The sequence below is a fragment of the Rhinopithecus roxellana genome, chromosome 1 (assembly GCF_007565055.1).
Source record: "Rhinopithecus roxellana isolate Shanxi Qingling chromosome 1, ASM756505v1, whole genome shotgun sequence".
NCBI lineage: Eukaryota > Metazoa > Chordata > Mammalia > Primates > Cercopithecidae > Rhinopithecus > Rhinopithecus roxellana.
This window is the reverse complement of record NC_044549.1, coordinates 2,453,829-2,525,917: the sequence shown is the minus strand read 5'-3', so window position 1 is coordinate 2,525,917 and position 72,089 is coordinate 2,453,829.

Below are 72,089 nucleotides of genomic sequence, written 5' to 3'. Positions count from 1 at the left end.
TATCCTTTGCCCACTTTTTGATGGGGTTGTTTGTTTTTTTCTTGTAAATTTGTTTGAGTTCTTTGTAGGTTCTGGATATTAGCCCTTTGTCAGATGAGTAGATTGCAAAAATTTTCTCCCATTCTGTAGGTTGCCTGTTCACTCTGATGGTAGTTTCTTTTGCTGTGCAGAAGCTCTTTAGTTTAATTAGATCCCATTTGTCAATTTTGGCTTTTGCTGCCATTGCTTTTGGTGTTTTAGACATGAAGTCCTTGCCCATGCCTATGTCCTGAATGGTACTACCTAGGTTTTCTTCTAGGATTTTTATAGCAAAGACTTGGAATCAACCCAAATGTCCATCTGTGACAGACTGGATTAAGAAAATGTGGCACATATACACCATGGAATATTATGCAGCCATAAAAAAGGATGAGTTTGCGTCCTTTGTAGGGACATGGATGCAGCTGGAAACCATCATTCTTAGCAAACTATCACAAGAACAGAAAACCAAACACCGCATGTTCTCACTCATAGGTGGGAACTGAACAATGAGATCACTTGGACTCGGGAAGGGGAACATCACACACTGGGGCCTATCATGGGGAGGGGGGAGGGGGGAGGGATTGCATTGGGAGTTATACCTGATATAAATGACGAATTGATGGGTGCTGACGAGTTGGTGGGTGCAGCACACCAACATGGCACAAGTATACATATGTAACAAACCTGCACGTTATGCACATGTACCCTAGAACTTAAAGTATAAAAAAAAAAAAGAAAAAATAATAAAATAAAAGTTTATTCCTTTAAATTGATGACAAATACAATTACGAAAATATAAAAACAAAGCATACAATAAGTCAATAGCTTGTGTTTCAGTTGGACTTTTTCCTCCCTGATTATCTTCTCTGTTCGTCATTTCCACGATTCCACCAACTGCACATCAGCTATTACTCTCTGACCGCCCAGGATTTCTTACTGCAGCATCACACATGAGCTTGCCTTCTTCAAGCTTCTTACTGTGTTTCAACAGCTTTTTTAATGTTTCTAGGCCTCTAATCCTCTCCATCTCAGATAGCTGTTAAGTCTTCACTCATAATTCAATGCCAAGTTCAATTAATACCTCTTTCATATGCTTCTCTTTGCTCCCAATTTTAGTTTTTTATTTCTGTTCGTGGCTTACAGATGTTGTGCAGTTCTTCATCATGCCGTTTATTTTGGATTGTAATTGTGTGTCAGTTCTTCCCCCATTAGATCTTTACTGATTTACTTTAGCTCTTGTCACTTATAGAGAGACTGGCATGACAGGTGCTGAGAGAATGTGTGTGGGAAGGATTGATAATGTATCCGTTTCCTGTCTTAGTCTCTTATATTTGTTGCTGATCCAAAAGAAACGGCATTCATGGACTTATGTGCCACAATGTACTGCTGATATGTTTGCTTCTTATCAGTGTTCCTTCTCATGAGAATTTTAGGGAAGCACTAGGAGAAAGACCAAGTCTGTTATACCATGTTGGCAGTGTTTTCCTCTTCTCAGGAAAGAATAGTACTTGTATCTAAGTTATAGTCCATGATTTTAATTTTCTCACTTTCGTTTTTGGGCATGTTTTTGAGCATCAATGTTTCATAGGCTTTGTGGTTTTCCAGTGCTTAATCAGGAAAGCTATTTCTTACCTATTGTTTAAATTTGAATAAAAGTAATAAAACTTTTCCCACCCAACTCTGATGGTAGCATTATTCACACCTTCACAGAACATTAAATGCACAGATTTAAGCTTTTATCAACCTTCATTGTGATCCAACTTTATCTGTATATATTTGAGAACCTAGCTGAATGCAATTAGGCCACATTGTTTGTACGATATGTTGCACTTTCTGGATTCATGAATTAGCTTCTTCTGGGGATTCAGGGAGTCTGTGTCTGTATTTCTAACACTTTACCACTAGATGATAACACAGGTTTATATACCAAATGTTAAGAGTCTGTTCAGTTAAGTGTATTGAAGGTATACTAGAGACCATAATTCTGTCATTCTTTAGAAAATTATCTCCAAACTACTGAAATATGTTTTAATATCACATATATATTTAATTTATCTATAAAGATCATAAACAAAAAATATGATAGAATATAATCCCTGATCTCACAATGGCCCGACAGTGCATTTTTCTGCTGCTATTCTCAGTTGTCTTTTTGTTTTGTTTGCTTTTCTTTTCTTGCTTTTATGAAATAGAATCTCAGGTGAAATTTATAGTCTTTTCAGAAGCCACAAGTGTATTTTCTATAGTTAGCCAGTTTCCAAAACTAAGATTTGAGTTTCCTGGATACAGATGGAAGATATAGACATTGGTAGAGCTTATGTAGTAGAAATAACAGAAATCAGAAACCTGCCAATTCTTGCCTTAGTAAGCAAGTGAATTTAGGAAGGTACAAATTCATTTTCTGTATATTGAGGACCATAATAAATTTTTCTTAGAAATGCTGTGGATATAGAAATGAGATAGTATATCAATTAGAAAGTACATAAAATCCTTTATTTGGAGTTGGTGACAGATAAATGCTAATTCTCTTTTTAACCCACTTTTCTTTTCCGTTTTCTTAAGGATATGAAAATATTGGTTTTATGGTTCTTTTTCCATCCAGCAATTAGAGCATAAGATGTTTCTTTCAAATTTTTGTCAGTGTATTCTTCCCTATCTCCAAGGAGAATATAGAAAATATCCAAGCCTTCTTTTGATGTGAAACGTGCCACTTAAGTCTTTTTAATTATTTCACATTTCTTTCATATCTTGAAATATATATTTATTTTAACAAGTTCTCTTTGGAGAAAATACCTTAAGCATAAGAAATTAATCCAGTAGTGGTGATTTCAGGTAATTGACTACTCAAGGCTATAAAGTTACAGAAAAACTGGATATTACTATGTCTTTTGCTGTTGTCTCAGACTGTCACAGCACTAGCAACTCAGGAGGGTACTCAGAAGGCCCTCTTTCAAGTGAGTAATGAAGGAGAAAGTTATCAACTATTCCTTACTGAGGTCAGTAAAGGGAAATATTTTAAAATATGAGTCATTCCACGCAGATAAATAGAGCCACATAATACTTTATGACATCAATTTTACTTTATCAGAGTAGTTAAGCTCACACTGCATTTAAATCTATTTTGAGTAAAATCCCTCATTCTGAACTAGAAGGAGGCATTTCAACTGTAGCATTGAACTAGATTTTTAAAAATAAAACTAATTATATGTAATTTACCACATTTCTGTATACTAACCTATATTATTTCTACTCATGCTGATATTGGACATTATGTTTATCAGATCCCCCTCAATTATTCCTTATTTGAAAAATGTCATTTTAAATGAAAGACATAAAATAAACAATGGTTGTATCATTTTCCATCTCTAACAGCAAAGTACCAGTGTCCCGATTATATCACATCCTCACAAACATGTTGGCATTGCCAATCTTTCTTTTTCCATCCTAACTCTTCTAGTGCATCCATGGTGATATTTTGTCTTAGTTTTACTTTGCGTTTCCCTCACGTTCAATGATGTTGGCCACTTTTTCATGGGTTCATTGGCCACTTATGCATATTCCTTTGTAAACTGTTTGCTTAAATATTTTGTCTATTTTTATTATCATTCATAATTTTTATTGCAGAATTTCAAGAATCTTGTTGCATTTTGATTTTGTGTATAAAGAGAAGCCAATGTGCATTTTACAAGGAATTTGTTGCTTATTTTGTGTATATATTTCCCTCAAAAAAAAGGTTGAAAAGCTTTGTTTGTACAGCATTGTAGTCTCCTATCTCCTCTCTCATGAAACCTGTGTCTTCTGCTAAAAATTATCTGCATCCGTCTGCTTATCCTTGAACTTTCCTGGTCTGTCCTGAGGGCCATCGACAGGAAGGATGGCATTCCATCCTGATTTTAATTCATGTTCAACAGTTTCTTGGTTAAGTTAGATCACAGCAGCCTTCCCCATATTAGCAATAACCAGTTTATTTGATGGAACTCCCCATGTCTTCCTTTCAAACACTCTTCTCTAGGAGGAGTTTACAATTCACATATTTTATACTGTGTTCTCATAGCTTACAAATAGATCAATAAATGTATATTCCTCAAAACATTTTTATGAGAAAAGTTAAATATCATTGTAAATAAATAATTTTATATTCTTTGATGTAAATAATTACATTGTTATTTAATAATTGTCATTGGACAAGTTTTAAAATTGACTAGGCTTAAAATATGTGAATGGATTAAAATAAGGTCTACAGATTAGCACATGGTTCCATTTGTTGAGAAATTCCAACTAAATGTATTCTTTGCATTTCTTTCTCTAAGGTATAAGCAATGTTGCTAAAACATGGCCATTGGCTTTGATACTGAGGGGAATAACCTTACAAAACTCCCAAAGGCTTCTCCACATTGCCTTAATAATTTCCAGTCCTGCTTCTAATTCAGGTCAGGCTGGACAGATTCTAAACCTGAGATGGAAGGTGGACAAGCATTTTGTTTCTCCTCATTTGTTCCTTTAACCATCTAAAGTATGAACCTCAAAATCACGGCACTCTTCCAAAGTCCAAAGTACAACATAAAATCCCTTGTGACTGTTCATGTAAAGCCTATTGAAACAGCACTTGTTACCTTAGAAACAGGATGGCCATTGTTGGGATGCAAGGAGGGATAACTTCTACTAATAGTGAATATGTGCGATGCAATGTATAAAATTTCAAGAAAAGAACGGTAATTCCTTGGTCACTATGATGGAGCAATTAGAGCCCAGACTGTAATAGTAGGTAGCTAGTCAGGCATGAGCAGGACAGGAGAGTGCTTCCCCCCCACTTCAACCAGGACTTTCAGATGACCATCAGAGATGGTCAGGCGATGGTTAAACAGTCTCTCTAAAATACTTGGTCACAGTCAGCACCAGGAAAAAGAACTCTCTCAATAAATAGAAAAAATCCCCAAACTGGTGATCAGCAGCTTCCCGGTAAGATCTCAGGAACTGAGTGAATGGGCTCAAACATGCACATCAAGAGGCAACATGGCGGAGTTGAATTGGTATGTGACCTTCCAGACAGATTTGACTGGTGAGGGAAGAATACCTCAAGTGAGCATGCATACAACTCCGGAAAACACACTGTGCATGCAGCCCTTCCCGAGTGCTAGCAGGACACTGCACATGCGGACAGCCCACCCCCAGGGAAGAATAAGAGGAGAAGGGATGCGAGACCCTGGAAGTATGCCAGTGTGTGAAACCCTAAGTCAAAGGTCAAACGGGGTACTGGATGCTCTCAAGTCACCGACTTGGCCCTCTTCCAAGTGTACTTTACTTCCTTTCATTCCCTCTCTAAACTTGTTAATAAGCTTTCAACCTGGCTCGGAAACTTGCCTCGGTTTCTCCTGCTGCCTTAGGCCCTTCCTTTTCTGATGAGATAAGAATTGAGGTTGCTGCGGACACGTATGGATTCACCACTGGTAACAAGACCAGCATGACAGAAGCCCACAATGGATACAGAACAACTGAAGGGGGATGTTAATTTCAGAGAGTATAACTAGAGTTCACACAACATAATTCAAATTAGGCAACTAAAGAAAGATTCTACAGGAATAAACACTTAAACAAATCAAAGAGCCTAATGTGTCTGCTCAGGAATTAATTATTAAATGGTTACTAGGGATCAAGCATAAATACCTTTAAAGGAAGATCTCATTCAGACCACTCCTAGCAGCACTATGAGGTAACAATTCTCATTTATAGGTGAGGAAATTGAGACTTGAGGAACCTCTGTGACATGTCCAAAAGCTCGTGGCTCTTAGAAGTTGACAGACTTTTAGAATCGTTTTAAAATTAAATTGGTGGGAATGTAAAACAGTGCAGCCAATGTGGAAAACATTAAAAATAGAATTGCCATATGATCCAGCAATTATACTTTTAGGTATATACCCCCAAAATTGAAAGCAGGGTATAACAGAGATATGGACACACCTGTGCTCAGAGCAGTACCCACAAAAGCTAAAAGGTGAGACAACTCGTGTATTCATTGATGGATGCATGGATAAACAAAATGTACTGTATACAGACATGGAATATTATTCAGCCTTAAAAATAAAGGGAATTCTGATGAGTGACAACATGCAGGAAACTGAGGACATTATGTTAATTGCATAAACGACAAATGCTCTGTGATTCCACTTATATGAGGCCCCTGTAGTAGCCAAATACATAGCTAGAGCAGGTAGCATGATGATTGCCAGAGGCTGGAGTTGGGTAAAGTAGGGAGTTATTTAATGGGTACAGAGTGTCAGTTTCACAGGATGAGAAGAGCTTTGGAGAATAGATGCACAGCAATGTAGATATGCTTAACACTACTGACTATACATTTAAAGCCAATTGAGATGGTTAATTCCCTGTTATGTTTATTTTGCTACAATTTTAAAAATCTTGACACAAGTACCTGAGTCTGTATTAGGTGACCCATAAATGGTACCATTCTTCTTGTTGTTACCAGTTTCTTTTTAGTATGGTTAATTTTATTCAGGTCCTAGAATCTGGTGGAATTGAGTGAAATAACTAACTTGAGTTTCTGAACCATCACTCATGAACGCTTCAATAAATTATTATTGTTTATGAATCATGTCTGTGTCTGTTAAATCTTCCCCTTTTTTACTATCACCTTTTACCTCCCTCAGCAGTTACACACAAAATCAATTTTCAGCTTAAACTGGCATATGGATAAAGTTCTGTAGAAATAAATTACAGATAGCAACTAGTGGCAAAAAAAGAGTCAGGACTAAAATTGAGGATAGTATTCTTAATGTAAAATATCTAGAAAACAAACTGGGTTGTATTTAACAGCTCAAGCAGCTGGACCAAATACGGATGTGGAACCAAACACGTTTGGTTGGCAGGTCTGGTGCTTTATAAATTTACAAATTAAGAGTGTTAATTTGCATCCTGGCTAACACGGTGAAACCCCGTCTCTACTAAAAAACACACAAAAAAACTAGCCGGGCGTGGTGGCGGGCGCCTGTAGTCCCAGCTACTCAGGACACTGAGGCAGGAGAATGGCGTGAACCCGGGAGGTGGAGCTTGTAGTGAGCCGAAATCCGGCCACTGCACCCCAGCCTGGGTGACAGAGCGAGACTCCCTGTCAAAAAAAATAAAAGAGTGTTAATTTGTTGGTGGAACTGGTAATTTCGAGGTTTATTCAGGAACTCCTCACTAATACCCCCAGACCCAGGCTCTTTCTTGTTAGGATCACACATTTCTGTTACCTATCAAATTCCTGTGGACATTTGATTTTGCCACCTTTGATTTACAGGTTAACCCAAGAAAGTATATTAAAAACTACTAATTGTCTATAAATATAGATAATTCAAAATATCTAAACTTTATGCAAGTTTTTGCAGAACTTTGAAATTATTCAATGTTTAGATATTTGAATCAGATTTTAACAACTCCTCCTGTGTTCTACCATATTATCATATGTGTGTTGTGTTTGTACAATCAATAAAGACACACATACACATACATACACGTAAGTTTAACAGGAGTTTATTGAGGTACTTACATATACCAGGCTTAATGTTTATTGTATAAATATTAGTTCACCCATCTCTTTCATCCACAAAGATTGTGTTTTATTCAACGTTTTTTACTCCATTAGTCTGCTCTCATGCTACTAGGAAGAAATAGCCAAGACTGGGTAATTTATAAAGAAAAAAGTTTTAATTGATTTACAGTTCCACATGGCTAGGGAGACCTCAGGAAACTTACAATCATGGTGGAAAGCACCTCTTCACAGGGCAGCAGGAGAGACAATGACTGCCAGCAGGGGAAATGCCAGACACTTATAAAACCATCAGATCACATGAGAACTGGCTCCCTGTCACGATAACAGCATGGGGGAATCTGCCCCTATGATTCAATTACCTCCTACTGGGTCCCTCCCACAACATGTAGGTATTATGGGGATTACAATTCAAGATAACATTTAAGTGGGGACACAGCCAAACCATATCAATCACCAATGTTGAAGATATACTAGATGTTAAATGTTTGTCAAATGAATGTATGCATGGGCAGCCAACATGTAATTAAGAAGAGATGTTATTTTAGCAAATTCAATACAAGTTACCTGAAAGTCTCAAGTGGCTGTAGGTATACCGTGCCTTTAAATGATAGATGCTCATACTCTGTACCAAAGTGGTACAGAGAACTGTCCTGAGACCATTAAAAAACAAAGTAATTTTTGGATGGGCACAGTGGTTCACACCTATAATACCAGCACTTTGGGAGGCCGAGACAGGTGGATCACTTGAGACCAGGAGTTGGAGACCAGCCTGGCCAACATGGAGAAACCCCATCTTTACAAAAAACTACAAAAATTAGCCAGATGTGGTGGCACATGCCTGTAATCCCAACTACTTGGAAGACTGAGGCAGGAGGATCACTGGGGCCCAGGAGGTGCAGGTTGCAGTGAGCCAAGATCACCTCACTGCACTCCAGTCTGTGCGACAGTGCAAGACTCTGTCTTAAAAAAAAAAAAAAAAAAAAAAAAAGTAATTTTTGAATTTAAATCTTTTTTTTTTTCTGATGAAGTATTGTCACAGTCAAATCTTGCTTTAAAAAGTTCTCATGAAATTGAAAAATGTTTTAATCCAAAAATACTTGTTACTTTACAAATATAATGTTGTAACAGAAAAGTCTAGTTTGACTTTTCTTTTTTCAACTTCACGAAAGCAATTTCTCAAAGGCTGAAATATTCAATATGCAGTTCAATATAGAGCAAATGTTTACAGCTGAGTTATAAACCTCTCGATGCATGGCAATGGTGGCAGAGTGTTAACTGTGGGCAGCACCATTATAATCAATTACAGCAATACGTAGTGGACTTACACTTAGAAATGTTCAATAATCCACGTTTGGAATAAAGATTTGCTCATTTCATTTTATCTCCCAATTGTAACCTTAATTATTTATAGAAATAAAAAGATTAGATGGAAAAAAAAACCTTCAAGTACTTATTATGGCCAGGATATATTTGCATGGATATAAATGGGTGAGTGGAAATTTTCAGTCTATTTGCTTTTAAGATCATTTATGATAATATTTTAAAAGCATGCATTAGAATTTTCGTATGTTACTTTTTAAAGAACCACTGCTTATTTCGCTCCAGGAAAACTCATATTTACGTTAAAATGTTTGGGATATAATTGACTTATGTTTTAGAAAAATTTTCAGAGAAATGGATGGTGAATTAGAAATTATTTTATCTGTAGTGGGAGTGGTTTTCCTTCTCTGTGGAGGAAAAATAGAGTTTCATGATGTTTTCACATATTTTGGGAATGTTTATAGAAAAAAAAAAAAACCTTTGAAATGTTGTTTTTTCATTATATTTAATTTTTTGCATTCAACTATAAACTATTTAAGGTTATCAGTTAACTACAGGCAAGTTCTTCCCCTTTTCAAGATGTAGCTCACAGGCTTCAATGACATCTAATCCCCAACCAAACTTACTGTCACCGAGCCTGGTCCAATCTGTAAATGGTATTTGCTGCTGAACGGCTCACCTCCTCTTCAGACCTCTGATGAAAGCTCCAATCTAGAAGCATCTGATGAATACAATTCTAAGTCATTTTGGAGGTCTTATCCCTAATAAATTTCTGTTATTCCCTTTCCAAAAATATATATATTTCCAAAAATATATGATGAAGTCTGGGTAAGAGAATAAAATATGGCTTTCACTTTGAGTCATATTGAAGAAGCAATGTCTATCAATTTTGTTTAATGCTCATAAGCATTACTTACATTATGAATCCAAATACATGGAGGTGTACACAGGAATTTATGTAATTAACTTGGCCTAGTCATTTTTCACTTGTAATTTCAACCCTGGAAAACAATTGTGAATTTTTTTTAATATCTGGAAACTGACCTACGCAACATTTAGAACATTTAGAAGTTAGGCATTTGGATGGATATGATTGTGGATATTATTCTAAAATATTGCTATATAAATGAGTTTTATTTCTAATTCAAGAGCCTGCACCATTTGTACTCTTCTATGTATGTTTTTAATCACAAACTAATGCTATTAGTTTCACATTGCTCTATCAATAACTTACATATTTTACATAAAATATTATATTTTCTTTGTTCATTTATATTAGGGTTCAAGACATTAGATAAATCAGTTAAACAGATTAGATATTTTTGCGATGAGGTAGAGATGAGAGAAAATAAAAATGTGTCAACAATCAAGGAATAATATTTGTTTTTTTTCTGGTAAAAACTGATCTTCCAAAACACTGAGAGTAGGTAAAACTTGGATGACTAAGAACTAAGATATAAAAAAAGCAGCATTTATTAAAAACAAAAGTGTTTTCTTATCATAGAACTTAGGGCACCAAATCATTTTCTGAAAGCAAATGAGTGTTGCAGAATGACAGGGTACATACAGGAATGCTTACATGGAGTAAAATACTTTTTTTTATTATTATACTTTAAGTTCTAGGGTACATGTGCACAATATGCAGGTTTGTTACATACATATACATGTGCTTTGTTGGTGTGCTGCACCCATTAACTCGTTATTTACATTAGGTATATATCCTAATGCTATCCCTCCCCCCCACCCCCATGGAGTAAAATACTTTTACAAAGAAGAGCTAACTGTGATCTAAGTATTGCTGACCTGTGTTCTTGTTCATGCTTTTTTAAAAATTAAACTTTCATTTTAGGTTCAGGGGTACATATGTAGGTTTGTTCTATAGGTAAACTTGTGTCACAGGAGTTCATAGTACAGATTATTTCATCACCCAGGTATTAAGCCTAGTACGCATTAGCTATTTTTTTCTGCTCCTCTCCTTAGTTCCACCCTTCACCTTCACCTTCAGGTAAGCCACAGTGTCTGTTGTTCCCCTCTTTGTGTCCATGTGTTCTCACCATTTGGCTCCCCCTTATAAGTGAGAACATGCAATATTTGGTTTTTTGTTCCTGCACTAGTTTGCTAAGGATAATGGCCTCCAGCTCCATCCACGTGTCTACAAACAACATGATCTCACTCGTTTTTTATGGTTGCATCATATTCCATGGTGTATAAGTACCACATTTTCTTTATCCAGTCTACCAGGGAACATAAATTCTTCTCTCATAAAGACATATGCATGCGTATGTTCATTGCAGTACTATTCACAATAGCAAAGACAGGGAATCACCTTTCATGCTTTTAACAACGAATTTTCTATTAATATATTAAGGAAGGAATTGAGTATAATGGACCTCCTTAAACTTACAATAACAGTGATTCACATTTTGGCATTTTTTCTAATACTTTTTAGCAAAAATGTTTTAAAATATATAAGCTAACATGTTATTTTTTTTATCACCAACTATTTCAGAATACATGTCTAAAAATGTAAGGATATTTCTCACATAGTGATGATATTATTACCTCACTTAAAAATAGAGTGATCCCAGTCTTGATTTATTAATTTTTAAAAAAATTATTAATTTTTTAAAAAAATCTTGATTTATTAATTTTTAAAAAAGAATGTGAGCCTCTGATGGTTTTCTGTCTCCACAAAGCGTCAGTAAAGGTTCACTGGCCTCTCTGTCTTCAGGTCTCCCTTATCTCCAAGACTAGGCAGAGAAAACAGGGCAGAGGCATCTGCACGAAGAACCTCAGCAGGATCAGGTTTACTCTGCCCAGTGACTTTCTTTTCCCTAGCCCTTATCCTATGTGAGTTTTAAGTCTGAGAGACAGCAAAAGAATTTTTTAAACAATATTTTACGTAAATGAATTGGCTAACACTTTCATTATCGCTCAATAGACTGAGACTCTTGTCCTTTAAAATACTCTTAGTGTTAGTAAAACAGACTCCCTTGATACTGAGTTCCACAAGTTATTCTTTAGATAAAAGGAGAATATTAAACCAGTTGATGTTTCATCTTGCCTTCTGCTACAGCCTATCTAAAGCTAGCAATTTTAGAACGTCAGAGCTGCTTCCGCCGCAGAAACAAAGTAGTGCCCGGCCCCTCTCAGTCTATCTTCAATCCCTTTTATTCTTATATTTGAAATAATGCAGACTAAGAAAAGAGAACCATTGGAGAACTGTATGTTGACTTTAGATTTTCAGAGGAAGAGATGTTCTCATTTGAATTCACACATTTATAAAGAAAAAAGGAAAATAAGTCTGCTTTTCTTCTTGTAAGATTGATAGGAGCTAACCCTCAAATTCTGGTGGTAAACAAAACTAATTACAAATGGGTAAATTTCTCTTGATAGACATACTGTGTTATGTGGACATTCGTTAATTTATCTGTAACATATACCACATTAGTTGATTTATGGTTAATTGAACGAAGGTCAATTAATGAGTGGAAATGCAAAGTGTAATTAAGAAGTCTTTTCTTTACTCTGTTTCTCTTCAAGCTAGAGAACAGTTCTGAATGCTGATGAGACAGCACATCTATTACAATGCCATCTATTTGAGTTAGGTAATTAACTCTGAATGAAGCACATAACAAAATATGTTTGATAGAGGCAGAAGTCTACATAAGACCAGATAGCAATGAGAAGAACTGAGTGTCACAATTATGGTAAAGAGTATCATGGGCCCAGTTCTGTTTTGATCCAAGTAATAAAAGTATTCTCTAAGAATGGAATGCTGTACATCTGACTAGTATTAGTATATAGGAAACAGGAATCAAGCACCTTTTTTTTTTTCTAGTCAATGAGCTCATTTTTCATAGTGCTCATAAATAAATATTTTAAAGAAACAATTGCTTTTCTATGAATGCTTTGGCATAGATCTTACTTTTAAAGGCCAAATCTTCATATCCCCTGAGGATGAATACACACTGAGTTTTTGTAGTATGTTTTGCAAATTGCTGTTCTACTTTAAACTCTCTCCTGAAAATAATGCACACAAGAAATGTATGCCAGACACATTTTCTTTAACCCAGTGTGTTAACTACAATAAAGAATATTCTCCCCACTCTGAATTTACATAAGTCGCTCATTTTGAATCACTTCTGATTGAACCTGCAGCAGCTTCTCAAAAAACTGTATCAAAATCAATGAAGCACTTGTAAAAAATGTAAATGCACTGGGTCTTTCACAAATCTACTAAGTCAGAATCTCCGAGACAGTGTATTAGTCTGTTCTCACATTACTATAAGGACATACCTGAGACTGAGTAAAAATGAAAGACATTTAATTGGCTTACAGTTCTGCAAGGTTGAGGAGGCCTCAGGAAACTTACAATTATGGCGGAAGAGGAAGCAAACATGTCCTTCTTCAAATGATGACAGAAGGAGAAGGGCCAAGCAAAGGAGGGAAAAGCACCTTATAAAACCATCAGATCTCATGAGAACTCACTCATTATCATGAAAACATCATGGGGGAACCACCCACATAATCTAATCAGCTTCCATGAGGTCTCTCCCCAAGTACATGAGGATTACAATTCTGATTACAATTCCAGATGAGATTTGGGTGGGGACACAAAGCCAGACCATATCACACAGGTCAAGGAAATCTGGGTTTTTAACAACCAGTAATTATTTTACTCATAATATTTTTAAAGCACTGACCTATGGGGCTTTAGAGCTATAGGAATTTCCTAAGCTATTTGAGTCATATGTTTACATATGGAAGAGGAAGCTTTTCCAGTGGCTTCCTCAAACAAGTCTGGTACTATTTTACCATGTACTATTCCCTCTGTCACTCAACAAATCATTCATCAGCTAGCTTCTGAGTGTCTACATTTTGTTTCTAGATGGTAAGGATAATACAGCCAACAAAAGACAAAAGTCACTCTCCTCCTGGAGCCTTTATTATTGGTAAGGAAGACAGACAAAAAGCACAGCAAATAAGAATATACATATATTCTTATTTATATATATATGTGTATATATATTTATACACAAATATATATATATATAAAATATATATATGGGGAAGAGTACTAAAATATTAAATGGAATGTTTAGAGTAAGACACATTTATCGGTAATCTTTCAATAGAGATCTGATGGATCACAGAGAAATAGCCATGTAGCTATCTGGAGAAACCCAGGAGGAAACAGAAAATGCGATAGTCTAGATAAAAAAGAGAGTCCAGCAAGTTTAAGGCAAGAAAGTCAGAGCTGCTGGAGTGAGATGAACGAGGAGTGGTGGATGGTGGGGATGGATCACATAGGGCTTTCCAGATGATGGTTGATAATAGCTTATCTCTCTGTCCTCACCCAAGTCCCACGTTAAATTGTGTTCCCAATATTGGGGGAGGTACCTGGTGGGAGATGATTGGATCATGGAAGAACAGATTTCCCTCGTGCTCTTCTCATGATAGTGAGTTCTCATGAGATTTGATGGTTTAAATATATGTGGCATTTCCTTCCCCTCACCTCCTTCCACCATGTGAAGAAGGTTCTTTCTTCCCCTTTGCCATCCACCCACCATGATTGTAAGTTTCCTGAGTTCTGCCAGTCATGCTTCCTGTTAAGCCTATGGAAATGTACTCAGTTAAACCTCCTTTTTTTCATAAATTACCTACTCTCAGGTAGTTCTACATAGCAGTGTGAAAACAGAATAATAAAATGATCTTTTTTTTTTTTTTTTTTTTTTACTTTGAGTGAATTGGAAAGTTAATAAAGTATTTTGAGCAAGTTGCATTATGACTATTGTGAAAGGAAATAATTTAGGAGGCCTTTGCTAAAATTTGGGCAAGAGATACTGGTGTTTGGGGCATGGGAAGTTGGGGGGAATGGTGAAGGGAAGGAGAGACATAGCCATCCTCTGAATACAAAAGGAATGAATGAAAGAGGAGAATAAAGGATGACCCTAAGATTTGTACCCTGAGCACCTGAAAGAAAAATGTTGCCGTTAATTGAGGAAAATTGAAAAAGGAAAAGATTAGGGTAAGATAGCAAAGCTCAATTCTCAGTATATTAAGTTTCAGATGCTATTAAACATCCAAGTGGGATTTCAAGTAGTCCTTTGACACATAAAGTTTAGTTAAAAAATGAATTTGGAATTATCAACATGTAGTTGCTATTTAAAATAATAAAATCAGTTGAGATAATTCAGGGAATGAGTGGAGATAGAACAAAGAAGAAGTTCAAGGATGGAACCCTGGAGTTCTCCTATATTTAACATGTAGGGACATGAGAAAGTACCAGCAAGTGAGGCTGAGAAGGAGTGACAAGTGAGGTAGAAGGAAAGCTAGGCTGGTGGGATACCCTAAAAGACAAGAAGAACAAATATTTCAGGAAGAACAAAGTGGCAGATCATGTAAAATGCAAGTACTAGGCCAAGACTGAAAACTGACTCTTGGATTTGCTATACAAAAAATATTCAGGGCCAGGCATGGTGGCTCACGCCTGTAATCCCAGCACTTTGGGAGGCTGAGGCAGGCAGATCACGAGGTCAGGAGATCGAGGTCATCCTGGCTAACATGGTGAAATCCCCTCTCTACTAAAAATACAAAAAATTACCTGGGCATGGTGGCACACACCTGTAATCCCAGCTACTCAGGAGGCTGAGGCGGGAGAATGGCTTGAACCCGGGAGGTGGAGGTTTCAGTGAGCTGAGATAGTGTCATTGCACTCCAGCCTAGATAACAGAGTGAGACTCCATGTCAAAAAAAAAAAAAAAAAAAAAGAAAAAAAAAAAAAGAATATAAAGAATATTAAATGGGATGGGGCAAAATCTTATTAGATTAGATTTAAGAGAAATGGGAGAAAATAAATCAGAGACTGAGCAAAAGCAGCTTTTATCTTAAATAAGAAATGGGGCAAAATCTCAAATAAAGGAATAGAAATGGGGTTAAAAGATGTTTGTTTCATTTTGTTTTATTGCGTTAAAAGAGAAATAAGTATAAGTCTAAATTGGGATGGGAATGATCCACTATAAAGATACAAGTGGCATGACTGAAGGAAATAGAGAAAATTGCCAAAGCAATTTACTGTGCAACTACTCAACAAATGGTGATATCATTTATTATGGAATTCTGAGGGTTGGCCTCAGCTTGTAGCATCCAAATGTGACAGGAGTAAAGGCAGACATTGTGGCACGAAAACTGGTCGGTGGAAGATGTTGTGGAGGAGGTTGTAAGGGTTCTCTTCTGATTGATTCTGTTTTCTCAACAAAGAAGAAAACAAGGTGTGATGGTTCATATTATGTGTCAATTTGAGGACCTCAAGGTGCCTAGATATTTGCTTATACATGATTTCTGCCTGTGGTTGTAAGGGTGCTTCTGGATAGGATTAACATTTAAATTAGTAGATTGTGTAAAGCAGCTTGCCTTTCTCAGTATAGTGGGCTTATCCATCTGTTGAAGACTTGAATTGGATAAGAGGCTGAGAAAGAAATAATTCTCTCTCTCTGTCTCATGGTCTTCAAGTTGAGACATTCGTCTTCTCCTGCCCTTGAACTTGAACTTGAAATGGAACTTACACCATTGGTAGATGTTCTTGTTCTCAGGTCTTCAGACTAGGGATGGAGCTATACCATCAACTCTTCTGGGTCTCCAGCTCACTAACTACAGACCTTGATCTTCTCAGCCTCTATAATTATGTAAGGCAATATATTTTTCTATTGGTTGTGTTTCTCTGGAGAACTCATACTAATACACAAGGTCAGCAACCAAAAGGGGCAATGGAGCATTGCTGGAAGCTTGACTAGGGAATCTCTAAAATAGTTAGCTAGCAGAGGAGGTGAGGGAATAGACTCCTGTGATTTTCGGGAAGTATTGAAGGTCAGTGACTATATATTTGAACTAAATCTATTCTTCATGATTTAGTCACACTTTGAATTTTTGATTTTTTAATGTTTGGTTTTGTTTTACTTTTCTCTACTATGTTCACCATAAGGTCAAGATAGCATAAGGTCAGGAATGTAGTAGTATGGAGAGCTGGATTTAGTTAGGGCTATGACTTAGCCACACAAATACAAAAAAAGAGAGAAGGGAAAAACCTGAGAGCATATTCAAAGGAATAATTATGATTGGCCATCTGATTAAAGATAGGAAGGAGAAGATAAGATGGAGATAGAGATAGTGAAAAGTTGCTAATATAAAAATATTGAAGGTCCTGGTAGGGTAAAAGGAATATCTGAGTTGGAGTATAACATGTAAGAGGTTGATTTGAAAAAACTGGGTGTGTCATTTAGCTGTTTGAGACTGAGATTCTGGAATACTTGTAGTTATTAGTAACTACAACTACAATATCCTAAACTATCATCAGTTCTTTAACCCTTTACCCTATAACATTCTTTACCCTGCCTTAGCCACTCAATCACGTGGTCATTTATTATTAAAAGAAATGACACATTCTTATTCAAAGAAATGACCACGTGATTGAGAGGCTAAGGCAAGGTGAAGATCATTAGAGGGAAAAGGGGTAAGGAAGTGAAAGTTCAGGCTATCGAAAGGACTGTTTTACGAATCTGAATTCATTAAGAATTATGATGGGAGTAGCAATGGAATGGGTGGCAGTGGGCCAAAGATCTATAATTTTCAAAGAACAATGTAGGGGTGTGATGTGGTTGGTGAAGTAGATTATGTATCAAAGTAGAGTGCAATTTAATACATGAAATTCAAAACTTGAGCCTCTAAAGCATAGTCAAACGGACACTTCTGCACCCCTTGTACCCATGGTACAAAAAGCACTGGAGAGAAAGTGCTGCCATTTTGGGAGGATTACAGGGGAATCAGTATCCTCAGTGGGCGTAGATGGTTTCCCTAGAACACGAAGGATAAGAGATGGTTTAGAGAAGGAAGTTAGCTTAGAAGGAATTTTACAAGATTTCATCTTGAGTTCCAAAAGACATACTAAGAAGGTTTCAGTAACTGGGGAGGAGTGGGAGCTTGAGTAAAAAAAAAAAAATGAACAGAGTCATACGTGGATTAGAATTCGATGGATTAGGGTTGAGCTGAGAGTCTTGGCCTTTTTTCGGTGACTGTCGTGGGCAGAGATGAGGGCTTCATGACAAGTTCAGATGGCCTCTGGCACAAAATGACAGACAAGCTATGAGTGAGAAAAGTGCAGGAGAGGGGAGTGCAGGCATGTCCCATCAGTAGTATAAGGAACCAGGAACTCTCAATGTGTCTCCTGCTGATGGAAACATGGAATTTGACTAAGAAGTGATCTTATACTAAGTCCTAAAGAAAGATGCTTTTCTCAGGTATAATAACCATCCTTTGTCAGTTGTTGCCTGGTGACCAACAAAACAATATTGTATTTAAAAGAAAGCTAAATAAATAAACAGAAAAAACCCTTTCTGCTGTAGATTTGGTGTTGTATTTTAAATCTATCCCATGCAAACAGGTCACACAAGCCTGTATTACACTGATACATACAATTTGGTTTTCCTAAACATTAATGTGATTTGTAGACTGTATTAACATTTTTATAGTATTTCTTTGGAAATTGGCAGGAGATAAGTAATGTATATGTCAGATCTTGTGCCAGAGTAACTAAAATGAGAAGCTTTCAGTTTAGGTCAGTGTGAGTAAATATTGATAGTTTATGGCTTGTTGAATGGAGAATATTATATTTAAAATGCAGAATATTACATTTAAAAATCATAACAGGCTATTATTCTTTACCTAAACATGAATGTCAACTATAGTCTGTGGATAATTAATAGCTAACAAAAGAAGAATAAAATCAAATCATTATACACATAAATGAATGGAAGGTAACATTTAAAAATACAGCACAACATGGGACATTTTATTAGACTGGACAACTGAGAAGCAACATTTACAATCCTCTGTCTATAAAGATATTTTTCAAGAATCACCATAAACAATACCCCAGTAGTTTATTGAAAACACTGTTCAAAGACCCCTAAAAAGCTTCTAAATATATGAAATATTTGAGGCAAGAGTTTTTAAGTACAAGTATTTTTCTCGGCTTCTGATCAGGACAAACTGTTCCCTGAAAGGACAGTTCCTCCCAGGTGCTGAGAACAACCGTTGGTCTCATGTGAACCAAGTGTGCTTTCTTCAATTACCAAAAAGTGCTGTTTTTCTTGGGAAACAAAGCATACAACATTTTTGAGTTGGCTCCACATCTCTTAAGAGGTACCAATTGTGTTTTGGTTGTCAGACGAAGAAAATCTGAATTTTGACCATATAGGTATTGTTTGGAGAGACTTGCTTGGGGAATTTAAAGAATGGAAACTAAGCAGATTGTATTATGGAATTCTATTACCAACATTTTTTACTTGTACCATTTATCAAAAATACTGTATTTTTAAAAGCTGTATGGGAAGTTAGTGTTTCATTTATTCCTCCATGGAAAATTGGCTTTATTAATAGTAGTGATTAATACGTACGTATCAGTTTGACAACCTATGCTCTGAGTTAAAAGACTGACAAATTTTAAAAGTCAGAAATTGGAGGAAACTGATATGAAATCAAACATCTTTTATTATATCCTTTATTGTTTCTTGGATTCAACATTTATTTATTGTTTCTTATTGTTCCTGGATTCATACTATGCATTAGACAAACAAAGGTAGGTACAATAAATATGGTTGCTGTGTTAATGTACCTAGACAAAATAAAGAGAAACTAGAGACAATTACCATTCTGAGTGGTAATAGGAATTATAAGGACAGTACAGGGTCTGGCACGTAGAAAATCAAGTGATTTGTTTTTAGCAGTTTAGAAGACTTCAAAGATGAATGATTGTTGTTGAATCTTAAATTTAGAGGATAAAAGGAAATTACACTGGGAAAATAGCAAGGACATTGTTTCCATGCAGAGAATATCACAGTATTTTATGATTGTTTGACTGCAAGTGACAGAAAAACATGTTGAATATTATTTTGGAAAAAAAGAATTTATTTCCTTATGAAATCTGAAAAAGGGTTAAACAACTAAACTTTAGAAAGTGCAGGAATGCATTTGGGAGTAAGCTGGGACCCAGGCACAATTCTTTTTCTTCTTTCTTCTCTGCATACGTTGGCTTCGTTTTCTTTCACTGCAAACTAACTTTTATTTCAAACGGCAGTAAAAAGCCCACTTGATGTTGGCTCTATAAATTTAAAGTTCTACAATCTGGAGATAGAATAATTGGTTAAACCTGTGTCTGGTTCCCATCCCTAAATGAAGAAACTGTGGCCAGAGTGATGGGATCAGGTAAGAATTTTCAAGCTCACTACTGGTTAGTTGAGAGGAGTTGTTGAGTTGAGAGGAGTATTTAGGGAAATAGTCCTAGGTGGCAACAACACAGATGTTTGTGATTTGGCTTTCAATTGTGAATAGTTTTCTGATAATATTTCAAACCTTCTGTGATTATATCTAATATTTCACTCCAAGTACTAATATAAATGAATACATAGAATAGTATTTTCTTCTTCAGTATGTAAAATTTCTTGTTTTCATTCTAAAAACCTATCTATCTCACCATACATACACACACATCTACACAGAAATAAATAGTGAAGATACATTTAATAATATGCAGATAAACATATACATATATTAAGGCCTGTTTGTTCAGAGTAGATTTAAAATGTAAGCTAAAAACCACAGCAGGGAGGCTTTGTTTCTGTTTATTTTGCTTTTTAAAAAGTGTAATACTCGGCTGAGTGTGGTGGCTCATGCCTGTAATCCCAGCACTTTGGGAGGCCGAGGTGGGCAGATCACCTGAGGTCAGGAGTTCAAGACCAGCCTGGCCAACATGGTGAAACCCCGTCTCTACTAAAAATACAAAAATTAGCCTAGCATGGTGGAGGGTGACTGTAATCCTAGCTACTCAGGAGTCTGAAGCAGGAGAATCACTTGAACCTGGGAGGCACAGGTTGCAGTGAGCTGAGATCACGCCACTGTACTCCAGTCTGGGCGACAAGAGCGAGACTCTACCTCAAAAAAAAAAAAAAAAAAGAAAAAAGAAAAAAAAAGTAATACTCTCTTGCAGGCCACCAGTCAGCAGTAATAAAATTGGCACATATCTGTGCACACGTTTACATACATGTATAGGTGATGTGTACATATGTTTATATATTGGTATGCATGTGCATATGCCTTTCATATAATGTATTTATCTTATCTATCAAATTGATTTCTATATAACAAGATAGATAGTTTGGGGATTTAGTACTGAATTCTGTAGGAAATAGATCTTCATTATGGGAAGTCAGTATGCCTCAGAGCATACTGTACTGGGTATGTGATGAGAGTACTCCTGGCTACCTATACCCCTAGCATTTGGCCCTCACTCTGCCTAGAGATAACTGGGAAATGAATTTGGATGGGAACCAAATCAGGTAAGGATCATAATGTTTTCCACATCCCTGGTTGGGTATAGTTTAGTAGTCAGTGTCCAAAGTATTCTACTATATTAAAAAGATAGTTATGCATAAAGTTAACATAAAATTCTACTACATTAAAAATATAGTGATACAGAAAGTTATTGTTAACTTTAAACAGCTTTAGTTCATAACTTCAGAATATTGGAATTCAGGTTCAGGTTAAAGGTTTCTTCTCAGAAGCCTTTACCACATATGTTCTGAGATTTGGGTATGCGAGTAATGAGCAAGAGCTATAAACTAAACCAGATGTCCATGTAGCTTCTGTCATCTTTCAAGTGGCTATTTCCTAGGTTCTTTTATCATGAGACAACAAAATAAAATATTCATATTGAACATAGAAGTCAGAGCTGTGTCGCTAAATGTAGATTTGAAATAACAAATTAACATATCACATCAAACTTTTTGCTTCAATGCTATAAATGCAAAGGAACTCTGATTTTTTGAACTTCACGTATTGCACTCTTACAGTTTGTTAATATTATTTTCTCAAGGTCTCAGATGTTTTGAAGAATTTCCTCAATCTGAAAAAAATGTTACATAAGTTAATAACATTTGTATAGGATTTTATACACATTATTTTATATAAACTCTTGGATAAGAAAAGAGAGTTTGAACTTAGTATCAAGACTGTCCTTTATTTTGAACCATATAACCTAAAGATATGTAGCTAGAAGTACATATAATGAGTGAGGACATTAAATAAAATTAATTTGAAATTAGACAAGTCATTATAAAATATGGAGAACACATTTTTGAACCAAAAATTGATGCATTATTCTGCCAAAGTCAGCATATTTTACAATTTGCAGTTTCATTTATGAAAGAGGCTTTAAAGGACCAAAAGCTATGTTTGCATTTTGATTTACATAACTGTATTTGTTGAAAGAAATATAGTTTTCTAAAGTACACTTCAAGAAATTCTAAGAAGCAGAAACATGAATCCTTTCCTAAATCCAGATAAGCTCCAGATATTCAAATATCATTAGAACAGGTACATTGTCCAGCAACAAAAATGGACCTGAAGAAAGGCAGGCATTTATAATATTATGGGGAGTCGGTGATAGGTGGGAAAAGTACTTAAGACAAAAAGGAGAATAATTGCCATATTAGTAGCCAAAGAATAAAAAGCCCTAGCAGGGAAAATAATAGTTTTCCCAGAAGGAAAGAACCCTTCTACACTTAATTCTATGATAAACAACATATGCTACTTGGTTTGTGATTATGACTCTCATATAAGAAGGTCATACCTCCTCGTGATGTATTTAAACTGATCCTTATCCCTAACTTTACTCCTTACTATGTACTTTAGATAATAAAATAAAGCTCTCAAACATTCATATGTGCTGGATATTCAGTACTCAGCAATGTTACAATCTCCTTCTGTTGCCCAATTACTCAAATGTACAATGTTAATTCTGCCAAATTATAACCATTTCTAGTGAAAGAACTTACAGAATTTAAAGCATCTTTAGATAGAAAGTTGTTTCCTATAAAAAGAGAACATAGCTCAATGGGCACAGAAGTAGAATTTAATAAGAACGTAGGCTTATTGTAAGTCACTAGCTTCTCTACTGTTCTGTGATTTCTAATCCCCCAAAAGTTTTAGTGTATAGTTTGGTGGGGACACTGTGGACCTCTGAACTTCTTTTTAACTAACAATTTTCATTAGAGATTCATGGATTCTTATATTTTTAGTAATACAGCCTTGTAGCCTCCAGACTCATGAGTGCCTCTCCATACACACACACCGTGAGTCCTATACCCTGATATTCATACCTTTTTGTATTTCTCTCTCTTTGGGTGTGACTTGCTTATAAATAACCAGTTATGGCAAAATTAGCAGGCTGCATGTGATCACATATATGGGATTATAGGATACATAAGATTCTACCACCTATCTTGCTGGAGTTACTCACTTCTTAGCTGGCTTTGAAGAAGTAAGAGGCTTTATTAGGGGCTGCCTATGTTGGGCTGCCATATGACAAGGAGCTGAAGACAGCCTCAAGAAAATGAGGATAGCCTCTGGCTGACAGGCAGGAAGAAACTGAAGCCCTCAAGTGATAAAGGAGCTGAACTGTGCCAACAAAAACATATTCTTCCCCAGTCAAGCCTCAGATGAGACTGCAGATCCAGTTGACTCCTGATCACAGAAACTGTGAAATAATGAATATGCTTTGTTTTAAGCTCCAGACTTACAGCAATTATATAACACAGCAATAGATAATACATGTTTATTCTTGAGTATTAGATAAGAGAAAATAAATTTAGACAGAAACTGTGGCAATTTAGCAGTAATATGGTATAGTCATAGTCCAAATTACTCTTCTACCTACTCTGCATCCTTGCGGCATTGTTCAAATGTCTCCAAACTTGTACAGCAGGCTGATTGGAGCTGGGAGGGTCTTTGGCAATGTGGCTGTAAAAGTTAGCTTCATAAATATTGACATGGCAATAGAAAGACGGCAAGGTCAGAATCTAGAAGGGAAATATTGGTAGTTCAAACTGGCCACACTAAATTTGTCGATACGTTTTTATATTTGTGAGCCTAATGCTGTGGATCCTTCCTAAGATACTTTTAAGGAGATTTGACAGAATATTTAAAGGAGTTAGTGGAGATAATACAACAATGTCATGGTTATGCCCCAACTTTCTAAGACGGTGCGACAAACCGGTTATTCTTGCTACGGTACTAGGATTATAGATTGTGAGGCAGAGACTGGTGCTCTCACCTCTGCTACATACAATAATCATAAACTTGATAAAGTTATTTAGCCAAATATTGAGTTCTTCCCATATACCAGCCATTAATGTTGATATTTCACACCTACTATACTGCATTTTTCTCATAATAATTTCATGCATTATTATTGTTGGCCTCATTTTATGAATGAGGAAAAAATTCAATTAGCTTACCAAGGCCATAGAGGTAGGATTCATGTTCAGATTTATTGGAAGCCAAAATCCTTGTTATTTATATTATTTTACACTCTCACTGTAAGTGATAGTTCTCTATCTTTTCAAATTACAATAGTTTGAGATGGAGAAAATACAAGAAAAACTATTTTGCACATAATATGGGCTAAGAAGTCAGCAGCTGGTTTATCATTGACCTCCTATTCTCACCCACATCATATTTGTATCCAGTAAAATTAGAGTGCAGTGAATATCAAGGGCATTCTTCAAAGTGAAAAGAAATCAGAAAATAACAGCCGTCTATCTTACAGAGGCATAATAGTCAAATCTGAGTATCTCTAACTCTTGGCTATTTTTTGGAAAAAAAAAAAAAATGTTTTTTAGTACTAATGACCTTAGTTTTTCTCCAAGTCTGTTGAACCACAGTTGAACAACAGAGGTAAAGTGAGATCCAAAAATAGGAACCGAGGGCAAGTGGTCCAAATCCCCAAACCTTTCAGATGGTTCAGGGATTTTCTTCCTTCCGATTTCAGCTTTGTAGCCTCTTTTGTGTAGCGGGGGCTCCAGAGACTTCATCCCCCCTGTATACTTTAAAACAAAAGTGTCCACAGTATTCAATTTCATGGGCCAGGAAAATTTCAAAAATAAACCTGAAATCTGATATAGGTTTGTCAAGCAAAAAACAGCAAAACAACACATGAACATATAAACAACATATAAAATTTACCATTTATTATCACTATAATCGCACAAGTGAAAGAACATTTTACTTTTAAAAAGTAGGAAAAAACAGAAAAAAGTTTTAAATCAATAAATTTAGTTTTATAAAAAGCACATTCTATTTTCTTTCTTTTTTGTACCTTTTTTTCTTGCAAATACAGCCAACTTCTGAAGACTTTGACATTGATGGATGCAAGTCGTCAGACTGACTTTTGGGAGCCTCAGACCCATAAGACTCCCGAGCCCACCCTGAAGTGGAGAGTGAGGTTAGAGTTTCCAGTGACTGCACTGACCGTGTGCATTGACTGTGCTGTGCACTGTAAAAGGTTTGGTTACTCAGCTCCTGGCCAGTCACACTGCGGTGAAAGGCTTCAAGTGGACACCATGTTGTGGTTTGCTGTTTCACAACCCCTGGAGTCTTGTGTGGTCCAAATTGGCATTCTCCAGTGGCCCCCAAAGGACAGAAAATTGCCCAATTCCAATGTTACATTATTTATTTATGTAGTTATCCTTCCTCTTCTTCGTGAGGCATAGGCCAGAGTGGCCACTGATACTGTTTGTATAACACACTGTCCTTTGGGATCTGAGGGATTGAGTCAAATGAATACCAACTGTGAAGGAAAACTGAAGTCAGGAAGGGATCACGTTTATGGTTTTCCACAGTTCTGCCCAACTGTGTTTTCACCTTTCTTTCAGTCCCAGTTTCCCTGATTTCTCACGGTTCTGAGACAGAACAACTCTCAAGAACGCCAGCGTAGGAAACATCACAGCCTTTGAGACCTCCAGGCCAACCCCAGGAACATACACGTGAAGAATCTGGACCTTGAAAGACACATATTTTGCAGAAGTCACACAGCAAGTTAGTGGCAGGGACCACCATAGGACTAGAACACCCACTCTCTTTATGGAGAAAAAAACACTCCCCTTCATTTAGCTGAAGCAAAGTTAAACTTGTTCGAAAGGAGCTTTGCAAGAAAGAAAGGAGAAAAAAACAACAACAATAACTACTCAAATACAGAAATAAACAAATAAATGAGTTTGTAGAAAGCACATATTTCTGAACATTGAAAGGCAGCAGCGCCTGCTTAAAACAATACGGAGTTTGACATAGAGCTAAATTCCTTCTCTGCCACTTATAAGTAATGGGATTCAGGGCAAAGTAATACATTTGTGTCTTCACATAATAAAATATAAAATGAGGATGAAAAAATCAACCTTCTAAGACTATAGTATTGCTTAAAATGGCTTTCAAGACACCTGCAAAACCTCTATTTTCAGCCGTAGGACATTATCCTTTATCTATTTATTTTCCATTTCCCTCACAGCCTGTGGGCAGGCTGGCTGGAATTGTATCCTCCCCCATCAGCCAAACACAGAAATTTACTCAATGATGAATGTTTCACTCACAGCGAAACAAACTTCTATATGCCTCCAATACTCATCAAAATACTGTGGGGAAAGTGGTTACATTCTTGAATGTCTCCTTTTTATGGGAAATAAAGGAGAATTCTCTGCATTCCAAGGATCTTCAATCGTGGGACTTTTCGAGAATCAGCTGTATGAACAAAATACAGGTTTGGAGAAGCTAATTGAAATCACAGTGTTCCTGAAATCTAATAGCCTATTCATATTCTTGTAAAAGCTAATCAACGTAAGAGGGACAAAAAGTCAACTTCTAATTTAGTTGTCTGGCAACATATTTTAGTCTATTGTGTTTAGAAGCCCATTATCCAGGCTTCTGGTATTTTAGGGTTCCAGCTCCAAGCTCCCGAGGCAGGTCTCTGGCAGGGCTGATGCTGATCCTGGATGTTAAAACCTAGCATCTGAGGCACCCTAGATTTGAAAATGGGGGCGGTGGTGGGGGGAGAAGTTTGAGGAGCAGCATTTTTAAGTGCTTTTAAGTCCAAGATTCCTTCCTAGTGATCCTTGTTCTTCAATTAGACTCAAGGGCTTGTCTGTTCCAATTTCCTGTAACTCGTGTCAGGACTTTTCTTCTCCCGCCTTACCTATAATCTGTAAATATAGTTAGGTTTTTCCAATACTTGCTTAATGTTATTTGTTTACTTATTTATTTATTTTTTAAGAGACAGGGTCTCCCGTGTTGTCTAGGCTGGAGGACGGTAGCTGTATACAGGTGCAATCCTGCGCTGATCAGCACTGAGGTGGTTTTTTTTTTGGAGACTGTGTTTCGCTCTTGTTGCCCAGGCTGGAGCGCAATGACGATCTCGTCTCACCACAACCTCCGCCTCCCAGGTTCAAGCAATTCTCCTGCCTCAGCCTCCCGAATAGCTGGGATTATAGGCATGCACCACCACACCTGGCTAATTTTGTATTTTTAGTAGAGACAGGGTTTCTCCATGTTGAGGCTGGTTTCGAACTCCTGACCTCAGGTGATCTGCCTGCCTCAGCCTCCCAAAGTGCTGGGATTACAGGCGTGAGCCACCACTCCCGGCCAGCACTGAAGTTTTGACTTGCTTTGTTTCTGACCTTGGCTAGCTCACCCCTTCTTAGGCAACCTAGTGGTCTCCTGGCTCCCAGGAGTTCATCAGATTGATTCCAAACTTTGTGCAGATACCCATTTGACATAGCACATTGCAGTCCAGTACACCTAGGCTTGAGCAGTCCTCCAGCTTCAGCCTCCTGAGTAGCTGAGACTACAGGAGAGTGTGAACATACCTGGTGACACTTGCTTATTCTGAAAGGAAACATAAAAATACTAGATTTTTGGAAGGTTGGGCAATGTCATGATGAAAACATAAATCCATTTGTAGAAGTTACTTTTATCGTAAACTGTCTCTGCCTTCGATTCCCACCGCTGATCCACTCCCTGTGGGATCTGTTAATTCCCCAGACAATATTCACATGCATTTCATATTAGAGGAGGGCTGGACACACTACAGGCAGGAATAGATTCATCTAGATTTTTGTAGGGAAATTAGACCAGGCTGTTGTAAGAGCTGCCGATGGCCTCTCTGAAGTAAAGGTCTGTTTGAAAATGGGGGTGGGATAGGGTCAAGACTTGAGATAATTTTGGACTTAAGAGATTATGCAGACAGGTCACTGAGAGCTGAGAGAACATCTCCGGATAGGAACAGGCGATGGCACAGGTCTGAGTAAGGGATGGAAAGTCTAAAAGGTAACAGTGGAGACAAAAGAGTTTCCATATTCACTGGGCCACCCAGCTGTAAATAGCCCTTCCTGGGTGACAAAGGTCTGTTAGCGGATATATTTTCAGTGTATGTGTGCATGTGTGTGCATGTATTTAGTGGTGTGCAGTGTCTTTAGGGAATAGAGTTAAGAGAAAGATTGTTAGAATATCAAAGACACCGACACTACCAGTTTTTGCCACCTTTGCCATTGAGAGGAATAACTGTTTTTCATAGTTGTAGAGTGAAAATATTAGCCAACATCTAGATACTGAGTGCTGTCATTTGCTGAAAGAATTTTTCTTTTGGCTGTAAGCCATAGTGATTTCATGTGTGTAAATATAAATAAAGATGCTTCTTAAAGTTTATTTTATGATTGGGGAAAACTTAGTCAAAACTTTTGTATGTAAATCTCCTTAAACATTTATTATCAATTTCTTACTGAAGTTAACCGTGATTCTCCTTAGAATCTCCCATGAGACAAGGCAATCTCAAATTATGAAATTGATCAGCTAAAATAATTTAAACATCATTGACATCTCAGGTTAGAGCTGGTTTTAAAAAGCTAGACTAATTACTAGAAATCTAATTACTAGGGTAATTAGATTTAAAATACTCGTTACTAGGATTTTCATAAGAAAAAGAAAAAGGAAACAAATTGAGAATGGTTGTTGAAATCTCTTTTCTTTGTAGCATTCAGTTCTGGTCTTCACAGCGTGGTTTCATAGTAATCATATTTCTTTACTGATAATACTGCTTCGTAAAATAATGGATTGTGCAAAGGTAAAACCATATACCGTCTTGTGAAAACTGCTAGGGGTGTTATTCACAGACAGATCACAAAATAAAGAGAGCTAATTTCCTATCCTTACTGACTCTTAGAACATTTCTCAAAGTGTTTCTAAAAATGTGAATTTTGTGTTTATGTTACAATGAACTTGCAAACAAAATAAAGGAGAAAAGTCTTATAATAATAATGAGTACAGAAATTCTCAGACACATATGAATATTATCGTTGTGGATCACTAAGTAAGGGTTTAACCCGAAATTGATGTAGGAGTGGTATATTTACCATTAAATATAAGGAAATGTTTTTCAGTAAAGGCTATCCTTTTAATCTCATAGGTGATCTGCTTTCATTTTGGGTAGAGGACAATTCACTATTTATGTGCAAGAATAATGATGGCCACAGCCTCCATGACATCCCGAAAGGATCAGTTCTTACAAGCAAAGGAATTTGGTATTAACATAAGAGAACGTGCACATTTTATTTGAAAGGAGATTTAAACTATGCTTAGTGAATAAGAAAATATGATAAATCTTAAGAGTTAAAGTATAGAGAGTAATATGAGGAATGTTGTTAGAGATCATTGTTATGGTACTTGTGAACTTGACCCCAGAGCCACGGAACACTGAGCCCAGTAAAAAATATAGGCAAAGAAACCAATTTAATTCACAAAGGAGGCCTTTTGTGAGTGCTTCCATATGCAAAGTGCTTGATATACATCATCTCCTTAAAGAGAAGAGCACAGTTTACACAATACGGAGCTGGGTGATCTTTCTTCAAGAAACAGCCGACATTTAAACACGTCGTTTGCCTCAGTGCGGAGAATCCCACACCAAAGAAGCCATTTCCTCAATGCCAAGAATCAGTGAATAACCGAGGAATACAGTGATGCATTAATGCACAGGTGGTGAAGCAGCAATCCACAACCGATGGAAGGAAAAACGGGAGCATATTAGTGAATAAACTAGCATCAGGCAACAAGCGCGGACCCCAGGAGGCAAAAGTGACAATTCTGGGGTGAATTGAATAGACTCATAGTACAGTGAGGCCTAAGTGAAAGTTTGCTTTAAATCAGTGGCTCTGAGCACTGAATACTCATTAATATCACCTGGAGAGCTTTAACATCAACAGCACACCGAAGGCCTCACCAGAGACCAATTAAGCCCAAATTTTCTGAGGGCAGGGCCCAAGCAGCGGTCTAGTTTAAAACACTCCAGGTGATTATAATATGCAACTAGAGTTGAGACACATTGCCTTAAAGCTGCTGACCCTACAGAAGAGGCCAAGGAACACTAGGAGGAATTCCTGGCGTTTGGGGCAAAGAATTTCTGCACTCACATTTTGACTAGAGGTAAGACTTCCTGTGCTTAATTGTGTAATGTTGTCTCTTGTCTTCCTGATGTTCATTCTTCCGCTTGCTGGATCAGCAAGACATTTTTTGAAATGCTATAGGCTTCTGTTTATATGATCTAGAGAGAAGACTGGCTTAACAGAAATCAAGGACAGGAAAGTGCTCCAGGTGGAGTGGATTTGTGATGTGGGCCTCTGTCCTGTTGTCAGATTGCCTGAAATGACTGGGACTGGATTTTCTGTCAAAATGAGTTTTATGGAATTGAGATATGATTAGAAGGCTAGAAATAACATTAGGAATATATTTCTTGTTCTGTTTATCTTCATATTTCTATATTTCTGTAACTTTCAGTACTCCTAAAGACACTAGCTATTGTGTACAAAGAAGCTACTATTATTAGATATTACCTAGTTTTACAGACATCATTTATAATATAATAGCCCTGCTGAATAAATACTGCTATCTTTTTTTATGGCATCGAAAACTAAGGCTTAGTGAAATTAAGGTAGTATTTTTTTAAATGTCAAATGTGTTTAGAGTATGACCGAGAAGTAAAACTCAGGTTTGCTTTAATTCAAAGCCAGTTATTTCAGTAAATTCAAATTCATGTGAAATAGCTTCTCTGATGCCTAATAGTATGCTAAATGTTTATTTGACTTAAGTAAATGATCTCCTGTGTCTTACTTCTTAGGAAGAGTGAATGAACTGAGACTGTAATAGTAAGAGACTATCTAAAACCAATGGGAAGGGTGTTGGGGGACAGTTGAATTAGCTTTTTTATGTGTTTTTCTTTATTTTGATTTTTTTCTGCAGTTTAATATGACATGCCTAGATATAGTTTGTTGACATTTCTTCTCCTTGGTGTTCTGTGAACATACTGGATCTGTGATTGGGTGTCTGACATTCATTTAGGGAAAATTCTCCATCATTATTTCTTCAAATATTACTTCTGTTCCTTTCCCTTTCTCTTCTCATGGTATCATTATGACATATATGTTACAGTTTTTGTAGTTGTCCCAGAGTTCTTGAACATTCTGTTCTGGGTTTTTGGGTTTTGTTTCACTCTTTTAGTCTTTTTTTTCTTGGATTTTCGTTTTCGGACGTTTTTATTGACATATCCTTAAGTTCAGAGATTATTTCCTCAATTGTGATGAGTCCATTGAAAGCGTTCTTTATTTATGTTACATCATTGTTGTGCTGGTGGTATTGTTGGTTTTTTTTTTTTTTTTTTTATCTCTAGCATTTCTTTGTAATTCTTTCTTAGACCTTTCACCTCTCTGCTTACATTATCTGTCCATTCTGGCCTTTGCCTCATTCCATGAGAGCTCTTAACATATGAAAGTTGTTTTAAACTCATGGTCTAATAATTCCAGTATCCTGATAGATCTGTGTCTAGCACTCATGCTTGCTATGTCGGTTAAAAAAAATTTTTTTTTTACCTTTTAGTATTCCTTGCAATTATTTTTTTTTGAAAGGGGACATAATATACTTGGTTAAAGGAACTGAGTAAAAGGAATGTCGTAAATAGGCCTTTAGTAATGTAGTGGTAAGGGGTGGAGAGGGAAAATGTTCTAAAGTCATGATTAGGTGTCAGTCTTTTACAAGCAGTTTTCAGTTCTTTCTTTACTTTTTATCCCCTACACTCTTAGGTAGTACAGAATAACTAGAGAGGGCTAGTGTTGGATATTTATTTTTCTACAGGCTGATTAGGCTCTGGTAAAACCCCAGTAGTTTGAGCTCTAGTGAGAAACTATTTCCTGAGGGCAGGCTTTGTTAAGAAAACCAGGATACTCTGGTATATTTCAATGGTTACTTTTTTCCCCTCTTGGTGCTGGAAGTATGAAGATGATTCTACTGTGAGAACCTGGTAGAGCTCCCAGAGGTAAAACTCACAGAAGTGTAGGAGATCTGTCATAACGGGGTGCCCCTGGAGTTTTTAACTCTTGGATTTATCCACAGTGAGTCTACAATAAATGGTCAATCACTAGTTCAGGTTTTCCTATCCACCCAGGTAGTTGTTCATGCAGGGGTTTCTGCTCACCCAAGTTGTGATTTTCTCTATCTACCTGTCTCTCCAGCTTTAGGAGCAGTGGTTTGGCCTACGACCTCACTTACCTGATGAATCTAAGAAGAGGTGTTGATTTTTCCATTTGTTCGGCTTTTCACTTGTTGTTAGCATGGGGTGGTGACTTCTAAGCTTCTTACATGCTGGACCAGAAACTGGAATTCTCTTTAGTGTATTGTTGTTCTCATTTCTTTCTTCTTTTCAGCAAAAAATGCAAACTAAAGTATAATAGTTGAACTAAAAAAAAAAAAAAAAGGAAACAAGCTCTTATTTCTTGCTGTGTTTGAGAGAAAGTATTATCAATTTGTGCTACCTGCACTGTCTCTCCTCATTCTTGCTTCCAGGCATAATAAGCCTCATAGCTTACAAGTTACAGGTGATCTCATTTATCTTATTTCAGCTCAACATTCCAGCTTAGCAGCACTTCAGAGTAAGTTCTGTGATTAATACTGAGTGTCGACTTGATTGGATTGAAGGATGCAATATTTATCCTGGGCATGCCCGTGAGGGTGTTGCCAAAGGAGATTAACATTTGAGTCAGTGTGCTGGGGAAGACAGATCCAACTTTTGGGTGGGCACCACCTAATCAGCCACCAGCCAGTAGAAAGCAGGCAGAAAAACATGAAGTGATGAGATGGGCCTAGCCTCCCAGCCTATATCTTTCTCCCGTGCTGGATGTTTCCCGCCATCGGACATCGAACTCCAGCTTCTTCAGTTTTGAGACGTAGACTGACTCTCCTCCCTCCTCAGCTTGCAGACAGCATATTGTGGGACCTTGAGATCATGTAAGTTAATATTTAATAAGCCCCCATATATCCTATTAGTTCTGTCCCTCTAAGTGAACCTTAATACAAGTTCTTATGTTAAAGTCTATTAATTACATTAGACCTGAGAATATTTATTAAGCAATTTCTGTGTGCCAGGCACTGGACTAAGAAATAAGATAGTCTCAGTTACAAAGTCTTATTGCTGTTAAAGCTTTGCCTCTGACTATTCAATGCCCATATCTCTTCTTATTGACTACGAGTCTAGTGACTTAAACTGTTTGTCCTGCCTATTGATACTTATGACTTCTAGTTCTTAAGTTTTCCATTAATTACTAATTAATAGTCCCAGTTTCTTTATACCAAGCTGGGTATTTGTTATGTATGTCTTTAATTTTTAAAACCTACCTAGGTTCTGACATTACTTTATTGTAACCATTCACTAAAATATATTCTGATCAGTAGTAATCCTGTGTTTGGCCACATCTGACTTACACTCCAAACAACAGAACTCTTGTATTTTTTATAATTTTAATTCATTATTTAGCTCCAGTGAAGGTTGCCAAGTGCCTTATCTGATGAGGAAAATTGAAATGACTTCCCATTCCACCCTTGCTGAGTCAGACCATCCTTCTTGACAATCATTAATTCAAAGTGAGTAGGTCTTGGTGATTTGAAATGATCAACTCAGAAGTGATTTGCTGGAAAATTTGGAGAAACAGTTTCCCACAGTTAAGAGAGAGTCATTGGGAGCCAGTCTTTGCTCATTTTTTAATTGACAACTAGGAAAGATGTTCTCTGGATTGGTACCAGAAGCCCAGAGAACAATGATAAGATAAAGATGAAGTGGACAAGAAATCTGAGAGATGAAAAGAACCTGTGTCTGTGACATTGCTGAACCACTTCATCAGCCAAACCAAGGCCCCTTGATTGGGATTTTTCTTGAATGTCAACTCTTTCAACTTGTATATTGTTTATTTCAAATAGGCTTATGCACCAGAGTGAGATAATATGTAAGCAGAATAATCGTTCCCCAAAGATGTACATGTCCTAACCCCCAGAACTTGTGGATACATTATCTTACATGATGGTGAAGACCTTGCAGATATATTACGTTTAAGAACCTGGGTATGGCAAGATTCGCCTGTATTATCTGGGTTAGTCCACTGTCATCACAAGTGTCCATGAAAGTGGGAGGAGTTAGCAGAGGTCAGAGTGGTGGGATGTGAGTGGGACTTGACCTGCTGTTATTGGCTTTAAAGATGGAGGAAAGAAGAAGAATCCAGACATGTAGCTGACTTTTACAAGCTAGACAATTCAAGGAGACAAATTCTCTCCTAGAGACTACAGATGGGAAAACAGCCCTGCTGACACCTTTATTTTGACTTGTATTGGACTCCTGACCTATATAAATGAAAAACAATTTTCTATTTTTTGCCACTAATTTTGTGATAATTTGCTATGGCAGCATAGGAAACCAATACCACAGAACAAAAACCACTGCAGATATCAAGGAGCTGACCTGGTGCTCACAAGTAGAACTCGATGTCCTGCTGAACACAATTTATCAGAACATCAACATTAGACAAGGCCATTCTGTGAGTGTGGTAGATTGGAACAAACAAACAAAGACCACGCTGTAATCATGTCTGAACACAGACAAAATTGTGAATCACATACCGAAGTCATCAAAGTGACTCACCATGCTCCTTATTCTGGCTAATACGTTACAGCTTCTCCTTTTTGAATTATTGTGTTAATTTTCCTTAGCCTTTGCTTCTGGATAAACTCAATTAAGATGTTCAAAAAATTGTACTTACTTCACGACAGTATGCTATTCATAGTAAAGTCCCATTTCTTTACATGTTCCCCCAAGTCACCTAAAACAAGCCCAAATCTGGTAACAAGTCCTTTCTTACACACTTACTGACAGGCCTCGCCGTTGTTCATGAAAGCTGTTTTACCTTTCTGGAATAAGAAACAAAAACAAAAACTTGTTCAACTACAGGTGTGATCCTGGAGGATTTTGCCCAGAGTATATAGGCAAGATACACACACACACACACACACACACACACACACACACACACACATATGCAATACATATGCATTTTAAAGCAAGTAGGTTTTTTGGAATTTATTTTTATCGTATAATTAGAGGTCGAAAAAGTAACAATTCTGTTAACCAAACTCCATAAAGAATAGCAAGAGTTTTCTTGTACCTACTTTCTTCCACTCATGCCGATGCTAGTTTTGTATCACCAATGGTGAGTATGTTTGGAGTACACTAATCTAGTCTATGGATGTGTCCTTATCATGGGAAAAAAAAACCCCTAAGAAACTGCACCTATAAGCCACACTTGAAACTCAAAAAGCAAAGACATGTTTAATCCTAAAGTTGAAGTAAATAAAGGCGCTAAAGGCAGCCAAATACCAAGGCCACTGGGCAAGACAGTAAAGTGCTGTGGAGGAGGTTTGATGTGGGTGTTGCATTTACTTTATTTGTTCAAGCTGAGAGAGAATTTACAAAGAGTGGTTGCATATCTGCGTGCCTGGTGATATGGTGCTCAATAAATGCTACTGGGATAAGCTCTACTGCTCAAGGATGTCAGGATGATGGCCTAAAATCCTACTATGTAATACAGGTATTCATTGTAGAAGTCAGGTATCCCTAAATTCTTATGAAAGTATTCATCAGTCCAGTAGAAAAGATTCTGTGTAATATAAAAAGTAGATAATAGGCTACTAGTGCTGATTAATTGCAGTTCATATCTCATGTTTAATAAAGTGCCGGGCCGGGCGCAGTGACTCACGCCTGTAATCCCAGCACTTTGGGAGGCCGAGGTGGGTGGTCAGGAGGTCAGGAGATCGAGACCATCCTGGCTAATACGGTGAAACCCCGTCTCTACTAAAAACACAAAAACTAGCCGGGCGTGGTGGCGGCGCCTGTGGTCCCAGCTCCTCGGGAGGCTGAGGCAGGAGAATGGCGGGAACCCGGGGGGGGGGGGGGGGGGGGGCGGAGCTTGCAGGGAGCCAAGATGGCTCCGCTCACTCCAGCCTGGGCCACAGAGCGAGACTCCGTCTCAAAAAAAAAAAAAAAAAAAAAAGGAATGTGCCCTAAATGTTAACTAATTTGTATTTATGAGTAATATCAAATGTTAATACAGTGTATGCATAGCTTTAAGAAAATGTGTAATACCTCAAATTCAGCTATTTTAAAGAAAAAGATCAAGAATAAATACATTTTGAAAATATACAGTGGCTTGAACAAGACAGTCATTTATTTCAGTGAATACCAAGGGTAGGGGTGTATGAATGGTATGCCCTGGTGGGAAGAAGTAGTTTTCCTCACTGGCATTTTTTTTTAAAAGCAGGTTGGATTTTAGTTGATCTTATTGTTTAGACATTCACTACAAAATATGTACCCCCTTCGTACCTACACTGAGCAGACTAAACCCAATGCTTACCCCATCAGCATCTCACTGTCCATCTGTTTTGTGGAAAAGAGCCAAGGTAAATAGGCCAAGGTGGTGGGAGATTATGGCCCAATTCAGGGACTAAGTTTATTCCCATCTAGTTGCTTCTTCATCCCTTAGGGCGTTGTTATCTGCATGATAAAAGCTTGCTCTTATATATAGTGCAGGTGGGAAACTAAAATGGTACAAGCACTTTGGAAATTGTTCTAAGAGTTTTTATAATAGTTAAACATATTCTTCCCATAGCCCAGAAATTCTACATATTTATTTGGGAAAAGTGGAAACATACGTTTTTACAAAAATTTTAACAAGAATATAGTATAGTAGCTCTTCTCATTAGAGCCATAAACTAGAAACAACCCGAATTCCCATTAATAGGGGAATAAATAAAAATACTCAAGCAAATAAATAAAAAAAGAACCTACTGAAACATGAAACAAGGATGAAAAAGTGACATAAGAAAATTTTAGAAGTAATTAAAATGTTCTGCATCTCAATTGAGTGATAGTTAGATGGGTGTATATATTTTGTCAGAATGGTCCATTTAAAATTTATACATTTTACACTACGTAAAATATACCTCAAAAGCCAAAGCTAGATCATAGGCACATTGTTGTTCTGCCTTATGTAAACTAAAAAGAATGCAGGCAAGACCAAGCAATTTAAAACTTTTCATCTATATTTAATTAAATGAAGTCATAAGGCCCCACTTAGCTACAAGGAAGTGTGGGAAGAGTTTCTCTAGCTGGGGAACATATGTCCAGAGTGAACTTTATTATCTTGGAAAAAAAATTGCCAATTTTAGACAATTACAAAATCTAGTAACTATACATTTATATGTGTGTAGATTCATAAAATCCTCTGTTGACTTTTTTTGTTGTTAAAATAAGGGCAATTTGTTCTAAGAGACCAAGAGCGATTCATTTTACCCTAAATAATAATTTGTATACTAACCACAAAGTTTTATCTATTTAAAGCAAAGAAATTTCTAAATGCCTCATAAGTTAAACACTATGCCCTAGAGATCTTGTTAAAATAACATCTATTTAAGTTTTAGCTTGTTTCAACAACTTTAGCTACTATTGTTTTAATAGATATAGTTACCGTCCTTTGCTTCATGGTGCCAGAATTCTGACATTTGCTACTTTTCAAAAGACTATGAAAATAATATTTATAGTGATATGAGTTTAACTGTGTTCAGGTAGGTATCCTAAATAACTCTAAAGTTTTGTCTTCAAAACTGGCAGGCTGAGTATCTACACTTATGTGTAGCTTTTCCTTTGCACAATGGGAATTCTTTTACAAAACTACCCTCTACTGTTTTTATAATATTTAGAGAAAATATGCAGAAAAAAGAGACTCAGAAAGTTTTGATAATTATGACTTTATTTTTATACTTTAAATGTATAGTTCAGATAACCTCATTTTAATTTCGTAACAGTGAATGTTCATCCCTTTGTTGCTTTTTGCATTCGCTGATTGAAAGTTTCCTCTTCTGTGAGCTGTTGTCACTTCTTAGTCTTCCTTCCCCTCCCCAGTGCCTTGCAATCTGCCTTCTGTTTTGGTCACTCTAAATAAACTACTTTCCGTAAGCTGCCTGGGAAAACTCTTTTAAATCTAAAGCATGCTTTTTAGTAATTTTTCTTAATTGCAGTTGGTAGCATTTAACATTTTTTTAAAATCTCTCTTTAGCTTCTTTTACTAGCACTCTTTCTCTCCTCCTAGCTATCAGAATCTTTCTGAAGGTTCTTTCTTTGGCTTTCCCTTCAGTCTTTAAGTGTTGTAATTCTTTAGGATTTTATTTTTGGCCCATAGCCTTCTCTTATCCTCCACATGCCCCTGACTTTCTTTCTGATATAAACGTGGTTGACCCCACATCATCACCCTTGACCAGTTCTTGACCACCATCATCTAACACAGATATTTCAAACTATCCCAAGGTAATCTTAAATGTAAACTAGTTTTCTTCATGTATTTGTTATCCATGCTAATTACATAATTTTCTCCTAAGTGTATCAACTAAAAGTCTTGAAATATCAACCTTTATTTAACCTCTAATCAAGATCTACCTAAAAAACTACCATTTTTTTTTTTTTTTTTTTAGCTGCTTGGTGTTCTCATTGCCTCTGTGCTAGTTGAGGCCCTATTATTTTGTTTAGATTATTGCAACAACATCCTGTTTCTGTACTCTCTAATTTATTCCTCAAAGTATTAGAGCTATCTTTCTAAGATACAAGTATAATCTATCACAATCCTTAAAGCTGTTACTCAGAGATTATACATTTTAAGAAAATATACACATGTAGTCATGTTTATTTGATTAAGATTAATAAGAGAAACAGGTCAATAATGTCACAAGAGTCACCTTGTGGCATTAAACTCCTGTATCTATTTTTCTGGCAACACTTGAACATATTTCTTTTTGGATTGAAGGCTGCACTGTCAACCATGAAGACATTGACAGGCAATGTGCCTCTTGACCCCATGTAAGACTGCTTCTGACCTCTGCAGCCTGACAGAGAAGAGAGAAAAAAAGGTTAACATCAAAACTTCTGAACTGTACTTACTGGATTTATAAAACACTCAGCATCAGTAAACCTGAGCTTCAGCAATGGGCAAGCAAATTTCTCTTTTTGAAGAAGACAGCAAAACTCACAGACTAGGTCACAAGAGAGTTTGAGGCTAGTCAGAGGTTATATGTTAAGTATCTTACGTGTGTGTGTGTGTGTGTGTGTGTGTGTGTGTGTGTGTGTGTTACAGGTTATATATTATCGAGTAATCATATGGAAGAACGTATAACCTGGCATCTGGCACACAGTAGGATCTCCGGGAGTACTTACAGATCAGAATCTGAACAGGAAAATGAAAAATGGTGATCTTCTGTTTTCATTTCATTTCATGCAGCCATGCATAAAAGGGATCTGGTTAACTCATTTCAGAAAAGAATTCCAGCTCTGGGAAACTCTTGAATCATTAGGCTATAATTGTCTTCAGAAGCCTGTGAAAATAAGCCAGAAACCACTGTACACTGGCAAGTAATGTCTCCCTTATAGGGCACTGAAGATGATGTGCATAAAAGTATGAACTAATGTGTAGGGTCAGTTAAATGCTATAAATTTTACATCAGCTAAACATCAAGTACGAAGCAGCTCTGACAGACAGATTTACATGCTGAAAAAAGCATTTTATCAGAATAGAGAACTGTGCTCTACTTGTGCTAGTACTTCCTAGATTGATAACAATAGGCAAGTCTTGTTTTTCCACCACATCTCACTTTTCACGTCGTGAAGTGTGGATAGAAAGAGAGTTCTTTTGAAGATCAAATGAGACAGGAATATTAAAACATGCTTTGGAAAACTTTGGAAAAAGGAATGACTGTGAACTGGTCCCATGTATAACAGTAAAGCTTGCATGTCTTCAAGGTGATTAGTAACGCAGAGATGAAAGTTGCTATGGAATTCTGCACTTTAAACAAAAGATACTCTGTGATTTGATGAGCATCAAAGAAAATCAAAGTGTTAGCACATTCACCTGTAGGCAGGGAGGTGGCGGGTAAAGTCTTCACTATACTAACAATAAGCTTAAAATAGTTGCCTAATAACAATGCCTGTATTTTGAACCTATCATAGTAGCTGTTTGCAGTTTCATAAGTAGATGACCATTATTTCCTTCAAATGTTACGTTACCATCTACATTTACAATGAATTGAAATCTTAAAACACAGCCAGATCACGGTGAGCAAAGAAGGGAAGATGGAAGTTCTTCTGGGTAAGCTCTACTGTGTATGTTCAGAGTCTTGACAGTGAGCTGAGTAATCAAAGGCATGCTGAAGCCCAGCAGAAAAGTCACAGCATGATGGGAGCCATGGCAGTGTGCAGATGCCTGTCATGGGAAGCAAATAGCAATACACCTTTTCTTCAACAAGAAAGGCAATGATGGGCCAGGTACAGTGGCTCATGCCTGTAATCCCAGCACTTTGGGAGGCCCAGATGAGAAAACACTTGAGGCCAGGAGTTTGAGACCAGCCTGGCCAACATGGGAAAACCTTGGCTCTACTAAAAATACAAAAGTTAGCCAGGTGTGGTGGTGCATGCCTGTGATCCTAACTGCTTGGGAGGCTGAGGCAGGAACCTGGGAGGTGAAGTTTGCGGTAAGCTGAGATCGTGCCTTTGCACTCCAGCCTGGGTGACAGGGCAGTGAGCCTCTATCTCAAAAACAAAACAAAACAAAAAGAAAAGCAGCATCTGCTGGCATTCCCAAAGCAGCCAATGAAATTATTGGAAATTTGGCATATATCCATTGTGTTCTGTTGAGTGCATTTAGGAGAAGAACCTCTCCATTTTTACACATATTTAGTTCTCCACATGGTTGTAACATTAGGAAGGCAGCCTGTCACAAAGAAAGCAATAGGCCCAAATCAAAAATTTCACTTGTATACAAAAATAGAACAGTCTTACTTTGTGTTTTATTTTTCCATTTATACCCCCAGGTGGGTATCAAGTATCTACATCTAACATACTTATCTTCCAATGTTATATGTTGAAATGAGTAGATAATCTCAAATTTTGATCAATAGAAAATTGGATCAAGATCTTGACTGTAACAGGAGTTGGACTGAGATTTTGACTGTTAATATTTTCTTCATGCAAATTATATCTTAGAAAAAACACTCAAAAACTTAGCATTCAAATATATTGCATAAAATATGCCATAGGATATGTTTAAAGGGTGTTTGAAGAACTTGGAATGTATACCAGAAATGTATGCAAAGTCAAGGATCAATTGTTTTATTTTAGGTAAGAACTAATGTGGTTCTAACCTTTTGAACCATTCTGTAAAAATGTATCAACACAATACTAAGATTCTGCCATGCATGAGTTTCAGATTAAATTTAAATTTTATATACCTCTAAGCTCCCTCTTATGATAAAAATTATGTTTTCAAACTTTTGTCCCAGCTCTTTGGTAGTGAGAATGTTGCAGGAGAAATAATATGTTGTAAAAACACTGAAATTCCCTGGTATCTGTACTTCCTGACTGATTTCAATTATTTTCAAATTCCCCCAAATGCAAATTATTTCTTGCTTTATAGATAGTCTAACACCTCACTCTCGAACTCCAGCATCACCCCAAATTGTAACATACCACTCTAAAATAAACTTTCCTTGTCACAAGCCTTTTTATTCATGGCACTTCGGTTTAAATTGCAGTTAAACTAAGTGCTATAGCAATTATCTGGCGATAACTTGAATTTACTGCAGCTTTTCTTCATTTGGTAACCTTTTAGCACGCACAATAGATGGACGGCAAGTCTGGTCAATTAAAATTGAGACAATTTTTGTTTTTTTTGCCTTTTTATAACTGAAATAGACTTGGCTTGAAAGAGGAATGCTAGCCTTAATTCCTGTCATTGCTTACTCAGGACATAGCAAGTCAAATTTCAAAGAAAAAACATAGGTTATAGTGAAAGTTTCCAGTTTCAATGTGGGCTGGACCTGTGCCTTCTACAAGCAGGTGGGGCTAGATGCAGGGCTTCTTCCAGCAGAATGTGTGTTTCTACAGCTGCTGGTCTTTCACACCTGTCAAATGGTTCCAACATTGCTGAAGTTTGTTCTAAAAGAGTAAATGAACACAATGATCAAATATCGTCCACCGCGTAAATCTTTTTTCATTCATTCTCAACGTGGTAATATCTCAAAAACTCTCATGGAGAGCAAATTCCCAAGCAGGAAATCTTGGCTGTGAGAATTTTCTTTATTGTTAACAATTTACTTATGTAAAAAATGTTTAGTTTTATCATTTTTGGATTGAAGTTAAGAAAATTTGTAGAACCAATTTGCCAGATTATTCCTACGTTTTCTAGACGAGACATAGTAAAGAGGTTCACTGATTCAAAGGTATTCTCCTCCTTATGCGAAGAATCATAGTATGTTGAAATGTTTTAGAAGCACTAACACTTTTCTAATTCAAACGTGTGTTTTCAAAGATGACAAAAATGAGTCATGGTTAGAATGAGTGACACGGCGGTCAGTTTCATACAGACAGCTTAGACTGAAACTTCGTCCTCTATGCCAGCTGCCTCTCTAATGAGTGTAATTTAGGTTAATAATCTCCTTGTTTTAAAATAAAAATAATTATAGGGGTAGTTGAGCCTATCAGTCAGTCATTCTCTAATATGAATGAATTTAAATTATTTTCTTCTCAAATGATATCAGTTGCAGAAATGAGAAGACTAGCAAGCATTTTTCATGTGAGGAGAGGGTTGTTGGATCTTCAACAGAGAAAGCAGTGTTGAAACTCAGAGGAAGGGAAAAAGGTTGGAATTTAAAATCTGCCATCTATCAGTCTGTACAGATATCTATATTTGAATCTATCCATCTAAATCTATATAGATGAAACACTGGCAAAATTGCAGAATAGATCTATATCTATCTATCTAGATAGATCGGTCTAAAAAGGAAGGGGCCAGCCAAGGACGCCCAACACAAACTTAATCTATTTTGCAATTTTGCCAAAGGCTCTGATGGAAAACATCTTTTCTGTTGAAACTTATATGTCAAATTGCTTTAACCACATGCTTGTCTTATAATGATACTATACAATACTAACAAACACATTGTCCTTTTTAGGAAAGGGTTTGGGGAGGCAGGCGCCGTCGCTCACACCTGTAATCCCAGCACTTTGGGAGGCTGAAGTGGGTGGATCACTTGAGGTCAGGAGTTCAAGACCACCCTTGCCAATACAGCAAAACCCTGTCTCTACAGAAAATACGAAAATTAGCTGGCCATGATGGTGCATGCCTGTAATCCTAGCAACTCAGGAGGCTGAGGCCAGAGAATAGCTGAGCCTGGGAGGCAGAGGCTGCAGCGAGCCGAGATTGCACAACTGCACTCTATCCTGGGTGACAGAGCAAGACTCTGTCTCAGGAAAAAAAAAAGGGGGTTTTGGGGGAGAGAGGTGTAGACAGAATTAGGAAAAAATGAGAGTTCATGACACATGGACACAGGGAAGGGGGAACAACACACATTGGGTCCTGTTGGGGGGTGGATGGCAAGGGGACCAATACCTAATGCTGGGGGACTTAAAACCTAGATAATGGGTTGATAGGTGCAGCAAACGACCATGGCACATGTATACCTATGTAACAAACCTGCATATTCTGCACATGTCTCCTGGAACTTAAAACAAAACAAAATGAGAGTTCATGGTGGCTACAGTTGAGTGGGTAGGGAGGATTGGGGATGGCAGTGTAGAAGTACTACGTATGTGGTGGGGCTCAGAACACAATACCTCCGATGTGGTGCTTTGGCATGCTGAGTACTTTGAGTTGAAGAAGACTGAAAGGACCTCAGAAGCAAGAATTTCTCTCTCACCTTTTCCCCGCCTCCTTTTGTCTTGTACTTTCTCCCATTAAGTAGGTTGTAGAAACTAGAATTCTGCTTTCTCAAGGTGAGTCATAAAAAACTAGAACTCTTTTCTTCCAAAGCAAACCATAAAACCAAGAGAGGTCACTCTCTGCACTACCGCCCTTGAATACTTCGTTATTATAAGGCCACATGACCCTCATTCCTCATTTCAGAAGAGTCCTGTCCCATGCTTGGGTAACGAATACTACAGAGGCCAAGAAGAATCTGAACAAATAGGCCTTGCTGATCTTCCCTCAGTTTATCATCATTAGAGCATATACTTTTTGTCCAGCCACATAGCTACATAGCTGTCCATCCTTCATGAAACCTAAGCATAAAAATAGTTTTCCCTGGGTCTTTGGGTCTTCATTTCTAAAGGCTTTGGTGGCATACAAAACTTTATTAAGTCAATTTGTTTTGCTTTCTTCTGGATAACTTGTCTTTTCTTATCTGAGTGTCTACCATGACTTTTGTAATGGGAGAAAAAAAATCTCTTTATTATATACCTATATGTAATAGCAGACCCTGGATTTTGGCATGTCTACATCTCATAAAAATCTTAACAGAGCAGTTTAGAACAGTATTTTACTTTGCATGCTATATTGAACAATTAGTATTAATTACTAGCCAATTAATAAGTAACACTGAATCTGCTGCAAACGTTAAATAAAATTCATAAATTGAGTTTGGCTCAAATATTTCTGTAGTGGAGAAAAATGTTTTCTGAGAACTCCAAATATTTACCAAAGCCCTGATCTGTCTGCTTGTTTGTTTTAATTTTCAAAACCTATTTAGTCTCCAATGTAGATACAACCACAGATAAGATTTTTTTAACTTAAAGGATTGTTTGTGACTATTTGTGTTTATGTTAGTGTCTAAAGAAATAACTTCCTACCTATGTCAGTTAGCATGTGTTTGACTGTAAGTAGCAGAAAGTCAGATGAATAGTAACTTACGTTAAAAGTTTTAACTTACTCAAAACAGCCATTTAATTACTTAATAAATAAGGCCATGGTTGGCAGTCCAAAGCAGACCTCTCTATTCATCTACTCCTCTATGCTGGCCATGTAGGCCTTTTGGGCTTGCACTCATCTCTCTCCTTATAAATAAAAGATGGTGACTCTGGTTCATGACATCAGCATTTCATCCATAGGTGGCAGGTAGGAAGCAAAACTTTTCTGGAAATGAAAAGTCTCCTAAATGATTTCTTCTTGAATATTGTTTGCCACAACTAGGTATATCTCCAACTCTAGACCCATCACAGGCAAGCAGCATAGGGCCATAGTACTGATGGTTTTAGTCTAATTGTAAACCATTCTCTGAAACTGGTCAAAGTTAGGTTCTACCTGCTTCAAAATTAAGATGTTAGTAGAGAAGAAGACAGAGGTAGATATAACCCTTTATTAAGCCATGACAGTATTTACCATATTATTACTGAAAGGAAAAAAGTAGTAGTCATGGTAGGAAGTTTACTGTGCTTTGAAACAAATAGAATTAAAATAAATGTATTAACATTTGTAGTTTAAATTCAATTAAGCAATATTGATTTATCAGCAGATTGGTTTCGACATAGATAAATTATTAGAATATATAAAAATGTAAAACAATTTGAAGGCTGGCACTGCCTAAATATTTTATGTATCTTCAGGGATAGTTGATTGTAGCCTTGTGTATAAATAATTTAAATAATTGTACACAAAAACAGCCTAGAATTAAACTGTGCAAGAATTACAAAGAAAGAAAAGAGACATGTGTTGTAACTATTGTAAGAAATCATGCCTCCTGGCTGTGGGCCTGGAGGTGGGGTGGGGAGAGGTGCAGCAAAGAAACAAATTACAACAAACTTGTAGATTTAAAACAACACAAGTTTATTTTCTTCCAGTTTTATAGAACAGAAATCTCATTCAGATCTCACTGGGAGAAAATCAGCATATTATCAGGACTTTGTTCCATCCTGGGTGCTCTAGAGGTGATACGGTTTGGCTCTGTGTCCCTGCCCAAATCTCATCTCGAATTATAATCCTCACATTGCAGGAGAGGGGCCTAGTGGGAGGTGACTGAATCATGCGGGTGAACTTCCTTTTTACTGTTCTCATGATAGTAAGTGATTTCTCATGAGATCTGGTTGTTTGAAAGTGTGTGGCATTTCCCCCTTTGTTCTCTCTGTCTCTCCCATGCTCCACATAGTAAGATATGCTTCTGCCTTTATGTAAGTTTCCTGAGGCCTCGCAGTTATGCTTCCTGTTAAACCTGTAGAACTCTGAGTCATTTAAACCTCTTTTCTTTATAAATTATCCAATCTTAGGTAGTTCTTTATAGCAGTGTGAGAATAGACTGATTTATGGGGAAAGTCTGTTTTCTTGCCTCTTTCAGGTTTTAGGGGTTGCATTCCTTGGTTGGGATCCTTCCTCCTCTGTCTTCAAAGCAAGCAATGGCAGGTTGAGTAATTTTCATATCACATCTCTGACATTTCTTCCATAATCACATTCCCCTCTCTGGCCACAAGTGAGAATGGTTCTTCAATTCTTCAATCAGACCTGTCTGATTAGATAGGGTTCACTCGTGTAATCCAGGATGATCTTCCCTATCTCATGATCCTTAATGTTTGGTACAGAGTCTCCATTCCTGTGTAAGGTAACATATCCACAGGTCCAGGGATTCCGGCATGGATATATTGGGGCAATAGGGGAGTGGGGGTGGCCACCATTCTGCCCAGCACAATTGACATTTTTTTTTCTAATCTCAAGGAAAAAAATATTTATTGTTTACTCCATTTTCACGCTGCTGATAAAGAAATACCTGAGACTGGGCAGTTTACAAAAGGAAGAAGTTCATTGGCTTCACAGTTCCACATGGCTGGGGAGGCCTCACGACCATGGCAGAAGGTGAAAGGCACATCTCACATGGCAGCAGACAAGAGAAGAGAGTGAGGAAGAAGCAAAAGCAGAAACCCCTTAAAAAACCATCAGATCCCGTGAGACTTATTTACTACCATGAGAACAATATGGGGGAAACCGCCCCCATAACTCAATTATCTCCCTCCAGGTCTCTCTCACAACACAGTGGGAATTATGAGCGGACAATTCAAGATGAAAGTTGGGAGGGAACACACAACCAAACCATATCATTCTGCCCCGGCTGCTCCTAAATTTCATGTCTTCATATTTCAAAATCAATCATGCCTTCCAAACAGTCTCCCAGAGTCTTAACTTATTTCAGCATTAACTCCCAGTCCAAAGTCTCATCTGAGACAAGGCAAGTCCCTTCTGCCCTTTAGCCTGTAAAATCAAAAGCAAGTTAGTTACTTCTCAGATACAATGAAGGTACAGGCATTGGGTAAATACAACCATTCCAAATGAGAGAAACTGGCCAAAACAAATGAGCTTCAGGTACCAGGCAAGTCTGAAATCCAGCAGGGCAGTCAAATATTAAAGTTCCCAAATGATCTCCTTTGACTCCATGTCTCATATCCCGATCATGCTGATGCAAGAGGTGGGTTCCCATGTTCTTGGGCAGCTCCAGCCCTGTGGTTTTGCCGGATACAGTTTCCCTCCTGGCTTCTTTCATGGGCTGACATTGAGTGTCTGCAGCTTTTCCAGGCACAAGGTGCCAAATGTTGGTGGATCTGCCATTCTGTGGCCTGGAGGACAGTAGCCCTCTTCTCACAGCTCCACTAGGCATTGCCTCAACAGGGACGCTGTGTTGGGGCTCTGACCCCACATTTCCCTTCGGCACTGCCCTCACAGAAGTTCTCCATGAGGGCCCTGCCCTTGCAGCAAACTTCTGCCTGGGCATCCAGGCATTTCCATGCATCCTCTGAAATCTAGGCAGAGGTTCTCAAACTTCAGTTCTTGACTTCTCTGTACTCACAGGCTCAACACCATTTGGAAGCTGCCAAGACTTGGGGCTTCCACCCTCTGAAGAAACAGCCCAAGCTGTACCTTGACTCCTTTTAGTCACAGCTGTGGAGGCTGGAATGCAGGGCACCAAGTCCCTAGACTGTACACAGCAGAGGTACCCTGGGCCCCACCCACAAAACCATATTTCCCTCATAGGCTTCCAGACCTGTGATGTGAGGGGCTTCCATGAAGACCTCTAACATGCCCTGGAACCATTTTCCTCATGGTCTTAGGGATTAACATTTGGCTCCTCATTTCTTACACAAATTTCTGCAGCCGGCTTGAATTTTTCCTCAGAAAATGGGATATTATTTTCTATTGCATTATTAAGCTGCAAATTTTCTGAACTTTTATGCTCTGCTTTCCTTACCAAACGGAATGACTTTAACAGCATTCAAGTCACTTCCTGAATGCTTTGCTGCTTAGAAAATTCTTCTGCCAGAGACCCTAAATCATCTCCCTCAAATTCAGATTTCCACAAATCTCTAGGACAAGGGCAAAATGCCACCAGTCTCTTTGTTAAAACATAATGAGTCACCTTTGGTCCAGTTCCCAACAAGTTCCTCATTTCCTTCTGAGAACACCTCAGCCTGGACAGCATTTTGGTCAAAGCTATTCAACAATCTCCAGGAAGTTTCAAAATTTCCCACATTTTCCTGTCTTCTTCTGAGCCCTCCCATCTGTTCCAAACTCTGCCTATTACCCAGTTCCAAAGTTGATTCCAGATTTCAAGTATCTTTTCATCAATGCCCCACTTTACTGGTACCAATTTTCTGTATTAGTCCATTTTCACAACTGCTGATAAAGACATACCCAAGACTGGGTAATTAACAAAAGAAAGAGGTTTCATGGACTTAGGTTTCACGTGGCTGGGGAGACCTCACAATCATGGGGCATGAAAGGCACATCTCATGTCGAGGCAGACGAGAGAAGAGAACTAGTGCAGGGAAACTCTCCTTTTTCAAACCATCAGCTCTCGTGAGACTTACTCACTGTCATGAGAACAGCAGGGGCAAGATCTGCCCCCATGATTCAATTACCTCCCACTGGATTCCTCCTGCAACACATGGGAATTCAAGATGAGATTTGGGTGGGGACAGAGCCAAACCATATCACTGTTCCATTCTGAAATGATGATTTTAAAAGTGTGCTTTATTATTTTGCCTTTAGAATCTGAAAAATATTTCATAATTTAAAAATAAATCTTCTTAGATGCATTTAAGTTTGAAATAAAAAAAGGTTTTTTTCCCCCTGCTATGAATTATACCGGTATTTTATACACAAATATACATACACAAACCACACAAACATATACCACACACACATACATACTCCCTACCTTCACCTTCCACTCACACCCCTCACCACATATAAAATTTAAGGGCATAGATGAGGTGGAACTTTATTTCTACATGTTTAATATGTTTTATGTCTTCTAGGCATTTATCCTGCATAGTAAGTCATAATTCTGCTGTTGTCCAAATAAACAGAAGTGACTGGTCTATTGTTAGAAATTGGAATCAAATAAAACATTAACCGTAAATCACCTCTGCCCTGCCAAATCAGGCCACTTGAAACATTCCAGCAGATAACAAGGCACGCCCCACTGTGTGAGTTTAGTCTGCCATTTGGAGACACAGGAATTTCCTCATGTCTCTTTTCAGATAGTTTATCTTCAGAATTTGTTGCTCTGAATACTTCTAGCCTTATACTTCTTGGGAAAAATAGAAAAAACATTTCAAATAATAGAACACCAGAGAATAAGAAACATCATCATGCATTTTGTTTTCGATGAGGTTTTACTTTTATTTATTTATTTATTTTTAATTTTTTCTTTCTGAAATGTGACCAGAAGAGAGAGAGTTTTATTTTTAAAAGTAGATGATTCCTGAGACAATAAATGTTTTTATTAAGAACATTTCAGAACTAAGATTTGTTTGATTAGATTTTCTTATAAGACATAAGTGGAATTAATTTATCATTCTGTATAGTTAATGATTGTTTGCTATATTTAATTGTTGGTTAGAGATAAATTCATATAGATTAAATTTAGTATTTTAACTAATAAGTTTGGATAAACACTCTTTATGCCTTTTCTTTAGTTAAATATCTACTAAATACAGTAAGCTGATATGGTTTCTTGCTTTTACATCTTGGTCAAAAACCACCTTGTCCCCAGAATATGCACTTTTCGATAAATGGGAAACTGGGAAAATGACTAAAGTGCCAAACTAAACTGAAGTAATGAGCTTCTAGTTCGTAGAGTGGCTCAGAGGGTAAGATTTATTTCAAGCTTGGGAGAAGATAATTTGGAGTCACTTTTACTAAGCAATTTATATCAGAATTACTAGGAAGGGAAGTTTGTTAAGTATCCAGTATGCTTTATGCCTGGTTTCAATATACGTAGTTTTAATAGCATTTGTCCCTCTAGTGACAAGTTCATGACAAAAGAAATGCCACATGAGTGGTAAATTGTCTCAAATGAAGGATGTCAAAATTACATTCATCCTGACTTGTGTATGCCTCTCTTTTCATTAAATGATGAACACTCTTTCTTCTCCGCTGGAATCTGGGTGAGCCCTGGGACTTGCTTTGACCAGTAGGACGTGGTGAAAGCGATTCTGTGCCAGTTCTGAATCTGGGCTTTCAGAGGACTGTTAGCTTCTGCTTTCATTCTGTCGGAATCCAGCTGCCATGCTGTGAGGAAGCAAATCTAAGCTAGTGGCGAGAGGCCATGCAGAAGACGACCTGAAGCCTAGCTGAGAACCAGCACCAGCTCTGAGACATGGGAACCAGGGCTTCCTGGACATCCAAACTTCTGACTACACCATACCTGGCTAAAGGCAGCTGTGTGACTAACTCCAGCCAATACCACATGGAAAGAAGAGCCCTGCAGCTGGACCCAGCAATCCACGACGAAAAACAAAACAAAAAAAACCAGTTTTAGGTAACTGTTTTGGGAGTGCTTAGTTACAAAGTAATATATAATTAATGTAACTAACCTATATAGTGGCAGCAATTTTCATTCTTATAACCGAGCCCCCTACCAAAAATAGACAAAAATATTTTAAGAAAGCAAAACCTTAAAGATTCTTAGGCTGTTTAGCCAAAATGTCTGTTATTGTGCCATTCTCTTTGTCTCTTTTTATTCATATCAAACTCAATTCTCTATTTTTGTGATTATTAACAATTTATATTATGGCTTATAGATTAGAAATTTGATTTTTTTTTCTGGTGACATGCTTAAATTATTCAAAGACTGAATAGATTTAAATACTGAAGCAAATTTTCCCGAAAACTGCATTTGAAACATAGTGACTAAATAAGAAGGTCTAAGAATTCGGAAATAAAATCTCACTCTGAGACTAAAACAGACAACAAGCAACTTACAGTTTTAAAAAGGCAGGCAGGGGACGCTTAAGTTAGCAGCGCATACCGTAAGAGATGATTTACAAATGGGTTCATAGTAGGGACCTGGAATATGCCTTTGCCTGATCCAGGTGACCAGGGTTGTAGCCTCAAGTAGTCGTGTCTGGAATGTGATTGATGTAAAAGAAAATTGCAAGCTATTCTATCGTGTCGTACCTTGCTTGACTTGACCTAATGGTGTTTGTGGGCACTCGAAAAGAAAAAGAACACTGCAGAGCATGAATTCTCCTTGTTTTCCCAACACTGTGCAGGAAAAGCAGTGCTCTAATTCAAGGGGCCAAAGTTCTTCACATGGAAAATTTCCTAGAGTGGGGGGCAATCCATGAATTCACAAAGCTTCATGCTTATACCCTGTGAGGTCATCCAACTTTGTTCAAATTTCAGTTTCGCCAGTCTTATGACATACTATCAAAACTGAGTGGACTCGCCCACTAGCAGGGAGCTGTTTGTATACACAATTGGCCCTGCTTTTGGGAAAGAGAAATATTTTTATGATAAAGAACTCTAAGCCATTGAATTTACTGGGTACGATTTGCCCATAAAATGCCTCACGATGAGGGAAGAATAGTAGAACCAACATTGAGGCATAGATGTGGTGAGCACAGTCAACTAGGATCAATGGCTAAAATAAATGGTTTACTCCCATATCCAGATTAGAAATAAAATCTGTGGCTCAGCAAAACCATAATTTGATATATTTCATAGAGTGCTGGGGTCTCATATAAGTAGTCAATAACACAAATGTTAAATCTACAATTACCAAAATTCTAGAGTATACACTGACATCTGATGGATAAAAGGCATGATTTTAACATTGATTAGTGTTTCTTAATTCTGAACATCATCAAATGTATGTTTATAAAATCAAATTATACTGGATTGGGAATATTAATTAGCCTTAATATTACCAATTGCCATCACCCTTATCTGACCAAGCATCCAGTTGACATCTCTGTCTGCCTCTGTCCCCCTTCCCCGCATGTCTTTCAAAACTGGTATGAGTATAATAAAAGAAAAGTTTGGCTTTTCTGAACTTCTGTGCCCTACTTACCTATGTCTGAGAAGTGAGAGTGGGTGAGCTGAAAACCATTTGTTTAAGCCACATGAAGTAAATTAAAATGCATCGGACTACACTTGGGTCAATCAAGTAATGGCATCAGCTTTAAGTGAGAGAGGGTTTAATGAGATTTCACAATGTTTTGGTGGCCAGTTATGAGCAATTAAATATTATGGTTATGCTAAAAATTGACAGATTTGATTGGTTTCATATTGAGTGATTGTATACCCTAATTTGCCTGGCACAGTTCTGGTTTACACCTGCTATTCCAGCATAATCTTTATAATGCTCTTTTTGCTTTTGAAAATGTCCTGTGTTTGGGTAGATAAATTTGATGATCACTCTTGTTTTAGAAAAGTTGGAAAATAGGTAAAGAGTGAATTAAAGTAGGTGGTAACAGTAAGTTATTGGTTTATCTTTCATCTATGTTAGAAAGTCATTCATGTGTTATGTTGAGTTAAATATCTTAAACAACTTAAGTCAGACTGTTTCTAGGAATGCAACTACTCATCAGCTCACATTTCCTCCCAGTCAGTGTTTGCCCCATCAGCACCTTCCCCCAGACACTTCCATGTTCTTGAAAATGCAAGGTGTTCAGACCTCTGGTTTAAAGGCAGTACAGTCTAATACTGAATACTGAATAATAAAATAAGGGTTTCTTAACCTCTCACTGTACTAGACATAGGGCAGGGAGATGGAAAGAAACCAACTAGTAAGTGAAAAAATTCCAAAGAACCTTCTCTCCTCCCCCAAAACATGTAAAATCAGAATTTATACATTAGGTAACAGCATACTAATTTGAATTTCAAATTGTGGATAGTTGCAGGAATTCATATTAAAGGCAGGACATATTTGTAATACTAACTTACCCTACATAATCATTTTTCATTGCATTTTCAAAATAATTATATTAACATTTCATTCTGCCCAGCTTCAGTTTGTAGGTGGTAGCATGTTGAAGGAATGGTGAAGCATTTTATGTGAGAACATGAATTCTGGAACCACAAGGCTCTGGTTCAAGTTTCAGCTCTGCTACTTCTTGATGTATGTCCTTGGACAAGTCATTAATCTCTGTATGCCTTGACTTCCTCACCTATAAAATGGAAATAATAGAACTACTGCACAGATTTGTTATAAACGATCAGTTAATATTTGTAAAAGGTTTAGCAGATTGCTTAGCATGTAACATATATGACAGCCACTCTTTGTCCATGGGGAATATGTTTCAAGACACACAGTAGATGCTTGAACCTGCAAATAGTACTGAACTCTACGTAAACAGTCATGTGCCACATAACAATGTCTTGGTCAATGATGTACCACATACACAACAGCAGTCCCATGAGATTACAATGAAACTGAAAATTCCTCTCGCCTAGTGGTGCTGTAGCCACTGTAATGTCATCAGGTGATGCATTACTCACTTGTTTGTGGGTAATAAATCACATCACACTATGCATCTATTATACATGCAGTGCATATATACAGTAGATAATATTTGATAAACAATTATGTTACTGGTTTATGTATTTACTATACTTTATTGTTACTTTAGGGTATACTCTTTCTACATATTTCTTAAAAAGTTAAAACAGCCCCAGGCAGGTTTTTCAAGAAGTATTTTAGAAGAGGCACTGTTGTTGTCGGAGATGACAGCTCCATGTGTGTTATTGCCCCTGAAGACCTTCCAGTGGGACAAGATGTAGAGGTGGAAGACAGTGATATTGATGATCTTGACCCTATGCAGGCCAAGACTAATGTGTGTGTTTGTGTTTTAGTTTTTAACAGCAAAAAAAAAAAAAGTTTAAAAAGTAAAATAAGCAAAATAGCAAAAAGCTTATAGAATAAAGATATAAAAGAAAATATTTTTGTATGGCTGTACAATGTGTTTTAAGATAAGTGTTATTACAAAAAAGTAGAAAATTTAAAAAAGAGACTAAAATGTTTATAAAGCAAAAAGTCATAGTAAGCTAAGGTTAATTTATTATTAATTTTTTATTAGTTTAGTGTAGCCTAAGTATTTATAAAGTCTATAATAGTGCAATGTCCTAGGCGTTCACATTCACTTACCATTTACTCACTGACTCACCCAGAGAAACTTCCAGCCCTGCAACTCCATTCCTGGTAAGTGCCGTATACAGGTGTACCACTTTTATCTTTTATATTTTATTATTACGGTACCTTTAAAGTTATTTAGATATCTGTAGATACACAAATACTTAAGTACACTCTATGATGTTCAAACAGTGATGCATTTCTCAGGACCTACCTGAATCATTAAGGGATGCCATGAATGTACTATTTTTTTTCATTTAATAACAAAGATGGCTACTAAAAAGTGACTAAGGGGACTAAGTAGTGTGGACAGTGAGAATGTGCATGACAAAGGGATGATTCATGTCTCAGGCAGGAAGGAGCAGGATGGCATGAGATTTCATCACGTTACTCAGAATGATGTATAATTTAAAATTTATAAATTGTTTTTGAAACTTTGTGTTTAATGTTTTGGGCCATGGTTGACCATGGTAACTGGTCAAGCCAAATCAAGAAAAAGAGGAATGACTGTACTGGAGACTGTTTGTTAAACATTAAAAAAGCAAGCATTTCCCTTTAGACTGGCAGTGTGACTACCTGAAATTGGTTTTCGAGTGACACACATGTTATGGTTTAAGAAATACCCAGACAGCTGGGTATTATGTCTGGATGTGTCTGTGAGGGTGTCTCTGGACAAGATTAACTTTTAAACCAGTAGACTCAGTGATGTGATTAGGCCTTGTGTCCCCACCCAAATCCCATCTTGACTTGTAATCCCCATAATCCCTACCTGTTGAGGGAGAGACCTGGTGGGAGGTGACTGGATCATGGGGCTGGTTCCCCCCATGCTATTCTCATGATATTGAGTGAGTTCTCATGAGATCTGATGGTTTTATAAGGGTCTGACAGTTTCTCCTTCATACACTTGCTCTCTGTCTTGCCTGCTGCCATATAAGACATGCATCTTCCCCTTCTGCCATGATTGTAAGTTTCCTGAGGCCTTCCCAGTTTAATTAACTGTGAGCCAATTAAACCTCTTTCCTTTATAAATTACCCAGTCTCAAGAATTTCTTTATAGCAGTGTGAAAACGGACTAACACACTGAGTAAAGAAAATCCACCCTGCCCATTGATGTGGGCAGGCATTGTCCAATTCATTGAGGGCTTGTCTAGAACAAAGTCAGGGGAAGGGCAAATTCATTCTCTCTTCTGGAGCTCTGAGATTCATTTTCTCTTGCTCCCAGACATCAAAGCTCCAAGTTCTTGGCACTTCAGACTCCAGGGCTTAAACCAGCAGCCCCCTTTGATTCTCAGGCCTTTGTCCTCAGAGTGAGAATTATACTGTTCACTCCCCTGGTTCTCAGGCTTTCAACTCAAGCTGAATTATACCACTGATTTTCCTTGTTCTAGAGCTTGACGATGGAACCTCATATCTAGATATGGTACTGGTTTTATTTTTCTGAAGAGGCAAAATATACATGTTTCTTCTCTTATTTCATTTTGATAAGTTATTAGTCTTAGTATCACTTATCTAATATAACAACAAGAAGAAATCTACTAAAAGTGAGAATTGTTTTCTCCCTAATCACGATCTTTTTAAACAGATAATAGATGTGTCAAAAGTTCTATCAAAGATGCGTTAGAACTAACTCTCATTCCTTCAAGCACATACAAATTGAGTACAGCTGTTTATGCTTCATCAGAATTGTGTGTTTCAAAAGAAGACAGAAAAACACTTGAAATCTCATCTCTTGGTCATCACGAAAGTAAGGAGGTACAACCCTTTATCCTTGCACAGGACTGGCTATGCAGTTACATAGGGACCAGTGTTTAGAAGGACCCTGGGTTTGTTTTAAAGTTCTGATGTTGCTGTCTTAACAGTGCTAATGATATTTAAACCACAAAACCCTCATTTTTATTTTGCACTGGACCTTGTCAATTATGTAGTGAGTCCCGTCTTATACTTCACCAACTAGGATTTGAATAACATTATTTTACAAAATTATAAACATCCAGATTACAATAAAAAATTCTTTCTAGCAACAGGAAATACATGGTTCAAAAAAAAATCAGGTGCAAATCTGTGACTTAACATATAAAAGCATGAGTCTCAAATGCTTACTTTCTTACTCTGAACAGTTCCTGAATAGCATATTGCAATATTCTCCAAAATGAATATGGCTGAAGCTGGACACATGATGATCCTTCTTCAGTATGTTTTAGGTGTCAGTGGTACCCTCTTCCTCCTATTCATTATGGTCAGATCCTCAGTCATCTTTAACACTTCCCTCTTTCTTGCGTTCACCAGCCAATCACTTGCCAAGAACTATTGATTTTACTCATAATAACTTTCACTTTGGTTCCTTCCTTCCATATTCTTTAGAGTGTCATTTGTCTCTCTGTGAATTAATCTCAATACTCTAGTCCACTTTTATCTGTCGCTACTCTTCCTCATATAAGATATGCTAAAATCACAGTGCTCACAGGCTACCAGATTTGCTGTGTACATCTATAATTTTGTTAATTGTATTTAATTACTAAATAGATTTGGAATTAATTGAGAGGAAAACAGAGCTGAAAGAAGAGACTGAAGGGTAAAAACAGGACTTAGATCTCCTTAGGCCTTCGAAGCAACATAGCAGGATGTGGCTTTTATTCTGAGAAACTGAAGGGTTTAAAAAGAATGGGATGATTAGATTTTATTTAATCAAACCAGCATGGTTACCTAGTCATGAACAAGTTAAGGGGAACTTGTGTAGGGGAGGAAACATTTTTTCTCTACCTATCCTATGTTCATAGCTAAGGCCCCTATAACAAAACACAGATTAACAAGATAAAAGCAAACATAATTATTGAATATAAATTTTATGTGACACAGGAGCTTTCTAAAGGAAGTGAAGACCCAAAGACACAGTTAAACCTGTGTATTTGTATGTAGGATTGATGAAGAGAGGCTAGTCATGGAGAAATATGAGACAAAAAGGGTGTGATCAAACGCAATAAATTGTTGACAATTTAGCAAAGCCTGTTTAACTTTTTCTCTGTGACCCTATGTCATTAGAAAGAGGTAAGGATGTTCCTTTCTTTCCTCTGAGACAGACAGCACTTCTCACATGAGGGATTTATGAAAATTCTTCATAGGTCTTATGACCTCACATGAGGGTCCGAAAATCCTCCCTGTATTTTATAAACCGCTCTAGGGAAGCGCTTGAGAGTGACTTCCCTGCTTCTGTGGTTTCTTCAGATTCCTTCAGCTTAAAATATTCCATATGCCAAGTGGCCATATTTTGGAATAGTCTGTTCTGGGCCTTATCATATGAGAGGTAGAAACCTTACTTACGAAAGAACATATGTAAATGGAGGAAAGTGGATACATTGGAAGAAATAACTAGACGTGTAATCAATAAGACATAAACATTGATTGAATGGAGAAGTAAGGAAGCCTCCATATTTGTTGCTTTGATATCTCAGTGACTGATGAATCCAATTATTAACATAGAGAACACAAAAAGAATAGCAGGTGATGGTGGGTGAGAAGCTGGGGCTTGGGTGGAAGAAAGAGATAGACACTGATATGAGTGTTGGATATGGTAAGTTACTAAAGGATATGTCCTGGAGTCAGTGGGAGGAAGCACTAAAAGAGAGTCCAAAGACAAATGTTATTCATCAACTCTGCATGGAGCCAGTTTTGATTAGTTGAGTTTTAGCAAATTTTGGTCATGTGTAAGATTTCAAAAGAAGAAACACTATTTTGTAGCAAATCAAGAATATAGATGTCAGAAATGAAACTGATAAAAGAGTATTTAATATTAAAATGACAGATTTCTTCACTGCAGGTAGTTGCATTTTTTATTTTCTGATTTCTCCTTACCTTTTACATTAATTCTTATCTCTTTAAGGGAATCAAAAAATATCTACTGATCGAGGCGTTTTATTGGTTTTGTTTTTGTTTGAGAAGAAGCTTGTATTCACTAAGTATTCAAATCTAACAAATTTTATAATTTAGAGAAATAATGACAAAGAGGGAAAGTGAAAAGTCTTGGTATTTTAACAGAAAGATATCAAAATCTTCTGAGGGCAATTTTCAAATTGAAGTGATTGCCACATTTTTGTTGATAAAAGATAATTCTGCCTTTATGTTTCTGCTTGGTACTTAGCTCTTGGATAATGGTAAAAGATATTACACCTCCTCCCACCTGGTATTACAGCATGCATAGCAATAATGAAGACAGATTGGTGCTATTTACCTACTGACACTGACAAGAGTAGCTTGTCTTTGTTCCTTTATTTTATCATGAAAGTCTTGTTTTACAGCATTACATTGCCTGAAGACTGCATGCTGCAATCTCGAATATCAAAGGAAAAGGGTTTAAATAGCACTGATGGCCTGGATCACCCCCATTTAAAACCAACTCAACTCTGTCCATAACTTACACTTTTATAAAAATAAAATGGGCTTAAAAATCATTTTTGTGATAGGGAACGGTATACTCTTGTATATTATTTATTATTTTAAAAAATATTTTGGTGTATTTCATAGATTTCAACATTTCGATGATTACCTAAATTCTTATGTTCACCTGCACATTACTTTCTCACAGATGCCAGACAGGAAGGAGAGAAAATTGCTAGAAAACTTAAAATTTTGGACTCTGTTAAGAGCAATATTGGAAAAAAATCCATTTTAATATTACTTAAAATTTCTTTTGGAGACTGCCAAATTTTACTAATTCATCTCTGATTGCTCTGGGAGTTCAAAAAACTGATACCCTTCTTCGTGTTGTTGTTTTCTCCCAGGAGAGTACCTGACTTACCTCAATCCCAAGTCTTTGATACAGAATATGAAAATCTTTGATAAAGCCCAAGTGTATTCTCTCATCCTGCCTCATTCCTGTCAGCTGTCACTGTCATTTCCTTAAAGCAGTTAATTGCATTTGTTCAGCTTCACCTCACTTCTAAAACCCAGCTCTACCTGCAGAATTTTATACCAGTTCAAAAATTTTTTTGGCAAAGACAAAGTAGGCATTTGCCCATGGGGTCTGGTTTACAGTAACAGTAATTTCAAGACTTTAACTGTAATTTAGCTACAGTTTAGTTGGAACTATTGTCAAAGATCATAGCTTGAGGTGGGAAATTGCATTGACATTGTTAAAGTTCAGGCTGACAATCAAGGGCTACACTTTGTCACAATTGCCCAATCCATTTCGCTCTTCATTAATGATCACTGAACCGTCATTTCCCCCTTTATTATATCAGTTTAAAGTTACACAGTTTTGCTGCCTGTCTTGAGCTTTGTTTCAATATCTTCTTGATCACTTTGTGGTAGAGACTGTATTTCTTTCTAACATAAATCTTAGCATTCTAGAATTAGAAAGAACTTTATTCTTTCAATGCCTTTTGAATAAGAGTCTACATCATAACACAAGGGTGAGCATACTCTATCCACACAAATTGAGGGTGTAATGGGAGGAGCAGATGGTCTTGTTAGCAGTGGAAGTTGTCTGAGTCACATGGCACCAAAATATGTTAGAGGAGGTGAATCCATATGGGTCTGCAGCAACATCCATTCTTGCCTCCTTAGAGGAAAGAATGATTGAGGGACATAAGGCAGAAAAAGAGACCAAGGCGAGTTTCAGAGCAGGAGTTGAAGTTTCTTAAAAACCTTTAGAGCAGGAATGAAAAGAAATTCAAGTATACTTAGAAGAGGACTAAGTGGACACTTTGGAGGTCAAGTGCCCCATTGACTTTGAACCTGGAATTTTACAGGCTGACCCACTTCCAGTATTTTGCACCCCTTTTCCCTTGACTCCTCCCTTGGGGTGAGTTGTACACATGCCCGGTGGCCTACTAGTGCTTGGAAGGTGAGCGTGCGCAGTGTGTTTACTGGAGTTGTACACATGTCTACCTGAGGCTTTCTTCTCTTTTCAGGTAGAATGCCCCCAGAAGGTTGTAGTCCACCACTCTGCCTCTTAATGCGCATGCTTAAGCCCACTTGCCCAATTTCTGAAAGCCGCTGATTCCCAATTCCAGGTGTTTTTATCGATTGGGAAACTGCCTCTCCCTGGTGCTGGCTGCAACCAATTATTATTTTAGAGAAGCAGTGTGACAACTGCCTGACCATCACCTGATGGCTGTCCAATATTCTTGGTATATAAGGGGAGCCCTCTCCTGCCCCTGCTCATGCCTGACTAGCTACCCACTGTAACAGTCTCATGGCAACTTCCTAATTGGAGCTAATGCTGGAAGTATTACTAGTTTATCCACAAATCATATCATCCCATTTCAGGAGTTAGTATGGCTTCCTTCCTCTATAGTGGCCATGGAGGATAACACAGTCTTTAAAATTTCAGGCTTTAGACAAAAAAATACTGTTTTAAATCCAGTATTTTATATCTTACCTAGCTATGAGAAAGTTGTTAACTAATCTAAGCTCCCATTTCATGATCTATAAAATTTGAGATTAAATATAACTCACTTGACAAGATTGCAGTGTGAATAAAAAGAGCTTTACCTGGTAAAGCATTTGGCACATTGCATAACACATACTAATTGTTCATATTAGAGTAATTGTTATTTGTTCAGCAATCATTTTACTGTCACTAACATTTTTTCTTGTAAACATAAAACTCTCTATTGTAGAGATAATATAATCAAACACATCAAAGGCCAGTTTACTCACCAAGCTACAGGCCATCTAGTCATTATTTTTTAGACTTGCTGTTAGACAGTAAAATGTTTCTTTTAACCTGAGTTCCAGTTGCATGTACAAGACATGAAATGTCTTGTGTGAGCTACTCCCCTGCCTTTAGCATAACCCATAACCCATCAGCTAACACTGCACACACCCTTGGCCTCCAACCCACATTCTCACCTTCTGAAAACAGACAAGAAAAATCCACTTGTTGTGATGTTGTGTTTTGTTGTTTACTCTTTTTTCTTGGAAAAGAATGGCAGCAGATGAACTGCATTTCTTCAAAGGGCACAGAAGTGAGTTATATGGCTTGTCAGATTCTCAGTATTTGGAAGGTCACATAACAGAGAAGAAAACATGACTTAAGGTGCAAGATCATAGGCATGAGATGAGTTGATGTTGAAAAAATTGTTTTTATAAGGTAGACAATGAGAAACTTCTGGAGCTTAGTGGTTCTAGAAGAAGAAAAGAAATTTTTACTGAGTGGCCATCTACCATGTGCTTAAAGCTACTTAGTTTCAAAGAGATGCCTGTAAAAAATTTCTTTTGATCTAAGTCATTTAAATGTGATGTCTTTTTGACATTAGAACATGTGGGGGACATAGTTTTACAAGCATTACACTGTCTGTAACTGAATATTTGAAAGAAACATCTCTCACACTGCAGAAACATGGAATAAAATGTTGTGTCTGCAGATCTTCCCAGAAAGTCATGCCAGTAGTAAGAAAAGTAATAACGTATCTATGAAGAGGGATCAGGAAATAATTTACAAAGTGTGAGAAAAGATTTTTACATATGGGAAAAGAATTTTACAATTTAGCATGATGATGATAAAAGGGTATTTATGAACTCTCTTTTTCAAAGGTGTTCAGCTATTCGCTTGCTTTGAAAGTTATATCTAATTAATCATTGCTCCAGGGTAATGTATAGTCCATTTCCAAGTTATGAGAATCTGCTGTGGAGGAGGCACAGACTGGGTGGGCAAATGCTATAATGTATTTTTCATCTATCGACTCACACCCTTTGTTTCTGATCTTTTTTGTGAGATATATAATTTTTAGATTGTCAATGTAGTAAGATTTGTGCAATATTTTTCCAACTGGTTTCTATTTACAAAATTTGAAAGAGATATGGTAGTCTTTAAATGAATTATAAATAAGACTGACTACTATAAATGCATATTTTCATAAATTGTTCTTTCCATCCATCTTTAGGAAAATTTAAATAATAAAGAAATACTGATTATATTTCACAGCAGGATTGGTTGATTCAATCGCCTAATCCCTACCTTCTTTTAGAATTCTGAATATTAATCATAGGAGTAAATCACTGAAACAAATTAGTGAGACAGAAGTATTTTGAAACTGTATATTAAGGAAGTCCTTTGAAGACCCTGAAGCAATATATTTCCCATTCCTAAACAGTTTCTTTAGCAAGACTATTTGAAATGGACCAATCTTAACCACAAGCAATGAGAAGCCGGATATGGGATCTTGCACCTCCAGGTCAGCAGTTCAAATCTGGCCTAGATCAGCTATAATTGAAAATCATTACCAGTGAATGGTCCATAATGTTCTCAACAAATGAGTCAGTGGACTTGGTTGCACTCTCTTTGCTAGTTGACAAGTGCCCAGGTGACAAATCATGTTACACCATTCGTGACACACCCTTGATCACCTTGGCACCAAATGATACCTTTGTTGGTTATTTTATTAAACTGGCTCAGTATTTACTGAAGACCATATAGTCATGATCCCTTCACAAATCATATCCATCAGTGTATAATCTGATTTTGTTGAACTAACAATGTAAATATGTCATACTTTGGTGAGTATCCTTATAACCATGATACGAATCAGCCTAGGTTGAATTTTGTTTCATATGACATACTCAAGAAAGACCTTGGTGAATTTCAGACTTGTTTTTGATAACTGAAGTATTTATTTTAATTTATAGCTTTATTTCAATGCATGGCATGATTTTATCATGGGAAAACTGTGCTTTTTCTGTTCGTTTCCCATACTACAACAGGAAAGGAAATAAAATTTTCTAAAATCTTTCGCTTGTTCTTTCAATAATATTTCAAAGAAAATGTTGATACCATTGAGGACTCTTTTGTGCTTTTTTGTGTGTGAAATGAGTTTCAGTGAAAAATCAAGGTAAGAGTTGTTTTTGGAAGATACTAAAATGGCACATCATTAAACTTCTGTGACATTCTGGGAAGGAAGGGTTGTGATGAGTTGAGGGTGCTGCCCCAGTTTGCTTCCACTGTCCCAAATGAAACAGTTCAAGCCAGGAAGAAGGAATCCAGAAAGCACACTGTGCCATCCATCACACACCTTCAAAACAGTGTTTCTCCAAAGAAACTGCCAAATAATTTTAGCTTTCTTGATCACATCACATGGATTTCTCATCTAGGCCTTTTTTCTCTTATACTTTGCCTTTATAACCAATTTGACATAGAGGACTTTTATGGATATTTTGTTATTTAATCTTAAGCCTCACGATACTAAAGGACCTAAGAGGTTAAGTAATTTGCTTCAAGTTATACAACCAAAGGAGAGCATATAATTCAGTACTCTTTTCTCTCCCGCTGTTTCCAAGTTGTAGCCTTCAAATACGAGGGTAAGGAAAAGAACTAAATAGCTATTTCTAGACTCTAGACAGATAGAAAGTATAACCTGTTGAGTGACTACACAATATATCTTTATCTGTACAAATTGTCAAAAGTGGATAGATCCTATTGTCTGATGAAATACTATTATATTTCAAAATTCTGGTGTGTAAAAATTTTGTAGTCATGTACTTTCTCATAAACACATCCTAAAAATACAGAAATTACATGGGAGCTGATTTTTTTCTTTCATGTTGTAAGGGTGTTATTGTATATTACATGGTTGGGAACTCTGGCACTCACTATACCTCAGTGTCTCCCAGCTGTATCCATGTATCGCCTAACATCTGCAGTGTCACAAAGAAATTCCACACTGGGAGCATATCTTGGGAAACTGTTGCTTTTGGATCTCCCTCCTAATTCCCCTCCCAGCCTCTGCAAACCAGGTAATAGGAAGCAGTGGGCAAAGGAGCAGAATAACCTGCCCAGGAAAAATTTTCTGCGGAAGTGGTGGCAGATACAAGGAATGAAAACCATTTTAGTTTTTGAAAGCAGTAGGTTGATAGCACCTAAGGAACAGGAACAAGCAGTGAGGACAATCTTACTGGCTTCAGCACAGACATTTGGGGGCTTATATCTAGTGGAATGAATTAATAGACTTTCTTCTACAACAGCAAAGATAAAAAATGACATTTTAAGAGATGTAAGGTTAGAGATACATGATTGTCAAATGAGGATGGTAAAGTAATCATTCCCAAGTTAGGGGGATCCATCTTTGTTCAAAGGGAAAAATGTAGTGGTGTTACACAGGCTAAAACAGAAAACATATGTTCATAACTATTTAACAACCATGTGGAAATAGAATCTGAACTAGGGTTGTATGTGGAAGGTGGATTTGCAAAATCAGAAACTTGGTTGGAAAGAGGAAGGAAAAGATAAAATTATTTATTTGCTTGTGTTACAAAATGAGCAATTTGTATTCAGAGCACATAACTGAAATGAACATGATTAAAGTTAAGATGTCTAGGACTAAGGATTAGAAATTCAACTGGGAAAACATTAGGGGAATATAAAATACGGGTGTGGAGATAGAAATCTGTTATTCTAAACAGTAATATTCCATTAAGTAAATAAATCATCATTAAATTCTGATGTGATGTATAGACTAGTTATCAGGAGACTAGAAAGTGGCAGTTAATAAAGAAATATGTTTAATTTTAAAATATAATATTACTGAAAATTTTACATAAAAATATGCCTTTAATTTTAATGAGAAATGTTGGCTTTTTATAGGAGATGTATGACAAACACAATGTTAAACTTAACTCTGACATTTGTTACTTTGTCAGCTTTCAGACCAGATACCCAAGAGAATGACAGAGCTCCAAGGGTCAAAAGACGGTGACAGTAAGGAGAAAAAATGACACACACAGTTTGTGCAGCCCGAGGGGTTAGTCTGCACACAGGAACAGTAATAATTATTTACAACACTGATCTGCTGGGTTTCTTAAAAAATGGACTTATGAGAGCAAAACATCAGGTATAATAATAATGAGGCAAGTTTGTCATTATCATTGTACAGCCACAAAAAATGAATTCTTCTGGGCCTTATAAACACTGCAGGACTCAATAGCACACACACACTGTAACCAATCACACTGTTTTGCTATTCTGGTGGATGTTTTAAAAAATGGTGGTAACATTTTTATGAGATAAGGGAAGCATCTGAATTTCTGTTAATACACTGAATTGTGTCCTCCCAAAATGTATACATTGAAGCCCTATCCCCCAAAGTGACTCTGGAGATGGTACTTTTAAAGAGGTAATTAAGGTTAAATGAGGTAATAAGGGTGGATCCCTAATCCAATATGACTGATGTCACTATAAAAGGAGGAAGTGACACGAGAGCTGTGCATCCACAGAGAAAAGGCCACAGAAACATGCAGCAAGAAGGTGGGTATCTGCAAGCCGTGCAGAGAGAACTCAAGAGAAACCAAGCTGCTGACACCTTGATCTTAGACTTCTAGAACTGAGAGAAAGTAAATTTCTGTTATTTAAGCCACCCCATCTGTGGTATTATTTCACTGAAGCCCTAGCAAAAAAATACAACTGCATTTATATATATATGTACACACACATTCATATGTACGTGTATATGATATAATTTGCTTTTCTCTTCAAATAGATAAGTTATCTTGCTGTGTGTTATAAAAAGAAACTTGGATTAAAGTATCACATTATACTTACATTGAAGTGATTGTATATCATTTGGGAATAAAAAAGGATGTCCAGTTTTAAAATTCTTCCTTGTACCTCATAATATGATAATAGTGCTGTGTATTTATGTAATTGGGTTTGGTATTAGGTTGATCCAGCTTTTGTAAATAAGTAAATATTTTCATCACAGAGCATTCTGAAGCCATTGCTGTATCTAATTGTTAAACTTTCATTCATTCGCCAGATAGTTTTGTGTATTTACCATTTGGCCTGAATTGTATTAGGTGACAAGACAAGGGAGCATGATGTGGTTTCCCCTGTCCCCACCCAAATCTCAACTTGAATTGTATCTCCCAGAATTCCCATGTGTTGAGGGAGGGACCCAGTGGGAGGTAATTCAATCATGGGGGCCAGTCTTTCCCATGCTACTCTTGTGATAGTGAATAAGTCTCGCAAGATCTGATGGGTTTATCAGGAGTTTCTGCTTTTGCTTCTTCCTCATTTTCTCTTGCCGCCACCATGTAAGAAGTGCTTTTCGCCTCCTACCATGATTCTGAGGACTCCCAGCCATGTGTAACTGTAAGTCCAATTGAACCTATTTTTCTCCCCAGTCTTGGGTGTGTCTTCATCAGCATCATAAAAACAGACTAATACAGGGCACTGGGGTGTGAAATTGATGGAACTCAGAGACTAGCACAGAAGACTGGTATAAGAAAAAGTGAATGCATAATTAATAAACTGGTGGTATAGTGGAGGAAAATTATCTTTCCTTCTATCCTTCTATGCTCTCAGTCAGGGGCACTGTAACGAAAGACATACTAACAATAGAAAAGCATACAAATGCATATAGCATCATTTAATATCAGTTTTACATGACCCAGGAGGCTTCATAAGTAACAGAGACCCAAAGAAACAGTTGAGTTGGAATGTTGTTATACTAGGTTTGGTAGAACCTAGTATTAAAAATGAAGCATGGAGAGTCAAGGTAAAATATGATAAGACCAGGAGCATGAGCTGAAGGTAATAAACAGGGAAACTTAGCAAGGTCTGTCTGCTGAGACTCCTGTCATCCTGTCGGAGTCCCTGGGTCTTTGGAGATAAGACTGCTCCTTTTCTCTGGGTATAAGGAGGGCATCTGTCACAAAAGAATCTTATGACTTGCTTCAGGGAAGAAGGAAAAGGAAGGGCAGAGTCTTCCTGCTATTTCTCAAATTCCTTCAGTTTAAAATATTCTGTATATCAAGGTGTGTACTTTTTGGGGTAGTATGTTCTGAAGCCCATCAATGGCAATTGTGAAGAGTGCATTAGGATTATAAATAGGGAATCCTGGTCTAACTAGAGGGTTAAGTGGAGAGGAAACCAACGGAGGCCATTTATGCTTAAATATGAAGCATAAAAACATTATATGGACAGAGTTTGGAAATGGAGCTTCCAGAAAGAAGTAACAGAATCCTCTAGGCTGTCAAGTGGAAGTTCCTGGTGTTTTGGAAGGCATAGTAGAAAACTCACTGTGAGTAGAGTAGAAATAATCACAGGAGAAAGACCCTGGTAGAGAATTGGACATCCTCCTACAGTAAAGGGAAATCACTGATCACTTATAAATAAGGAAAGCCGATGAACAGATTTGTATTTGAAAACATCATTTTTGCCTCTTGTAGTGAAAAATGAGAAGGAAGTTTGAGTGGATGAGAGGATACTAGTTAGGAATTTATGTGATTAATTCATGTAGATGAATCAGAATGATGGGATGAATTTAGTATGAAGTGAATGAATTCACAATTTTTTTGGCAGCAGAGCCAATAGGACTTTATGAGAACACACACACACAGACACACACATACCTAAGGGAATTTTTGAGAACACAGGTTTTAATGAAAGGAAGTTGATAAAGACAAAGTATGGAGCAGAAATGAGAAAATGTAAAAACTAACAGGTAACATTTGTTTACTTCTTAGTATATCAGACATGGAGCTAAGCATTTTGTAATGCCATCTAATCATCACAGCAGCCTACACAGCGAGGGTTTTGGTAGGGATTCTAGGAAAACCTCCTTTCTGGGGTCCTGAGATCGCATTCATCAAGAGTTCTGTGAGCGTTTCTCCCTTTGTCACTGGACTGTTCCATAAACCAGTTAAATTCTCTTTCCTTACACTAACAAGCACCCGATTCAATTTGACTACAAATAGCAGTTGACTTTAGACCAAAGGCTATATTTGGACTGTGAAAGTGTGATTTGCTTTTTTGAATCTATAATATAAAAGGATTGTCCATGGGTACCCTCAGAAAGAGCCATGGCTTTCTCTCAGAAACGACCCCAGGTAATAGGAGATAAACCCAAGTCAACCTATATGGTTATATTTGCTGACAGCTGCCTATGGAATTCCTGTCCAGAGGAAGCATGGCGAGTTCTGCAAGGGTGCGCAAGCTGCCAGAACAGTGCCCACTAGGAGAGCTATAGCTTGCACGAGTCAGAAGTTGTAATAATGATTTCACTGGAGCTACAGATTCTGCTGTTTTCTATACACTGTCAAAGCATAACAAAATGTGGCACCAAGGAGATGAATGCATAACAACTTACAGAGATATTTATGTTGATATTTACATTAGATAGGTATGCCTCCAGGTTAATACTTGCTTGTATTAAGAAATTAGACTATAGTGAATACTGTTTATCTTGAGCTTATTTGTTCAATCTTAGGTTCAGACTTAGTATTAGGTATCCAAAATAAATTTTGCCATTAGAACTTGAGTTTCATGAAGACATGAGATAGGTTTAGTGATTAAGTACATAGCCTTTATGAGGCAAATACATGTTTAAATACTAGGTCAATCTCTTTACCTTTGTAAACGTTATTCTTATAATCTAATGAGTAAAAAGTTGTACTAGATTATCACAAAGGTGTTATGAGATTTAAGTATGAAAAAATATACAAAGTATTTAGCACAATGTCTCTTACCTGCTATGCTGGAATAAATTATTGTTATTGATGTTCAATTGTCTGAGATACATTAATAAGCTCCTAACCGTGATAAGACTAGGAGCATGAGCTGAAGGTAATAAACAGGGAAACTTAGCAAAGGCTGTCTGCTAAGAGTCCTGTCATCCTGTCGGAGTCCCTGTGTCTCTCCAAGGACGCCTTGCAGTCATTCTAACTTAGTGTCTGTTCCTTTGGTATGTGATTAGCTTTATTACTGTGAAAGGACCTGTACTTATCGAGTCTAGGAAACACTATTCAAGTTGTTTAGCAACATGTATCTAAAATATAGAAGCATTTTTAAGCATTGTTTATCATGTCCTTTTAGTACTATTTCTTATAATCGATTACTTGTGATGTTGTTTCTCTGGAATTATTACTAGAAAATCTGTGCTTACAGGCATGTGAAACGAATCTTTAACACACAAACAGAAATTCATCCTCATATATTAAAGACCTGAAAAAAAGCTGGTCTGAAAAACATCTGATTTTATAGTCTATGGACTTTTCAAAGACTATTCTAAATAGGTGAATGGTGCTGTTGTGGGAAAATAAGTTAGGGGGCGAGAGATGTGGCAGAAAGTAAAATAAAAATACATCAATTTTCATTATTATCATGATTGTAGATGTATTCATATAATATAGTTCTCTTCACATATAGGTTCTTATTGCATATATGTAAATCACATTGTGAGGCAGGAATATCACTCAAGCCAGGTCCCTTGAAAACCATAATTTTTAAATAAAAAAACATAGACATAGAGAAATTAAAGTATATATATCGTAAGTATAAAGCTCTGAATTTTTACACATTGAATATGTTTTGTAACCTGGTCCCTGAAGCTGCTCCGCCTCCTTCTTCCTACCGCTCTGACTTCTAACAACATAGATTATTTTCACTGTTTCCTTTTATACATGGAATCCTATGGTATATAATCTTATGTGCCTATTGTTCAATATATTTGTGAGATTCATGTATATTTTGTACATGGTAATAGGCAATTATCATTGCTGCACAGTATTCCATTGTGTGAATATACAATAATTTATTCTTCTTTTGGACTACTATGAAAATACCTGTAGTTATTGAATCCAGGAAACAGTATTTAAGTTTGTTTTTATGAATATTGATGTGATTTACTATTCATCGTGAATAATTGGTTCGTATGAATAACGATTCATAGTTTGTTATGAAAAACCAATAGCTTTGGTTATTATGAATAGTGAAATGAACATTTTAGAACACATCTTTTAGTGAACACGTGTGTGTGTTACTGATGAGTGTACACCCAGGTGTGAAATTATCAGTTATAAGGTATGCATAGCTTCACGTTTAGTAAACACTGATAAATAGTTATCCATATAGTTGTACCAATGTACACTTCCCACTAGCAATGTAGGAGACTTTAGTTGCTCCATGTCCTCACCAAGAGTTGGTTTTATATTACTTTTTTCATTTTTGCCATTGTATATCACATTTTATTAGTTCTGTTAGCAGTTTCATGATGTCGAATATACTTTAATAATTGTTAAGTTTATTTGCTATTTTGACCACCATATAGTGAACACAAATTCCAGTACCTTACGAATATAGAATCACAAACAGCAGCAAGCCTGTGTCAGATAGCCATTTTGTCTTTTCCATGTTTTATTTTTCATCCCTTTAAGCACTCTTTCATTCAATATACCTATTTTCAGAAGCTGTTATTTTTTATCTATACTTATTCTAATCTCAAATCTATGATCCTTCTATTTATCTAACTAGATTTACATGGATTGTTTCTGTACCATCAACATACGTTGCAGCAAACTGTAAACTACCTAGAGAGAAGAAAATGCAAAGAAGAGTAATGGAAAATGACAGTTCTATTTAAAATAGAATTTGAGGTTTTCGTGAAGTATTTGTTTAAACAGCTACCTGATGATTAATTGACAGTGAGGTTTCTTTTTCTTTATTCCATAACTGATGAGAGAATTCTGTTGTCTAAAGTCTATGTTTTGTTCACATTTCCTTAGATTTTACCTGATTTGTTTTACTGTTCCAGAATCCCATCCAGGATATCACGTTACACTTAGTCATCACATCTTCTTAGGATCTTGGCCATGACAGTTTCTTTGATTTTCTTTTCTTTTTTTTTTTTTTTTTTGAGATGGAGTTTCACTCTTGTTGCGTAAGCTGCTGGAGTGTAATGGCGCAATCTCGGCTCACTGCACCCTCTGCGTCCTCCTGCATCCGCCTCCCGAGGAGCTGGGATTATAGGAGCCACCACCACGCCCAGCTAACTTTTTGTATTTTTAGTAGAGACAGGGTTTCACCATGTTAGCCAGGCTGGTCTCAAACTCCTGACTTCCAATGATCCACCCGCTTAGGCCTCCTAAAGTTCTGGGATTACAGGTGTGAGCCACGCGCCTGGCCTAATTTTCTTTTTTTTTCTTTTATCTTACAATTTCGACAATGTTTAGGAATATCACTCAGTTATTTTGTGAAATATTACTCAATTTGGATTTGACTAATTTTTTTAATGAGTCATGATTTGGCTGGAATTATAGGTTTGGGGGAGAAAGGCGGAAGACAACAAAGATAAAGTACCAAATTCTCACCACGTCATATCAAATATGCATTAAAGTACCATTCTCATCACGTCATATCAAATATACATTAAAGTACCATTCTCATCACGCCATATCAAATATGCATTAAAGTACCATTCTCATCACGCCATATCAAATATGCATTAAAGTACCATTCTCATCACGCCATATCAAATATGCATTAAAGTACCATTCTCATCACGTCATATCAAATATGCATTAAAGTACCATTCTCATCACGTCATATCAAATATGCATTAAAGTACCATTCTCATCACGTCATATCAAATATACATTAAAGTACCATTCTCATCACGTCATATCAAATATACATTAAAGTACCATTCTCATCACGTCATATCAAATATGCATTAAAGTACCATTCTCATCACGCCATATCAAATACATTAAAGTACCATTCTCATCACATCATATCAAATATGCATTAAAGTACCATTCTCATCACGTCATATCAAATATGCATTAAAGTACCATTCTCATCACGTCATATCAAATATACATTAAAGTACCATTCTCATCACGCCATATCAAATATGCATTAAAGTACCATTCTCATCACGTCATATCAAATATGCATTAAAGTACCATTCTCATCACGTCATATCAAATA